This window comes from Moschus berezovskii, chromosome 9 (genome assembly GCF_049115385.1).
Source record: "Moschus berezovskii isolate FMDL1 chromosome 9, NW_MosBer_1.0, whole genome shotgun sequence".
NCBI classification, from domain to species: Eukaryota; Metazoa; Chordata; class Mammalia; order Artiodactyla; family Moschidae; genus Moschus; species Moschus berezovskii.
The window spans coordinates 109,322,075-109,394,163 of record NC_142468.1 but is presented as its reverse complement, the minus strand read 5'-3'; the positions used below and the strand labels follow the sequence as shown (position 1 = coordinate 109,394,163).

At 42.3% G+C, this 72,089-nt stretch overlaps 1 pseudogene; it reads right to left on the bottom strand.

Annotated features, from left to right (window-relative positions):
- Positions 1 to 16,496: 16,496 nt before the first annotated feature.
- On the bottom strand, positions 16,497 to 45,798 carry LOC129563416 (protein NipSnap homolog 2 pseudogene; annotated as a pseudogene).
- Positions 45,799 to 72,089: the final 26,291 nt, after the last annotated feature.

The window sequence follows — 72,089 nt, the reverse complement described above, 5'->3', positions numbered from 1 at the left end:
GTAACAGGCAAGTTTGGCCTTGGAGTACAAAATGAAGCAGGGCAAAGGCTAACAGAGCTTTGCCAAAAGAGCTCACTAATCATAGCATACACCCTCTTCCAACAACACAAGAGACGTCTCTACATGTGGACATCACCGTATGGTCAATACCAAAATCAGGTTGCAAAAATCATATTCTTTGCAGTCAAAGATGGAGAAGTTCTTTAGTGTCAGCAAAATCAAGACAATCTGACTGTGGCTCAGATCATGAACTCCTTATTGCAAAATTCAGACTTAAATTGAAGAAAGCAGGGAAAACCACTAGAACATTTAGGTATCACCTGAGGCTAGGTGAGAATAACAAACTCAAGGTGTGTGATAAACTAAATTTAAGATCAATACGTTAAAGGGGTGAACCATCACATAGGCTGAAGAACCATCAATTTGGCTCTTAGGTTCTGCTCTCTGGTTTATAATGAGTACCATATGCTTAAGATGAAGCCAGTACCACAGAGCACCACACAGCTTCACATTCCATGATCCTGCTTCTTTTTGTACTTCAAGGCCAAACTTGCCTGTCATTCCAGGTATCTCTTGACTTCCTACTTTTGCATTCTATCCCTTATAATGAAAAGGACATCTTTTTTTGGTGTTAGTTCTAGAAGGTCTTGAAGGTCTTTATAGAACCATTCAAATTCAGGTTCTTCGAAATTAGTGGTTATGGAACAGACTTGGATTACTGTGATGTTGAATAGTTTGCCTTGGAAACAAATTGAGATCATCCCGTCATTTCTGAAATTGTACCCAAGTACTCTAATTCAGACTCTTTTATTGACTGTGAGGGCTACTCTATTTCTTTTAAGGGATTCTAGCCCACAGTAGTAGATATAATGGTCATCTGAATTAAATTCTTCCATTCCAATCCTGGTGGCTCAGAGGTTAAAGCGTCTGCCTCCAATGTGGGAGACCCGGGTTCGATCCCTGGGTCGGGAAGATCCCCTGGAGAAGGAAATGGTAACCCACTCCAGTATTCTTGCCTGGAGAAGCCCATGGACGGAGAAGCCTGGTAGGCTACAGTCCACGGGGTCGCAGAGAGTCGGACACGACTGAGCGACGGAACAGAACAGATTCCAATCCATTTAGTTCACTGATTCCTAAGATATCCATGTTCACTCTTGCCATCTCCTGTTTGACCATGTCCAATTTACTTTGATTCATAGACCTAACATTCCAGGTTTCTAAGCAATACTGTTTTTTACAGCATTGGATTTTCACCACCAAACACATCCACAACTGGGTATCATTTCTGCGTCTAGCCCCTTCATTCTTTCTGGAATTCTTTCTTTCCCTTAGTAATTGCCCTTCACTCTTCCCCAGTAGCATACTGGACACTTTCTGACTTGGGGGACTCATCTTATGGTGTCATATTTCTTTGCCTTTTCATGCTGCTCTTCGGGTTCTCGTGGCAATAATACTGGAGTGGTTTGCCATTTCCTATAACCTTTGACTGTGTGGATCACAACAAACTGTGGAAAATTCTTAAAGTAATGTGAATACCAGACCACCTTGCGTGTCTCCTGAGAAACCTGTATGCAGGTCAAGAAGCAGTAGTTAGAACTGCACATGGAACAACTGACTGGTTCCAAATTGGGAAAGAAGTACATCAAGGCTGTATATTGTCACCCTGCTTATTTAACTCATATAGAGAGTACATCATGTGAAATCCAGGCTGGATAAGTCACAAGCCGGAATCAAGTTTGCTGGGAGAAATATCAACAAATATCAACCTCAGGTATGCAAATGATACTACCCTAATGGCAGAAAATGAAGAGGAACTAAACAACCTCTTGATGAAGGTGAAAGAGGAGAGTGAAAAAGCTGACTTGAAACTCAACAGTGAAAAAACGAAGGTCATGGCATCTGGTCCCATCACTTCATGGCAAATAGAAGGGAAACAATTGGAAACGGTGACAAATTTTATTTTCTTGGACTCCAAAATCATTGCAGATGGTGATTGCAGACATGAAATTAAAAGACACTTGCTCCATGGAAGGAAAACTATGCAAACTTAGATAGCATATTAAGAAGCAGAGACATCACTTTGCAGAAAAAGGTCAGTATAATAAAAGCTATGATTTTTCCCACAGTCATGTACAGATGTGAGAGTTGGACTCTAAGGAAGGCTAAGGGCCAAATAACAGATGCTTTCAAATTGTAGTGCTGGAGAAGACTCTTGAGAGTCCCTTGGACAGCAAGAAGATCAAACCAGTCAATTCTCAAGGAAATCAGCTCTGAATATTCACTGGAAGGACTGATGCTGAAGCTGCAATACTTTGGCCACCTGATGCAAAGAGCTGACTCACTGGAAAAGACTCTGAGGCTATGAAAGATTGAAAGCAAGAGGAGAAGCGGGGGACAAAGGATGAGATGGGTGGATGGCATGACCAACTCAACGGACATGAATATGAGCAAACTCCAGGAGAAAGTGAGGAACAGGGTTGCCTGGTGTGCTGCAGTTCACGGGGTCACAGAGTCAGGCACAACTTGGCGACCGAACAACAGAAGTGACCTCAGTTTCACATTGTGTGGGCGACAAGCACGCGTTTGTGTTTTCTAAAGACTCCCCTGATTATGCTTGGTTCTCCCAACCTGCTGCCCAGGGAAATATGCAGGGTGATGCCCATTTGGAAATCTAGCACATGCGCTTTGAATTCAGCAGAAATACCCTACTACAGCTGTGTTTTGTCATTGGGCAGCAATATTTAACTAACATGTTTCTATTAACAGAAAAAAAATTTGAGGTAAAATTTACAAAGGGACTAAATTAAAACACACACAAACAAAAGGAACTTAAAATTAAGGAATATCAAAGTTGGTGTCAAACTTAAAAAACCATCTAACACACATTGAACCAAAACTATACGTTGAAAGTATGAATAATCAGTTGCTCAACCTTTCACTGCACCACAATATCTCTTTTTGTCAGAGGGAAGCTGAAAACAAAAAAGACTTGAGTGTAAATGTTCTTTCACTTCTGAAAAAAATCTTTAAATATTTTGTATTTTGCTATCATCAATGGTTAAATTTGAATGCCTTGACAATCTACATGGTGATTATTTGGGATAAACTCTGTCAGGGGTCAGGTAGTTGAGCTAAGAGTGGACTGTGTTCTTTCTGGCGTGGAGACCAGTTAAGTGCTTGGCTCTGGAATTCAGACTGAGGTCAGCAAAAATCCCAGCTTTTGTTCTTAATCACCCACCATAAGGCAATTGTCAGAAAGAATTCATGCCTTTGGAGCCTCAGTATAAGGATGTGAGTTTGCTTCTTTAATTGGCTTATTACATATGGAAAGGGCATTGGGCTGCAAAACAGGATGGGGCCTACTGTAGCTCTGACACTCCTGTGTGAACTTAACTCTCGGGGCACCAATATCCTTTTCTATAAAGATCTGGGTAAAAGAAGCAGCAACTATTTACATTTCCTTGAAAGTGGGGATGTCACAGCTAGATTCAGTAGCCCTTTGGGGGAATCCTGTACTTGGGCGGATGGCATTTTAAGTGGAAACATCCTAGACCCTGCATCCTCCCCTCCCTCCATGGCAGGTAGAGTAGCATACAAGTAGCAAGAGAGGGAGGGACAGTTCAGAGCAGCTCAGCAACTTAACCAAGGCCAGCTCATCCTTGTCTTGTCTTGTCTTGCTCGGGTCCTCACCAGTAACACAGAGGAAGGACAGCAGACAAAACAGAGTTTGTGTCCTTTCACAAACTCTTACAGCTGCAGATCATTTTCTTTCACCTTTCTCTTCCACTCCAAGCTGTCTCTGGTGTTCATTTTAACCTGATTTTACCTGCATGAAAGAGGAGGAGAGACCCCATGTGATTTGTCCTGTTCTGCAGTTCCTGTGGATGGACTTGCATGTGAGGTCAGGGTGGCCTGTGTTTTGCTTCTTAAAGATTAATGCAATCAGCCTCTTCCCAGAATGTCCTCAAATCCCCTGAAGGTTCTTAGATGGTGCCATTTGCATTTAGTTATTTACATTAGCAAAGACTGTTGTACAAACAGGCACTGGCAGCCTGTCAGTCAGGGCTCTGCTGGCTTTACTTCAGAGAAGGACTCAGACGTGTGAGTTAAATGAGCCCAGCAGGCACTTGACCTCTGGGTCTGGAAAAATCCTGATTTGCAGAGTGATTTGGGAGGTGAGATAGCAGACCCATTTGGTCAAGAAGCTTGAAGCTCCTCAAAACATAACTTAGTAAAAATAGTGGTGATTAAAGATAAGATAGAACTATTATTCTGTGCCAGCAACTGTCTAGTAATCCTCAGGACAATTTGCCGTGCATTTTATTCCTGTTTTAACACGTGGAAACTGAGGCACAGAGAAAATATCTTGACTGATATTTCAGAATCCCAGAACGCTGCATGTTGGCGTGGGGGGAAATGCATGCACTCCGTCTCCAGATCCTGTGTTTTTAGCCAGTATTCCATATGACTCAGAAAATGTACTTGCTACCAGTGTGTCCATTGGTCCAGACAGTTTCTGGAACAATTCAGTAATATCTATGAAAATAAACAGTAATTAACTAATTCAGCAATTCTACTTACATCTACCTTAGGGAAATACACTCACTCATTCACCATGAGGCTTTGGTTATACCACTGTTTGTGTAAGCAGAGGTGCTAAATATGCACTAGTAAAGTATGGATGGATAGACTATAGTTCTTACACTGTGGAATGGCATATTGATATTATAGAATGAAGCACTGTATGGAGACATCTTTAAGACCTATTATTGAGTGATAAAACAAGTTGCAGAATGAAGCAAATGGTATGATACCACTTATGTTGAAAAACAAACACAATCTTGGCTATTTTCTCTGCATCTTTATAGGTGTGAAACTATCTGGAAAGATACCAGCAGAATAATAACAATGTTTATTTCTGGGAAGGGGTAGAAGGGAAAGTAAAAGAAATTTTAATCAGAGGTGCCTGGCCTTATGTGTAAAGTGTTCTCTCTTTTCATGTTTTCTTATTTGTTTTCATTTTCACATCTTTATGTTTTACTTATGCAATTAAAAATAAATAAAAATTGACAGGTGGATAAACATATAAATAAATAGATTAATTAATGTATGTATGGTTGTGAGGGTTGGACTACAAGGAAAGCTAAGCACTGAAGAATTGATGGTTTTGAACTATGGTGTTGGAGAAGACTCTTGAGAGTCCCTTGGACAGCAAGGAGATCCAACCAGTCCATCCTAAAGGAAATCAGTCCTGAATATTCATTGGAAGGACTGATGCTGAAGCTGAAACTCCAATACTTTGGCCACCTGATGCAAAGAACTGACTTATTTGAAAAGACCCTGATGCTGGGAAAGATTGAAGGCTGGAGGAGAAGGGGATGACAGAGGATGAGATGGTTGGATGGCATCACTCACTCAATGGACATGAGTTTGAGTGAACTCTGGGAGTTGGTGATGGACAGGGAGGCTTGGCGTGCTGTGGTTCATGTTGTCGCAAAGAGTCGGACACGATTGAGTGACTGAACTGAACTGAACTGAACTTCAGTTCTGGAAAAAAATCCCAAGAGTCACAAGATGGTGAGCCTGGAAGAGATCCCAGAGATTTTTCAGTCTCACCAATGAAGACAATGGAGCTCTGGAGGATTATGTAGCTTGACTGTGGTTCCCCAGAGAGGTGTTATCATTGTGAATGCGGGACACATAGGTGGGGCTTACAGCCCTCACTCTGAGCCCAACCACCAGTGTTCCATGGGCAAGTGGCCCTTCAAGGTGCTGCCCCACAGAGCCTCCCAGAGGCTGGCCCTGTGCTCAGTAACCCGTGTATGTGCTCTAAAAGTCCTGAGCAGAAGTGCTGTTGAGCTCCCAAATGAAGCAGCCTTTGGCCAGATTGTTCACAGACTTTGTGACAATTCTCCCACATGCGTATTCATCATGAAGAAGAGTGTTTCTATATTTGAAACTACATTTTTTTTTGTTTGTTTTGGGTGATTGTGTGGCTTGGATTTTTGGTTTTAATTCTTCTCTGAGAATAAAGAGAAGGAAAAGTCCTACACTGCTCTCAGCTTGTGCAGCCTCCCCAGAGGTGTGAGATATAAACAGTCTGTTTCCTGTATGGCTTTCCCAAGGGCACTGAACATGTGATGATGTTTAATTGGCTGTTCCATGTCTTCAGTGCCTTGGTACAACAGCAGATACGATCATGAAATAAGAAAGAGCATCTGTGGCTGAATCACAGAGAAGGGGGGCAGCTCGGGAGAAAAGAGCAGCTTTCACAGGCAGTTCAGGCCTCAGAGAGATGATCTGAGAGGGGATGTTTGTGAGGTTATTTCCCATTTTAAACAGCAGCATTTAAGAAGTCTGAGTTGGGAGGGACCACACTTTATTACTTGTTCATACATTCTTCTCCCCCTAAGATGCAACCCAGGCATGGGTGTGTTGGCCTGCTTTTAAGGAATAAACCTTGGTTATTGTTTCCAAAGGAAGGGAGAGTAATAGTAGTAACTATGGAGTATTTGTTTCTAAGTGCTTGTTTCTTTGTTTTTTTAATAAAATTTATTTTTTAGGGCAGATTTAGATTTACAAAAGTTTCAGTGGAAAGTACAGAGATTTCCCACATTCCGCTATTATTAACATTTGTCATTCATGTGGTACATTTGTTACAGTTGATGAGTCAAATCGATATATTACTAACTGAAGTCCACAGTCTATATTAGTGCCCACTCTTCGTGTTGTGTATTCTGTGGGTTTTGACAACTGTATAATGACGTTTAGCCACTGGTGCAGATTCAGAAGAACAGTTTCACTGCTCTAACAATCCCCTGTGCTCCACCGGCCTGCTCCCCACCACCAAACCCCTGCAACCACTGACCTATTTAGTTTGGCTAAGAGTTCTACCTTTTCCAGAATGTATCATTAGACTCATACAGTAGAACTTTACTTTTAAGATTAGGGTTCTTTTAAGGTAAATTCACCCTTTTAGGCATACAGTTCTGTGAGTTCTAACCAATGTGTACAGGAGTATAAGCACCACCACTTTCAAGATATAGACTGCTTCTATCACCCAAGCAGCTCCTTCACGGCCTTTGCTATTAATTGTTTGATATGGACTTTCGGTCCTCTCTGCAGACCTCTGAGGGAGGTGCTCTTGTCGTGGCCATTTAACAATAAGGGATCTAGGACAGAGAGCTTTCCTGATTAGCTCAGGGGCATACAGTTACTAAAGAGGTGGGGCTAGTATTTGAATCTTGGTGATCTGATTCCACAGTTCATTTTTTATTGCCTGGTTATAACATCTTAATGTCCTACCTGTATGCTCCAAAAACGATGAAATTGTATTGTATCATACAACATAGTATTCAAAAGAATCTCCTAGTTCACTTCAGTTGCTCAGTCATGTCCAACTCTTTGTGACCCCATGGACTGCAGCAGGCCAGGCCTCCCTGTCCATCACCAACTCCCGGAATTTACCCAAACTCATGTCCATCGCGTCGGTGATATCATCCAACCATCTCATCCTTTGTCGTCCCCTTCTCCCACCTTCAATCTTCCCCAGCATCAGGGTCTTTTCCAATGACCCTGCATCAGGTTCTTTGCATCAGGTGTCCAAAGTATTGGAGTTTCAGCTTCAGCATCAGTCCTTCCAATGAATCTCCTAATTTACTCATAAATATCCACCTCCATCCCCCAACAAAAACCAGAAACGGTTTTCTCAAAGTCCCAAAGTGAGTGGCCAGATGGAACCAGAACCCAGGACTCCTGACTTTATATAAATCCTCAAGAGCATGCTTTGCTCGTAATAGGCACTTTATAAGTATCTCTTCGTTGGAACTGAAATATAGTCACATTCTCAGGGAAAATGAGGACAAGTCAGGATGACTGTCAGTCTGAGAAGCACTAAGGCGCTGAACACCTCCAGGCTTTGAGGCCATGTCCGTATTCTCATCGCACCGCCGTCAGAATGTTGTGAAGAAAGCCTGACACAGAAGAATCTGCAGGGAAGGAGCACAACTTTAGGATGAAGTGCCTTTGGGGCTTTGGGCTAGCGACAAGAGATACAGAAGAGTAAATTATACATATGAAAGTAGAAAATTTACAGTACACAGCCTCACTTTCTCCCCTCCCTCCCCTTCCACCACCTTTTGGAGAAAAGTTTGACTGTTGACAGCCCATCCCTGAAGGTGGTCTAGAACGCCTGTCTCCTGACTGAAGCTCATTAGCAGATTATTTGGCCTCTCCATTGAAGGGATCGGAGAAGGTTAGAAAATGGTTCATGTTTTGCAGGATGTTAAGTCTTTATTATGAATATTCAGTGTGGGGAGGAAGGCTGATGTTCTAGTCTCCAGCAATATTTAGGTAAGCAGCTAACAATGGCTTGTTGTATTATTACCTGTTAGTATGGCTATGATTTTTGCTGCCCTTGATTTAAACTTTTCCTAAGCCAGAGCTGAAGTAATCAAAGAAGTTTCCTTATTAAATGATAAATATTGGAGTTAAAGTTACTTTTTTAAGCAACAGTATTTGTCAATTGGCTATTAAGGGAGGGCATGCTGCTGCTGCTGCTAAATCACTTCAGTCGTGTCCGACTCTGTGTGACCCCATAGACAGAAGCCCACCAGGCTCCCCCTTCCCTAGGATTCTCCAGGCAAGAACACTGGACTGGGTTGCCATTTAAGGGATGGCATACCAAGCTGGAAATGAGAAGGAGTATAGTTAACAAGTTTCCCTGCTCTCAACTAGCTCATGGACTATATGAGAAAATGCCAACAAATAACTAGAGAGCAATGAGGTTTTCTCCTGTTAGGACAATAGCAAGTTTGGAAAAGAACATTCTGTTGACACTAGAGTATGTACAGGGGCTTCATGGACCTTGATACATCATAAGGGAGGAATAGGATTTAAGTAAGTGGCTGAAACAATACCTGGTACCTAGAATGCTCTCAATAATCATTTGTTGAATAAAAAAAGAAGGAAAATATGTATCTTACAGGTGGAACAGTACGGACAGAGGTGCAGAGATAGAACTGATTGAGGCCAACCTGACCTGACCAGGGCAGAAAAATGTAGAACTGAACTGGGCAGGGTAGAGTAACACTAGACTGCAGCTGCCCGGCAGGCAGATGACATTTTACCGACACCTTCCACATGCTGCCAACTATAGTAAGGGTGACTCATCTACCTTGAGTCTCACAACAGTCTCCAGAAATGAATTTTTACTATCTCTATTCGTACATGTGACTGTTTCAGCTTTGAGCAGTAGAGGAACCTTCCAATGATCAGTAGGTTAGTGGCTCGTAGACATTCTGTCGGATGCTAAGGCCCTGGTTCTCTCCACCATGTCACATTCTTTCTCAGGAGATACGTTTGCAAGTAATGTGATAAAGCCTAATCACTTTTGTTCTTAAGGAGAAAAGGGAGACAGGAAAGTGACTTAGGAAACTGTTCACTGGTCTACTTACTAAAGACAAGAGTATTAAAGGATGAGAATGGATATTGGGGGACTCAGATAAAAAGGCTGAAGTGAATAGTGGCAGCAGTGATGGGAATGGCAAATGTTAAAGCTATTTGAGACAAACCAAAGCAATGAAGCTTAGGTATAGGTTAGACATGAGGGATGACGGATGAGGGGAGCAGTTCTAGTTAATCAAAAGATTCGAGGGCTGAAAGAGGAGAAGAAAATGATACTGCCTTGGAACAAAAAGTTCTGGGAAATAGAATCTTGTGGGTGAGGGGAAGAAAATGACAAGCTCAATTTGGGACATGTTGATTGGAAAGTGATAACCGGAGACATAAATGGAAATATGCTACAGGCATCTAAAAATATGAGTCTAGACAAAGGTCAGGCTCAAATATAAAATGGGAAACCTTCTGCATTGAATACAGACTCTGTCAACAGAGGAGTGCAGAACAGAGCTGACATCACACCCATGATGATGCAGAAAGACAAAGAGAACCCAGGAGAGCCACTACACAGGGAGTGGTTGGAGACATGGAAGGGGAACAGAGCTGAGAGATAGCCAGACAGACAAGTGGGCAGAGAAGTTGTCATAAAGACGAGATGGTAGACAGGGTATGGGAACAATGACTAGCTCCCGACACTGTCAAGTGACTTAAAGACACTGTATGAGTTAGAATATTGGCTGAGATTCTATAACTGAAAAATCAAAATGGCCACATTAAATGGTTCAGGGTTGGAATGTTAATTCCAGAATCATCAGAGTCCCAGGATTCTTCTACTTTATTGCTCTGCCTCCTTAACACTGGGTGCAGTGGATTGAATGTGTGTATCCCTCAAAATTATATGTCAAAATCCCAACTGCCAGTGAGGTTATTAGGAGGTGGGGACTTTGAGAGGTGAACTAGGAAATTATGGATTAATGCTTTTATAGAAGGACTCCAGAGAGCTCTCCTATCCTTCTACCGTGTGAGGATACCACAAGGAGGTGGCAATCTACAACGTGGAAGAGGGCTCTTACCAGAACCTGACCATGATGGCATCCTTATTTCAGATTCCAACCTCCAGAACTGTGAGAAATAAATTTCTGTTGTTCATAAGCTTCCTAGTTGATGATCCATTGTTATAGAAGTCTAAACTGGGCTTTGTTCTCATGTTCTCACTGTTCCTCCAGTTCTTGCCATGTCTGTAATTAAGTTTGCAGAAAGAAGGAACAGGGAAAGGCCAACCTGGGAAGTTGCACATCTCAGTTTTCCATGACTGTTCTTGGTTACAGAGAATCTGGGAAATGAAAATCTTTGTCTGGGCAGCCATGTGCTCACCTGAATCTCAGCTTCATACTTTGTAAAGAGGGAAGCATGGATATTGGGGAACGTTAATCATCTCCATCTTGAATGGAAAGGATAATAATAATTCAGAAAAAACCCTTGAATTTGACAAATGGTTAGCTATTTAAAGACCTATTTAACTTTTCTTCCTGCCTCTAGTCTTACTGTCTTCCAAACCATTGTCCCTGAGGTAATTAAAATTAGTTTTCCAAAGTGTCTCACTCCTCTGCTTAAACACTGCATTGACTCCTCAGCACTTTTAGGATGAAGCCTTAACCTCTAAGTGTAGCTAGGCTGTTGTGACTAGAATCCCACCTGCCTCTGAAGACTCACCTTTCTGTTCCCCTCCCTCATAGAGCCTATTATACCCTACATTTTTCCCTCAGGGGCTTCCCTAGTGACTGAGATGGTAAAGAGTTAACCTTCAATTCAGGAGACCCAGGATCAATCCCTGGGTCAAGAAGATCTGCTGGAGAAGGAAATGGCAACCCACTGCAGCCCTCTTGCCCAAAGAACTGCATGGACGGAGGAGCTTAGTGGGCTACAGTCCATGGGGTCCCAAAGAGTCGGACACGACTGAAGGACTAACTTTCACTTGTTCCCTCACTCTGTTTCTCACATTGACTCATCTCCTGTCCCTCCCTCCGGTTACCTCTTTTTAGTATACTTTCCCCACTTTGCTTGGATTCTTCTGATCTTTATAGCCTAGATACTGCCCCCACCAGGACACTTTCTTAGGTCTTCCAAGACAGAGTTCTGAGCCACATATTGTGGTTGTTCTTCTGCCAGTCAGTCGTGTCCAACTCTTTGTGATCCCTTGGACTGCAGCACACCAGGCTTCCCTGTCCATCACCAACTCCCAGAGCTTGCTCAAACTCATGTCCACTGAGTCCATGATGCCATCCAACCATCTCATCCTCTGTCGTCCCCTGTTCCTCCTGCCTTCAATTTTTACCGACATCAGGGTCTTTTCCAGTGAGTCAGTTCTTTGCACCAGGTGGCCAAATTACTGGAACTTCAGCTTCAACATCACTCTTTCCAATGAATATTCAAGACTGATTTCCTTTAGGATGGACTGGTTGGATCTCCTTGCAGTCCAAGGGACTCTCAAGAGTCTTCTCCAACACCGGAGTTCAAAAGCATCAGTTCTTCGATGCTCAGCTTTCTTTATGATCCAACTCTCACATCCATACGTGACTACTGTAAAAACCATAGCTTTGACTAGATGGACCTTTGTTGGCAAACTAATGTCTCTGCTTGTTAATAAGCTATCTAGGTTTGTCATCGTTTTTCTTCCAAGGAGCAAGTGTCTTTTAATTTCATGGCTGCAGTCACCATCTGCAGTGATTTTGGAGCCCAAGAAAATAAAGTCTCTCACTATTTCTATTGGAAGGATTGATGCTAAAGCTGAAACTGCAAAGCTTTGGCCACCTCATGCGACGAGTTGACTCACTGGAAAAGACTCTGATGTTGGGAAAGGTTGGGGGCGGGAGGAGAAGGGGACGACCGAGAATGAGATGGCTGGATGGCATCACCGACTCTGTGGACACGAGTTTGAGTGAACTCCGGGAGTTGGTGATGGACAGGGAGGCCAGGTGTGCTGTGATTCATGGGGTCGCAGAGAGTCGGACACGACTGAGCAACTGAACTGAACTGAACTGAACTGTTTCTGTTGTTTCCCATCTGTTTGCCATGAAGTGAGGGAACCCGATGCCATGATCTTAGTTTCTTGAATGTTGAGTTTTAAGCCAACTTTTCACTCTCCTCTTTCACTTTCATCAAGAGGCTCTTTAGTTCTTCATTTTGTGCTATAAGGGTGGTGTCATCTGCATATCTGATGTTATTGATATTTCTTCCAACAATCTTGATTCAGCTTGTGCTTCATCCAGCCCAGCATTTTGCATGAAGTACTCTGCATATAAGTTAAATAAGCAGGGTAACAATATACAGCCTTGACGTACTCCTTTCCCAATTTGGAACCTGCCCGTTGTTCCATGTCCAGTCCTAACTGTTGCTTCTTGACCTGCAAACAGGTTTCTCTGAAGTATATATGTGCCATATATACTTGTCCTGAAAGTACCCAGAGCGTCATGTGTATCACTTATCCAAATCCACCTTGTAATCCTTGGCTTCTCTGTGTTACCCACTAAACTCTCAGCTCCTTGAAGAAAAAGAAGCCCCTGATGCTTTTGAACTGTGGTGCTGGAGAAGGCTCTTGAGAGTCCCTTGGACTGCAAGAAGATCCAACCAGTCCATTCTGGAGGAGATTAATCCTGGGTGTTCATTGGAAGGACTGATGCTGAAGCTGAAACTCCAATACTTTGGCCACCTCATGTGACGAGTTGACTCACTGGAAAAGACTAATGCTAGGAGGGATTGAGGGCGGGAGGAGATGGGGACGACAGAGAATGAGATGGCTGGATGGCATCACCGACTCTGTGGACATGAGTTTGAGTGAACTCCGGGAGTTGGTGATGGACAGGGAGGCATGGCGTGCTGTGATTCATGGGGTCGCAAATAGTCGGACACGACTGAGTGACTGAACTGAACTGATGTAAATCTGAGTGCCTGGAGGTTAGCACAGTGACTAGTACAGAGTAAGAAACTGAAAAGTATTGGTTCCATGAAAGGAAGGAATAATTCTAATGAGAGAAAAACTTAAAAGCTATTATTTATTAAAGTGGTGAAAACACTTTAGATTTCCTGCCCATTTTCTGTTGTTTCTTTGGCTCAGGCTCTGCAACATAATGAAGAGCTTATTAATATGCTGACAAATGGCAAAGAAAATGAATTACTTTTACAAGAAACATTAGAATGTGGCATTTATCTTACAACCTGAAACACTGCTGAATGTCATGATTCCATGTCTTAGAGCTAGTCACATTGTTTTTGGCAGTGCCCCTTTCAAGGGAGGGAAAATTGCCTATTGTAAAGGAAACATCCACAACCCACTATTTAGCAGAGCTGTAAGAGCTTATTTGCTTATTACCATGACAACCACCAGCCCAACACTGCACATTAGTGTACTTGTCTAGACAGTACCAAATTCATCAGCACTTCCTCTGCTGTGTGCCTGATTTTAAACAGGCAGGTGTGGCTCCAAGGTGCTACAGGGAAAGAAAAAAATGTTCTTTCCATGTGGGCAGATGAGAGTGTTGAAGGTATCCTATGAGTGTCTAAATGGCTAGCATTGAAGTATGCACTAATTTGAAAGCTCTAGTTAGTCTGTGTTTTTCTTTTTTTAATAAAACCTTACTAGAAATAGAGAACTAGAAATACATCCATATGGTCTGCCAACTGTGTCTAAAAATACTTTATATGAAAAAAGGAGCTTACTAACTTTCAAATTTATGACAAACTAAAAATCCAAAAATGTCTTTTAATTACACTTTTCTTCTTGTCAACAGTATTTCAAGTCAAAGACACCCAAAGCCATAAAGCAGACATCTATTGACTTAGAGTATTTGTAGCGTTCTTCAAGGGAGGAATCTGAGCAAGACTCAGCCCTGTGGATCCAGTCTCTTGCCGAATCTCTGGGCTGGACATTCCTTGGTCAGAGCCCTTCCTGAGACTTGGTCTTAAATCTCTGGCAGTGCTGGAAAATCAAATAGCAAGTGTCCTCTGGGAATATTTTGGAATGGAGGACCTAGAAAGAAAACATGTATATTTACCCTGGAAATTGATGCAACCAGTAGTTTTAACTAAGTTCATGGGTATAAACAGAAACTTTAAATTCTATTTGTGTATAGTTAACTATGTGACTGGTAACTCTGTATGCAATTTATTCTAATTTGATAGTGAATAACTGATTCATGGGGTCGCGGAGAGTCAGACACGACTGAGCGACTGAACTGAACTGAACTGAACTGAGGTTAGGCAGGGACATTTGGCCCAGGCCTTATATTCACAAAGGGCAGCAAACTTAAAAAGTTGACCTTGTCTCCAAACAAGCACATACAAAGAGTCAGAGATGTGCTGACAGAATTGGAACCAAACCGCATGCATCATAAACCTAAACTTGGGTCCCTGGCTGGGCCATACTTTTTTGCAGAGCACTGTGAGATTGTAGAGTTTATAAATTCCATCATTATTGTATGGAGAGCACAATTATATCACATTAATTTGTGTGTGTAAAAACCATTGGTTTTTTTAAAAAATAAATAATATGGAAAAGGAAACTTGTTTCACATGTCTTCCTTTTTGAAAATATATGCTATTGTTCTTTGTTGCTTTGTTGTTCAGTTGCCCAGTCATGCCCAACTCTGTGACCCCATGGACTGCAGCATGCCAGGCTTCCATGTCCTTCACTGTCTCCCAGAGTTTGCTCAAACTCACGTCCGTTAAGTCAATGATGCTACCCAACCATCTCACCCGCTGTTGCCCCCTTCTCCTCATGCCTTTAATCTTCCCTAGTATCAGGGTCTTCTCCAATGAGTCAGTTTGCATCAGGTGGCCAAAGTATTGGAGCTTCAGCTTCAGCATCCATCCTTCCAATGAATATTCAGAGTTGATTTTCTTTAGGATTAACTGGTTTGATCTCTTTGCTGTCCAAGGGACTCTCAAGAGTATTCTCCAGCATCACAATTTTAAAGCATCAATTCTTTGGTGCTCAGTCTTCTTTATGGTCTAACTCTCACATCTGTACATGACCACTGGAAAAATCATAGCTTTGGCTATACGGACTTTTGTCAGCAAAATCATGTCTCTGCTTTTTTTTTGACATTTGATATGAGATTTATTCACACTTTAACATACATTATTTGATCTGGGGGTCAGATATAATTTTTCATTTCAACAGAACTTTCACATGATTACAGTCACAAAATTGGCACTATTAAAAAATGAAATCAGAGCTAGACAAAGTATGCAGTTTTATGCCAGTTTAAATCTCAACATGCACACTCCCCTCCCCCTATTCATGATCTTGGAAGAATCTGCTGTGAGCTTACTAAAATGCAGGTCACAGATGACTGTTTACAAAATAAAACCTCTTTCCCTAGTGCTACTCGTTTTGTTGTAGAAAAATATTACAAATAAAAATTAGTGCTGTTCAAGGTGTTCATTTCAAAGTCACATATGATACACAAGTTCAAGCCATCTTTTCCTCGCATATAAAGACATCACAATACACAAAATGGAGACTGAATTACTGATCAGCCACTTCCCCCTCAATAATGACACAGTTTACTATGCCGACATTAAAAATGAGAGTGAAGTAAAACATTTCCAGGTATTGAGTACACTTATAATTTGTTCCTAGTCTGAAACTCAGAAAAAAATGCTACAGAAACATGCTGAAATTTATATTTCTTCCTGATACAAAAAATTTTTCTTAACAATTTGTAATTATAAAACAAAATTGCTATTTATAAAGAAATGGCTAATTTTTTCCCCCCATGGTTAGAATCTTACTTGGAGATGACTCCAGTTTTCAGTTGGGCTCTCTTTTCCTGGGGTGTTGGGGGGAGAGGTGGATTGTTGTTGATATTATACAGCACAATTCCATAAACCTAGGGATGTTTCAGAGGACTACAGAGCACTGTTACAATCAGCCAAAGTGTAATAATTTCCTGTCTTGTGATTATGCAAATTTTAAAGAAAAGAGGTCTCTGACAGGCTATATACAACAGTTTGCACTTCAGTGTTTCTCTCTCACACAGTTCAGATTGATTGATGACAAGCACTTGTCACATAAACTTCTGTAGGCACATCTCCATTCCTTCGCTTCACTGGAGGGGCAAGGTCTTCTGTGGGATCATGATTCTGGATTCCATTTCCTGAATAAGTGGGACTGGATAATATACTAGTTCTTCCCAGCCATGTTTATGCCATGCAGCATTCAGTATATCTTCCCTGGTCTGAAGATGCTTGTAAGCTCAAAGATGGTTCACCATATAGAGTTGACCAGTTTGGGAGAAGAACCCTCCAACCGCTTCATTACCATCCTGTCTGAAGCGAAGAGCACGAGCCCAGTAATTGCCCCATTGAAACATAGTTCCTGCTCGGAACTGGCAGGATCTGAGTTCATATACGTTTGGTCTGGACCGTGGGATGGGCTTATTCCAGAAACTGAACACCACCAGCAGCTGATTCTCGAGAGAAGCTTGTTGCTTCTTGCCTTACGGAATTCCAAAAATTCCTGATTTTCTTTGAGTTTATTCATCACCTCGGTGAGGGCTGGATAGCCTCCTTCATACCTCCTAAGGTGACCAGCTTGATCCTGCTCTCCACATCACGTGTTCCAAGTCCCCACCAAAGTACAAGGGTAATGTTTATCTTCATGAATCTTTGGCAACACCTCTTGACAAATTTTGTTGTATGCTTCTAGGCGTTCCGGTGTCACATTGTGAAACTGTAATTTGTACAGACTGTTGGTTTCCTTTTTGGCTAGGAGGTTAGAGTGAGCATCTTTCCTTGGGTCAGCTTTCTGGACAAGCAAGGGTTTTAGCCAGCTGTCCTCTCGAGGTCTGTTATTGGGAGATGTCAGTTTCCGGAGCTGGGGCAGGAGGCGGCAGGGGCTGGCCCGCGCAGAAAGCTGCAGGCCGAGGCCACCCCGCAGCCCTCCAGCCTCGGTCTTGCTCAGGTGCCTCGCTCTCACCGCGCGGGCGAGGTCTCTGCTTTTTAATGCACTGTCTAGGGTGGTCATAGCTTTTATTCCAAGCAGCAAGCCTCTTTTAATTTAATGGCAGCAGTCACCATCTGCAGTAACTTTGGAGTCCAAGAAAATAAAGGTCTCTCACTGTTGCCATTTCCCCCCATCTATTTGCATGAAGTGATGGCACCGGATACCATGATCTTAGTTTTTTGAATGTTGAGTTTTAAGTCAGCCTTCTCATTCTCCTGTTTCACCTTCATTAAGAGGCTTTAGATCCTCTTTGCTTTCTGCCATTAGGGTGGTGTCATCTGCATATCTGAGGTTATTCATGTTACTCCCAGCAATCTTGAAAATATATAGTCTCATGAAAATGAAGAGGCCACGGTTCTCTTATGACAGGAGCCTCTAGGGTCAGGCATCACTTTTATTACTGTTTGGTCTAAGTATTTTTGCTTGACTTTATGACGCTTGGTGGATGCTTAATAAAACATTAGTTTAATACATGTATGAATGAATGAACCATGAATGTGAATAAACATGTTTTGGTTTCTAAGCAAGGTCTCTTAAATTATGTACAAATAACTATTAAATATGCCATGGTTAGCTAATAAAAGAAATGTCATATCCAGGGAGCAAACCCAGAGAGTTTGATATCTCACTGAAATCTATAGCCAGAGAATCACCTAGAAGAACACTCAAATATCACTGATTGAGAAAAAAGTGGGAGACGTAAACTTGAATGAATGGAAAATGGACTGTAAAATATTTTATTTAAAAAATGAAGTTTTATTCTTCTTAAGCTAACTCAGAATAGACTGTGGTCTAATAGAGGTCAAGCTCTCTGCTTAATAATAACAGCAAGAAGCCCTTGTACTGTTTCCTCCAGCTGCTTTAACAAATTTCCACAAATTTAGTGACTTAAAACAATACAAATTTGAAAAAGATCTTGATGCTGCGAAAGATTGAAGGCAAAAGGAGAAAAGGGAAGCAGAGGATGAGATGGTTAGATAGCATCGCTGACTCAATGAACATGAGTATGAGCAAACTCCGGGAGATAGTGAAGGACAGGGAAGCCTGGCATGCTGCAGTCCATGGCAGTCACAAAGAATCAGACAAGACTTAACGACCAACAGCAGCATGTTCCTAATAGTTTGTGTTATCTTGGGAATATCATTTAAACCTTATCTCAGCTTCAGTTGGGATTGCATTTAGCTATAGATAAAAGAAAAGTTATCTTCATTAGTCTCTTAAATAAGGGTTTATAGTCTTACACAATAAAATCCAAAAATAGGCTGCTGAACCAGTATTTTATTTTTTCTTTTCATTTTTGGTCACATAATGGCTATGGCAGTTCCAGTCCTCACAATCACATACAAAGCAGGAAGGGAGAATGGAGGAGAGATTCAGCTGTACTTTAGTTCCTTTAAGCAAAAACCAACACATTCAACCAAAAAAGATGTCCCAGAAGCCCTAGCAGATTTCTACTTTATGAGACATGAGTCTGAACTGTAGCACATCCTCCTACAGCAGGACTAGGGAAAACGAATACCTGGACTGAAGCAGGGTAACTGTTCTCTTGAACACATTGAGGATTTTGTTAGCAATGAGATTGGGATGATGGAATGAATGGATGTCAGGTAGGCACCCAGTTGTGTCTACCACATTCCAACTTTGCAAAATGAAGTTAGTAACAACTAAACTACAAACTCTGTAGAGTCCTATGAGGTGTGTGTTTGTGTTAGTTACTCAGTTGTATCTGACTCTTCACAACCCCATGGACTGTATCCCACCAGGCTCCTCTGTCCATGGGATTCTCCAGGTAAAAATACTGGAGTGGGTCGCCGTTCCCTTTTCCAGGGGATCTTCCCAACTCACGGATCAAACTTGGGTCTCCATGAGGTTCTGATAGGATCACATATGTGAAAGAGCTTTGCAGAATGCCTTGCAAACTATTGAGTAGTTTATTTTATGCACAAATTACAAAGTATTCTACACTCAACTAAGTGCATAGTAGGTACACAAGTATTTATTTAGATTTTATGTTGAAAAGTAAACTTACCTTCTACTTCTGACAGAGGACTTTTATAAAATAATGCTATACACTGGGCTGATATGGCTTTTTCTTCTTTTGGAATGTATAGATTATCACCATGGTAATAACAGTAACCATGACAGCAAAGACTATCAACACTTCATTACAATTTAATGATAGAAAGGAAGGAAAAATGTCTTGTCATTTCAGTTGTACGGGAGAGTTTTTGTACGAACATACTGTTACTTGACCAGTAACATCTGTACTCCTAAGAAAACAACACGAAAAGCCAAAATATTGGTTTTATAGCTGATTGTAAAAAGTCATCATTCTGAGGCATAGTGTTCTGGGGTGTCACGTGGAGATAGGGGCCAAGTGGGAAAAACTCACATTTTGAATCATCCACATCACTTCCTATAACTCTGGGTCATTGCTCTTCATGCTCTGGAAGGAGAATGCATTCTGGTCCCTCAGCTAGTGAAAGCAAACTGCATTGCACCCTTAGGTTCCCTCTCATTTAATTTTTAAAGACCAATTTATTATGCTGTGAAGTTCTATTAAATATTAGACTAAAACTTTATTAATTATTATTTGTTATGCTAAAGCTAATGAAGGGGACAACAGAGAATGAGTTGGTTGGATGGCATCCACGACTTGATGGACGTGAGTTTGAGTAAGCTCCAGGAGTTGGTGATGGACAGGGAGGCCTGGTGTGCTGCAGTCCATGGGGTCAGAAAGAGTCAGACACGACTGAGCAACAGAACTGAACTGACTGAAAGATAATGTAGTTTATGTCAATGGGGATAAAGGCTGGATTTATTTTCTTCATTTTACTAAGCATTATGACTTCAAAATGGCTGCCTGAGGAGGCCTTACAAATAGCTGTGAAAAGAAGAGAAGTGAAAAGCAAAGGAGAAAAGGAAAGATATAAACATCTGAATGCAGAGTTCCAAAGAATAGCAAGGAGAGATAAGAAAGCCTTCCTCAGTGATCAATGCAAAGAAATAGAGGAAAACAACAGAATAGGAAAAACAAGAGATCTCTTTAAGAAAATTAGAGATTCCAAGGGAACACTTCATGCAAAAATGGGCTCGATAAAGGACAGAAATGGTAGGGACCTAACAGAAGCAGAAGATATTAAGAAGAGGTGGCAAGAATACACAGAAGAACTGTACAAAAAAGATCTTCACGAGCAAGATAGTCACGATAACGTGATCACTGACCTAGAGCCAGACATCTTAGAATGTGAGGTCAAGTGTGCCTTAGAAAGCAACACTACGAACAAAGCTAGTGGTGGTGATGGAATTCCAGTTGAGCTATTTCAAATCTTGAAAGATGATGCTGTGAAAGTGCTGCACTCAATATGCCAGCAAATTTGGAAAACTCAGCAGTGGCCACAGGACTGGAAAAGGTCAGTCGTCATTCCAATCCCAAAGAAAGGCAATGCCAAAGAATGCTCAAACTACCGCACAATTGCACTCATCTCACACGCTGGTAAAGTCATGCTCAAAATTCTCCAAACCAGGCTTCAGCAATATGTGAACCATGAACTCCCAGATGTTCAAGCAGGTTTTAGAAAAGGCAGAGGCACCAGAGATCAAATTGCCAACATCCGCTGGATCATGGAGAAAGCAAGAGAGTTCCAGAAAAACATCTATTTCTGCTTCATTGACTATGCCAAAGCCTTTGACTGTATGGATCACAATAAACTGTGGAACATTCTGAAAGAGATGGGAATACCAGACCACCTGACCTGCCTCTTGAGAAACCTGTATGCAGGTCAGGAAGCAACAGTCAGAACTGGACATGGAACAATAGACTGGTTCCAAATAGGAAAAGGAGTACGTCAAGGCTGTATATTGTCACCTTGTTATTTAACTTCTATGCAGAGTACATCATGAGGAACGCTGGGCTGGAAGAAGCACAAGCTGGAATCAAGATTGCTGGGAGAAATATCAATAACCTCAGATATGCAGATGACACTACCCTTATGGCAGAAGTGAAGAGGAACTCAAAAGCCTCTTGATGAAAGTGAAAGAAGAGAGTGAAAAGGTTGGCTTGAAGCTCAACATTCAGAAAACAAAGATCATGGCATCTGGTCCCATCACTTCATGGGAAATAGATGGAAAAACAGTGGAAACAGTGTCAGATTTTATTTTGGGGGGCTCCAAAATCACTGCAGGTGCTGATTGCAGCCATGAAATTAAAAGACGCTTACTCCTTGGAAGGAAAGTGATGACCAACCTTGATAGCATATTAAAAAGCAGAGACATTACTTTGCCAACCAATGTCCGTCTAGTCAAGGCTATGGTTTTTCCCGTGGTCATGTATGGATGTGAGAGTTGGACTGTGAAGAAAGCTGATCGCCGAAGAATTGATGCTTTTGAACTGTGGTGTTGGAGAAGACTCTTGAGAGTCCCTTGGACTGCAAGGAGATCCAACCAGTCCATTCTAAGGGAGATCGATCCTGGGTGTTCATTGGAAGGACTGATGCTAAAGCTGAAACTGCAATACTTTGGCCACCTCATGTGACGAGTTCACTCACTGGAAAAGACTCTGATGCTGGGAAAGGTTGGGGGTGGGAGGAGAAGGGGACGACAGAGAATGAGATGGCTGGATGGCATCACCGACTCTGTGGACATGAGTTTGAGTGAACTCCGGGAGTTGGTGATGGATAGGGAGGCCTGGCGTGCTGTGATTCATGGGGTCGCGGAGAGTCGGACACGACTGAGCGACTGAACTGAACTGAACTGAACTGATGATTTCATGTAGATTTAGTCAATAGAGTATAATCCATCATTATCATGACATCTAATCCTTTATTACTTCAAAAGGCATAGCTCTAGACAATATTGATGTTTTCCTCCATAGATAAGTTTATTTTATCTCACCTGTAAAACTGACAATAGCTCCTTAATTATTCAAGAAGTCTATGTTAAGAAAATATACAGTTGTCTCCAATATACCTTTTAGATCTGGTTTATAATATATAGATATAGATTATATATAAAAATAGACTATATATATAAATATCATATGTGTGTGTGTGTGAAAACCGTGTGTCTATATATGAAATGTATGAATTGAATGAAACAAGGAATTGGTTTATGGGATTATGTAGGCTGGCAAGTCTGAAATTTGAAGGGCAAGCTGGCAGGTTAGACACTCTTAGGCAGGAGTTTCTCCTTCAAGTAAACCTCAGTTTTGCTTTTAAGGCCTTTCAACTGATTAAATGAGGCCCATCCACATTATCCCATGGATAATCTCTTTTCCTTAAAGTCAAGAGATTGTAGGCATTAACCACATCTATAAAATGCATCCATAGTGATGCCTAGATCAGTGTTTAGCTGCAATCTGGCTGCTATAGCCTAGCCAAGTTGACACATAGAACTAAATTTCACAGTGTTGTTTAGCTTTTTCTTCTAGGCCTATGGTGTCCTATATGGTGACCACCAGCTCCTAATCAGCACTTGAAATGTAGTTAGTCTGAACTCTAGTGTGAAATCCATACCAAATTTAGAAGACATAGTACAAATAAAGAGTATAAATGATCTCATTAATACTTTAAAAAGTATTTAATTTAAAAATTATTTGGTTATCATTGTTTTTATTATTGCTTATATGAAATGATAGTATTTGAGGTATGCTGGATTAAAAATGTTTTAACTACTACAATTAATTTTATTGGTTCATTTTACTTTTTAAAGTGGATGACTAGAAAATTTTGAATTATATATGTGGCAACATATATATGTGGGGAGGGCAGTGCTACTCTAGCCTCTGTACTTTCTGTAACCTAATAGAAACTAGACTCTAAAGACTTGGTTAGATTAAGCCTAAACTATCCCAGTAAGATTACCTTGTCATGGTACTTCATATGGGAGTTCAGTTCAGTTCAGTTCAGTTCAGTCGCTCAGTCGTGTCCGACTCTCCGCGACCCCATGAATCACAGCACGCCAGGCCTCCCTGTCCATCACCAACTCCCGGAGTACACCCAAACTCATGTCCACAGAGTTGGTGATGCCATCCAGCCATCTCATTCTCCGTCGTCCCCTTCTCCTCCCGCCCCCAACCTTTCCCAGCATCAGAGTCTTTTCCAGTGAGTCAACTCGTCTCATGAGGTGGCCAAAGTATTGGAGTTTCAGCTTCAGCATCAGTCCCTCCAATGAACATCCAGGATTGATCTCCTTTAGAATGGACTGGTTGGATCTCCTTGCAGTATAAGGGACTCCCAAGAGTCTTCTCCAACACCACAGTTCAAAAGCATCGATTCTTCGGCGATCAGCTTTCTTCACAGTCCAACTCTCACATCCATACATGACCACGGGAAAAACCATTGCCTTGACTAGACGGACCTTGGTCGGCAAAGTAATGTCTCTGCTTTTTAATATACTATCAAGGTTGGTCATAACTTTCCTTCCAAGGAGCAACATGTGGGAGTAGAAAGTATCATCTCTGTATATACTGTTAGTGATTTAGAGCTTGGTCACAGGATTAAGGTGATGAACACTGAATCTTCCTTGGTAAAATTAGGTTTTTCTCCTTATGACCAGGACGAAATCCACACGGTGTTACTTTGCTGCCATAAGAACATTCTGTTTCTAATCACCAATTTATCTAATGATTTCAATAGCCATTGATAATTCTTGCTTAAATCAATAATTTCATCAGAGATTTCAAAAATAGCTAATGTTCAATTTTGTCATTTCTTCTACATAAGTAATTATCGTTAGTCCATCAAATAGAGGTTTTCTGTTTAACTCAGATCATTTGGTTGGTATAAATATTTATTGAAAATATTCTTGTCTCTTTCCTTTCATTCTTACTTCTCTCCTTCTATTGCCAGTTTTCAATGTAAAGAATTGATTTAATGAATGCCGTAAATGATGATAAATTACTTTTTTCTTGGTTCCTCTTTTTCAATATCATTATAAACTTGTGGATTTTCTTTACATACAGAATATCTTTCAGTCAACTTCAATCATTATTCTCTTTGATGCTTAAGTTTTTATACTTAAACTATGGGTGGCCCTTCAGTTTGGTTCCAGTATCCTCTGACACAATCTCATTGATCCTGGAAAGCTTTCTTGCTTTCTGGGAAAGCAATATATCCCAGACCAGACTCACCTTGTGCCTTTCTGCTCATATTTGAATCAATCATTTCCTTAAAAAACCCTTGTATTAGAAAATGTGTTTAGAAACTAAGATCTTGTGCTTAGAGTCATAATTTTATTTACTTGTAATTATATCTGAATTTTATGGTCATAAACTTGGGGTAAAAAAATGGAATTTTATTTCCCTATAAGCAACCTGAATTTCCACTGATGTTAGTAAGCTCTTTCCAATCCAATTAAATTCAGTCCCTTCTGGATTTTTCTTAGGCTTAGTTGGATTAAAATTCAATCAAATTTAGATCTCTTTTGTTTCTTGCAATCCTTACCTTTTCCCCAAAGATAATATAGATGTCAGGGCTAGGAAACACGAGTGTTTTATGTTGTCCTAGAACCTAAAAGGAGGTGTCATATTCATGTGTAGGATGCGATGCCAGACTTTGAAAATAATAACACAGGATCTCTTTTCAGCAGCATCCACATCTAAAATGTATGTGTTCTCTCTGCTCCTTGGTCCCTAGTTCTCTGCAGACCACTCTGTGTGCTCTCTGTCTGAGCTGCTAGGAATTTCTAGGTCTAATCATCCACTCACAACTGCTGCCACCTGCATCTGGATTTAAGAAAATTTAGGATGCTCTCTTTCCTTCCCTCTGGGACTCCCTCTGGGGCTCCCTCTGGGACTGTCTTTCTGTTCCTTACCACATATTTCTACTTTAATGCTGGCTTCTCTTGAAGTATTTTGTCTTCTACCCAAGACAATAAATACCACTAATTTTGGTGTAGGAGGCCAAAAGAAACACGAAGAAAGGAAGACTTGTGTTATTGTTTCCAAATATTACTTTGCTTCACATCACTTCAGAAAGATTTGCTATTCCCTGCCTTAGCGCCTACCCTTTCTCACCTCCAGAATTTTGCTCATGTGTTCTTTTTGCATAGATTGACCTTTCCCACTCCCTCCCAGGCTCTGTATATTCAGATCCACCCATTCTCCGGGCCCACACAAGCCTAGAAAATAGTCCTTTCTCCTTCTATTCTAATTATACTTCATTTCTACCTTTCTTGTTAAACTTATTATTTTATTCATTATTCATTCTACGAACATATACTAAGAATTTTCTTCCTACCAAGGTTTGTGCCTTTAAAATCTGAACTGGATTGTATATTCTTTGGAAGGAGAATCAGCTTCTAGTTAATGGTTGTATTTCTGTACTTATCAACTATTTCTGAAGGAAGGAATGGCTGAATGAATAAGCATGTAATTTGCTGACCACCCAGACTGCAGGAACCTTATATTTTCTCTAGCTCCTAGGGCTCAGATGCCTAAATTCTTGGCTTTCCATACTTCTCTTTCAAACCTGCTTTCGTCTGCACCTATCTTCTCTTTTTCCTTTCTAAGAGGAGAAAGAGTTCTATTTTCAACCTCAGACACAACTTTCTACTCATCTTATGTCTAGAAAACATCTCCTAACTTCCCTAGGATCTTGATTCAGCAGTGGTCTCCCTTGTTCTATCTTTACCCTTTCTGTTAACTCCTTCTACTCAGCATATAAACAGGCTCTAGTGTTTCAAATCTTTTAAAGCCCTCTCCCTCTTTTACCCTAAAATACTCCTACCTGCCTCTCTATCTTCATCTCCTGCTACCTGCAACCGTAAAGCTATGTTCCTGTCATACTGAAATATCTGACTCTCTATCTTAGTTCACCTATCCTTTTTACTTTTCATATGCTCTTTTGCTTGAATATCTTCTCATTCTTTGCCTCAAAGTCTCAGCTCAAGCGTTCTCTCCTCTGAGGGGTCCTCTACGGCTCCCACGGAATAGATGGTTGTAATTTCACCAGTTTCAACTCCCTTCTATAATTTCACCAGTTTCAGATGTGTTATAATTATCTGTTGATTTATCTGCCTCCTGCAAGTGATTGTGGCATCCTTGTGGGCAGTTACATGGTCTTATTAATAACATGTATATTCCCAGTGGTTGGCTGTAGTAGGTCCTAAGGACTTTAATTGATATACTGATTAATGAATGAACCAATGAGACTGACCATCTCATTGTCTCTAGCTGCTCCACCGTGCCCAGGAAAAATCCTATGATAGTTCAAGCCAATGTGTGTTCCTCCTGTAGCCAGCTCTGGCAAGGGCACCCTGACCTTGGCAAGGTTGTGTCATGTATTGAGTAGGAAATCAACTAACTTTCTTGTTTGTGTAGTAGGCTGGCCAAAGGAAAGATGTCTGTGTGTGGTGAGGACAGCAAATGAAAAGACCTTCTGTGCAAGGAATGTTCCTCTCTTTCATTTCATAGGAGTTACCTCCTTGGAATGTAAACCCTAATTCAAGGAGGGTTGCAACAAATCTTGCTCAGAAGGGCTAGGACAAGTAGACGGTTGTGGAAATCTTATTCCAGTGTCTGAACTTTCTGCTAAAGCAAATAGGAAAAGAAAAAGAAAAAAACCCTCATAATTATCCATCTTGGCTATAAGTCCTTTCTACCATTCATTGAAAACAAGTATTAGGGAAAAACCGTAAAAAATAATCTAACAAAACCCATTCATTTTGCCCGCCCTAATTCACATTTTATTTTTAAAAATTTATTTGTTTTTTAAATTTTAATTGGAGGCTAATTACTTTACAATATTGTATTGGTTTTGCCATACATTGACACGAATCTGCCCCGGGTGTACATGTATTCCCCATCTTGAACCCCCCTCCCACCTCCCTCCCCATCCCATCCCTCTGGGTCATCCCAGTGCACCAGACCCGAGCATCCTATATCATGCATCGAACCTGGACTGGTGATTTGTTTCATATATGATAATATACATGTTTCAATGACATTCTCCCAAATCATCCCACCATCACCCTCTCCCACAGAGTCCAAAAGACTGTTCTATACATCTGTGTCTCTTTTGCTGTCTCGCATACAGGGTTATCGTTAACATCTTTCTAAATTTCATATATATGCGTTAGTATACTGTATTGGTGTTTTTCTTTTTGGCTTACTTCGCTCTGTATAATAGGCTCCAGTTTCATCCACCTCATTAGAACTAATTCAAATGTATTCTTTTTAATTGCTGAGTAATACTCCATTGTGTATATGTACCACAGCTTTCTTATCTATTCATTTGCAGATGGACATCTAGGTTGCTTGCATGTCCTGGCTATTATAAACAGTGCTGCGATAACATTGGAGATGAAGAGTCTAAGGTCTAGAGTAGTGGGAGGAAGCCTGTCCAAGGTCTTGTAACCAGTAACTGGCAAAACTGGTATTTGATCTCAGGTTTCCTGATATCCCACCCAATACCTTTTCCACTTAATTATGCTAATTATATGCATAAATAGAAAAAGTACATGAAGAGGAAAAGAGATGACCACAGCAGCTGGAATGTATTATGATACTGTAAGGTAATTTAACAGCCTGCATATGATTCCAAACATTACTGCATTTGTCATTTCCTTATATTGATCTATGACCTGGTGTTGATCTATCCTGATACTAAAAATATTTTAGTTTGAAGTAATTGTTTCACATTTTGGTTCTTCAACTACAAAATGCATGGTTCTACTTTGGAAAGATCATGAAATCAATGACAGAATTAATATTTGATAATTAAGCACAGTATTTGATAATGAAATTGCCAGATCACCATTCAATTCAGTTCAGTTCAGTCGCTCAGTCGTGTCCAACTCTTAGTGACCCCATGAACCACAGCACGCCAGGCCTCCCTGTCCATCACCAACTCCCGGAATTCACTCAAACTCATGTCCACAGAGTCGGTGATGCCATCCAGCCATCTCATTCTCTGTCGTCTCCTTCTCTTCCCGCCCCCAGTCGTTCCCAGCATCAGAGTCTTTTCCAGTGAGTCAACTTGTCGCATGAGGTGGCTAAAGTATTGCAGTTTCAGCTTTAGCATCAGTCCTTCCAGTGAACACCCAGGATTGATCTCCTTTAGAATGGACTGGTTGGATCTCCTTGCAGTATAAGGGACTCTCAAGAGTCTTCTCCAACACCACAGTTCAAAAGCATCAATTCTTCTGTGATCAGCTTTCTTCACAGTCCAACTCTCACATCCATACATGACCACGGGAAAAACCATAGCCTTGACTAGACGGACCTTTGTTGGCAAAGTAATGTCTCTGCTTTTTAATATACTATCTAGGCTGGTCATAACTTTCCTTCCAAGGAGTAAGCGTCTTTTAATTTCATGGCTGCAATCAGCACCTGCAGTGATTTTGGAGCCCAAAAAAATAAAGTCTGACACTGTTTCCACTGTTTCCCCATCTATTTCCCAAGAAGTGATGGGACCAGATGCCATGATCTTCGTTTTCTGAATGTTGAGCTTCAAGCCAACAATTTCACTCTCCTCTTTCACTTTCATCAAGAGGCCTTTGAGTTCCTCTTCACTTTCTGCCATAAGGGTGGTGTCATCTGCATATCTGAGGTTATTGATATTTCTCCCAGCAATCTTGATTCCAGCTTGTGCTTCTTTCAGCCCAGCGTTCCTCATGATGTACTCTGCATATAAGTTAAATAAGCAGGGTGACAATATACAACCTTGACGTACTCCTTTTCCTATTTGGAACCAGTCTGTTGTTCCATGTCCAGTTCTAACTGTTGCTTCCTGACCTGCATACAGGTTTCTCAAGAGGCAGGTCAGGTGGTCTGGTATTCCCATCTCTTTCAGAATGTTCCACAGTTTATTGTGATCCACACAGTCAAAGGCTTTGGCATAGTCAATGAAGCAGAAATAGATGTTTTTCTGGAACTCTCTTGCTTTCTCCATAATCCAGCGGATGTTGGCAATTTGATCTCTGGTTCTTCTGCCTTTTCTAAAACCATTAGATAGCTGTTAAGAGTTGGAAAGGGTCTGAAGTTTTACCATCCTTACAGTCTTTCAAGTCAGCTTCATGGCTGCTGATGAAGACACAAAACCCCTGGGTTAGAATCATAAGACTTTATCAGTCCTGGCAAGAGCAATAGTCAGAGTACACTTGCATTTGCATTGGTTTCCTAAACCCCAAGTCCTGCAGGGCAACACAAAGAAGGCTGGATGACAGTAGCATTCACAGCGGGTTGGTGTGACAGAAGAGCCTGGAGGATAGGGACTCTGAATCTTCTATAATATATAGTAAGGCTGGCTGCCTTTTGCTGTAAAGGGAGACACCATCTCTATCTCCAAAGGCTGCCTGCTGTACAAACAAAAAATATCCCTGGAAAACTCATCTGAAACAGAGATTGTCAGAACCTCTACTTACAAAACATGCAAAATCAAGATGGACCCACAGAATATCGTCTTGTACTAATAACTGCCTACTCATTTCTTTACAGTCTTGGTTTCTGGTGAATTTTTCCATGAGTATGCCAGCAGAAGCTGGGGCCACTCTGCTTAATCTGGCTGAGAGAAGCTGGGACTGAATCTTCGAATTACTCTTACACAGCATTTAATTAAGGATACTCTCACCAAAACTTCAACCAACAGGATGAGGCCATCTGCTGTGCTTGCTTTAATCGTGCATCTAAGGCTCAGACCCACTTAGCTAAATAAATCCCATAAACCATCCGTGTCTACTGTAGAAAGTGTCAAGTGGTTTCTCCTTGAATTGCTTGGCCTGAGGCATTAATCCAGGTGCAGTAAGATGTATTAGTGATTGGACAGATTCCATCTTGGCCTGCAAGGAGGAAGGAAGTCTAGGAAGATTCTGTCCTCCAGACTAACTGGCCTGTGGATTGAGACTGACCTAAATACCTTCCAGCACCAAAGTGAGTCATCAATCAGTTCAACTAAAGTCAGGGGGAAAATGTGTATTGTCTTTTTTAGTTGAAGAATTCCTTTTGTAGGGAAAACTGTCTTGAGGGTGCCCATAAATAAAAAGTCAGTTCTCCCTCTGAGAATTTTCCCTGAAGTAACATTATTTTGGAGAGGTCATTGCAGCTGTCTGAGGACTACATGATCTAGAAGTGGTATTTCTTTCAACACTTTTACATCTCCTATGACCATCTATAAGGTTCAAAGCACTGTGTTTTAGGGAGGGAGGCAAGTTAGTGCCTGGCTTTCACAAAGAAATACAGTCCTGGGCAAGCTGCTGTTGTTTACAATCCTTGGAGCCCACCAGATGGGGCAGACTTCAGTCAGGGGCACAGGCTGCCAGTGCTGCATAGCCAGAGTGTCCTCATGGCCAGCCCACATTTCCAACTTTACTTATAGTAATTGAGTAAATCCTTGTTTTTGGAGGATACCATCTAGATGGCATTCATCCAGTCTATGGAAAGACTGAGTATCAACTATGGGGCTAGGAGTAAAGAGATCCAGAGAGGCTGGAAGATATTTTGCATGGAAAGTGCAGAAGCTGGGGCCTTTCTAAGGCATACAGAGGTTGTTTATGTCTACCACTTTGGCCTATAAGGGTCACTTGGCAAGCAGTGTACCCAACTGAGTGACCATTATCCTTAGGCCATCATTGGACCATGTAAAACCCACAAGAGAACAAGATGGTAGCACCAGAATTAAGTTTGGATTCTCTAGGTTCCTATTAATCTGGTTGCCACCAAGAAGTTGCACCAGTCAGGTTGACCTGAGGTTGCCATTAGGGAAAAGAGAGAAGTATTATGTCCAGAAATATCAGGGTGGAACCTTCAATTTTCAAAACAGATGTACATAATTCCTGATTATTACCCAGAACATGTCTGAGAGAAGATGATTCCTTTCTGGGAGTAGCCACATTCAGTGAACAAACCTCCTTGTTAAAAATATTGTAGACCAGGAGGTGAGACAGGTAGAGTCAGAAATCTTTGGGCTTTGACCTTTGAGAAGGTCAACACTCCATAGTGCAACAAGTCTATGGATGGTAGGGAAAGTGAAAAGTCCATTGAATACATTGACAACCAGCCCACTATAGGGTGGTTTTTGCAGTAAAACTCATGTATTTTCAAACTCTAAAAAGCAGAAAACATGACACAAGTTAGTTTTAAGAGCCAAAATGGTATGACCAAGATCAACTGGTGGGACTGAAACAGTAACATGGGATTTTGTGAGTGTTTCAGTGGAAGAGAGGAACTACCAACAGCCCCAAGAAAGAATAAAAAATCCAACCTAGTCTTTCAGGAGCAGATGGAGACACATGCGTACAGTGTGGTCTCCTTCACCTTGAGACAGACAGGTCAGCTTTTGTCAGGAATCACAAATCTGGCATGTAGCAGTAGTCTTGGAATTAGAAGAAGTGTTTTTGATTTTGCCCAATCTATGATGGTGGACATGTTTCCATATCTGGTAAAACATGGATCTAGATGGGAATAGTATCAAAGTGCGTGGTGCAGCTTGATTACAGTTGTCTCATTGAAGAACAAGCCCTTACTGTGGGTGTCTACATGAGTGACCCAAATGGTTGAATTGGCAGCTGTAATTTATTTTTGCTATTCACAACCCCAAAGAGGGTCTTTCCAAAATGCTAGGCCATTAGTAACAACCCAAGAGTCAACAAAAATGGAACAATGTTCATCAAAGGGAGTATTAGACAAAGAACAGCATTGAATCCTGACCATTGAGGAGAGAACCATGTCCACTTTTGATTCCACCTTGATGGCATTGAGATTGAAGTACCACAGTAGCACTTGGACACCATTTTGTTTTAGCTGGACTGAGCCATGAGTGAACCAGTCATTTAGGGAAACCTCTGTGCATTGTTGACCTCACTGAACTAGTGGCTTTGCCTTAAGCAGTGTCAATTCAGTTCAGTCACTCAGTCGTGTCCGACTCTTTATGACCCCATGGACTGCAGTATGCCAGGCCTCCCTGTTCATCACCAACTCCCGGAGTCTACTGAAACTCTTGTCCATCGAGTCGGTGATGCCATCCAACCATCTCATCCTCTGTTGCCCGCTTCTCCTCCTGCCTTCAATCTTTCCCAGCATCAGGGTCTTTTCCAATGAGTCAGTTATTTGCATCAGGTAACCAAAGTACTGGAGTTTCAGCTTCAACATCAATCTTTCCAATGAATATTCAAGACTGATTTCCTTTAGGATGGACTGGTTGGATCTCCTTGAAGTCCAAGGGACTCTAAAGAGTCTTCTCCAACACCACAGTTCAAAAGCATCAATTCTTCGGCGCTCAGCTTTCTTTATAGTCCAACTCTCACATCCATACATGACTACTGGAAAAACCACAGCTTTGACTAGACGGACATTTGTTGGCAAAGTAACATCTCTGCTTGTTAACATGCTGTCTAGGTTGGTCGTAACTTTTCTTCCAAGGAACAAGTGTCTTTTAATTTCATGGCTGTAGTCACCATCTGCAGTGATTTTGGAGCCCAAGAAAATAAAGTCTGTCACTGTTTCCATATTTTCCCCATCTATTTGCCATGAAGTGATGGGACTGGGTGCCATGATCTTCATTTTCTGAATGTTGAGTTTTAAGTCAGCTTTTTCACTCTCCTCTTGCACTTTCATCAAGAGGCTTTTTAGTTCTTCACTTTCTGCCATAAGGATGGTGTCATCTGTGTATCTGAGGTTATTGATATTTCTCCCAGCAATCTTGATTCCAGCTTGTGCTTCTTCCAGCCCAGCGTTTCTCAAAATGTACTCTGCATATAAGTTAAATAAGCAGGGTGACAATATACAACCTTGATGTACTCCTTTTCCTATTTGGAACAAGTCTGTTGTTCCATTGCCAGTTCTAACTGCTGCTTCCTGACCTGCATACAGATTTCCCAAGAGGCAGGTCAGGTGGTCTGGTATTCCCATCTCTTTCAGAATTTCCCAGTTTTGGGGGGTCCACACAGTCAAAGGCTTTGTCATTGTCAATAAAGCAGAAATAGATGTTTTTCTGGAACTCTCTTGATTTTTTGATGATCCAATGGATGTTGGCAATTTGATTTCTTGTTCCTCTGCCTTTTCTAAATCCAGCTTGAACATCTGGAAGTTCACAGTTCACATACTGTTGAAATCTGGCTTGGAGAATTTTGAACATTACTATGCTAGCGTGTGAGATGAGTGCAATTGTGCAGTAGTTTGAGCATTCTTTGGCATTGCCTTTCTTAGGGATTGGAATAAAAACTAACCTTTTCCAGTCCTGTGGCCACTGCTGAGTTTTCCAAATTTGCTGGCACATTGAGTGCAGCACTTTCACAGCATCATCTTTCAGGATTTGAAATATCTCAACTGGAATTCCATCACCTCTACTAGCTTTGTTCATAGTGATGCTTCCTAAGGCCCACTTGACTTCACATTCCAGGATGTCTGGCTCTAGGTGAGTGATCACACCATCGTGATTATCTGGTTCATGATCTTTTTTGTATAGTTATGTGTGTTCTTGCCATCTCTTCTTAATCTCTTCTGCTTTGGTTAGGTTCATACCATTTCGGTTCTTTATTGTGTGCATCTTTGCATGAAATGTTCCCTTGGTATCTCTCATTTTCTTGACAAGATCTCCAGACTTTCCCATTCTATTGTTTTCCATTATTTCTTTGTATTGATCACCAAGGAAGACTTTCTTATCTCTCCTTGCTATTCTTTGGAACTCTGCATGCAGATGAGTATATCTTTCCTTTTCTCTTTTGCCTTTAGCTTCCCTTCTTTTCACAGCTATTTGTCAGGTCTCCTCAGACAGCCATTTTGCCTTTTTGCATTTCTTTTCAATGGGGATGGTCTTGCTGCCTGTCTCCTGTACAATGTCATGAACTTCTTCCACAGTTCTTCAGGCACTCTGTCTATCAGATCTAATCCCTTGAATCTATTTGTCACTTCCACTGTATAATCGTAAGGGATTTGATTTAGGTCATATCTGAATGGTCTAGTGGTTTTCCCTACTTTCTTCAATTTAAGTCTGAATTTGGCAATAAGGAGTTCATGGTCTGTGCCACGGTCAGCTCCTGGTCTTGTTTTTGCTGACTGTATAGAGCTTCTCCATCTTTGGCTGCAAAGAATATAATCAATCTGATTTCGGTATTGACCATCTGGTGATGTCCATGTGTAGAATCTTCTCTTGTGATGTTGGAAGAGGGTGTTTGCTCTGACAAGTGTGTTCTCTTGGCAAAGCTCTATTAGCCTTTGCCCTGCTTCATTCTGTACTCCAAGGCCAAATTTGCCTGTCACTCCAGGTGTTTCTTTTGCACTTCCTAATTCTGTGTTCCAGTCCTGTATAATTGAAAGGACATCTTTTTTGGGTGTTAGTTCTAGAAGGTCCTGTAGGTCTTCATATAACCATTCAACTTCAGCATTACTGGTCGGGGCATAGACTTGGATTACTGTGATATTGAATGATAGTGTAATGGGGAGTAAAGTTTCCCCCAGGAGGATGGCTGCCATTTCTTCATGTCAAGCCAAGATACTCCTTGGGCTAGGTTAGCTGTATCTTGAGCATTACATTTGACGAGTGAGGCCTGTTGTGATGTGCCATTCACATCCTATTAATTGTTGTGTTTGAGTTGATGGCACTACATAAAGGAATTATCAGCCTAAAGAGTTACAAGGGCTCCGTGGGTCAGGTGTTCAGCGTCAACAGGAGCCCAGTAGCATCTAAGAGCTGCATTTCAAAAGGGATGTGCCCAGTAACTTTCTCATAGAAGTGATGGGTCCAGAACCATAGGAGTGCCCCTGGTGGAAGCTTCCAAATGAAGGTATCTTCTGCCAGAGGCTTCACTGGGTGAAATCATTGGCCAGAAACATATAGCTCCAAGAGGCCATTAAGGTTGCAAAGCCCTATTTGGGATGGGCTAGAGAGATGATTAGAAAGCAATTTACATGTTTTTTGTTTGTTTTTTTAAATACTTCTCTACATGCAGCTTTTACCAATCAGAATTCCTTCTGGCACTTAGGGGACAAAATGTACAAGCATATAACATATCAGTTCTCTTAATAGTGTCAGTTGGAGAATCAGCAACAACAGTACGTTGAATTGGTCCAAATGCCCCACTCATAAAGTCACGTTAGCTTCCCTGTCCCACTGTGGGCCCTGCCAGTACTTAGTAGTAGAATTCCGATGTCCCTACCCCTCACGGAACTGGTAGAATGGTGAATTGGGCATCTGTATCCAACAAAGTCATAAAAACTTGAGTCTCTCTCCTCCCAGAAATTTCTCAGCATACTCAAATGGGTCTATCTAGCCACTGGAGACAAAAAGACCTTGCCTCACCTCTAATCATAATTTCTTTTAAAATCCTTTAGCCTGGAGAGAAGGGTGGGATCAAGGGGCAGGGAGGGAGAAGATGGCTCTGTTCCAGGAAACACATCTTTGCAGTCACTTTCTGGTTAGAGTGCTTTGGCAGTGGATCGTGGTTCTATCAAATGAACTTCCAATGTTTTGGGCTCACTTAATTCTCTGGGTTGAAAGATGAGATCATCATCACAGATACCATCAGGTCAGTTTGGGGTGCCTTCTGACTCAGCTGTGACAATCACATTGCTCTCTAGCTCAGACATACTTGCTCCCGTTGCCTGACTGGGCTTGATTCTTTGAGTGATGCCTTTTTAGTTTAAAGGATTCCTCCTTAATTTGGGTCATTTCCTGATCCTTCATTGTAATAAAAGCTCTTAAATTTTCACCTGCTTTTAATATATGATCTAGGAGAATTTTCCAAGGAGGTCGGGCCAATCATAAGAGTGTATCTAGATTGCTTTGGGTAAGTTTCTCATCCTCTAGTGAGTTACCTTCGTCAGCGTTGTAAACCCAATATAGGGCAGTAATAACACATCTATAGTTTCTTACAGGAGTTTGTCTATTGCAGAATATGTGGGTGAGGTAGTTGAGTTTAAAGGACCAAGAATGGATTGGACAAATTCAGTAGCTATTCTATGTGTAGGTCCTCTGTCCTCTAACACAGAAATAGCAGGATGAATGTGATGCTAGCCCTCAGCCTAGGAGCTGAGTTCAGGTAAGGTCTGGACTGTCATAGGGTCAGACAGAAACAGGTATTAATATTTACTTTTGAGCTCATCTGTTGTTAGGTAAGAAATTTAATGAGGGAACTGAGCTTAGAAGAGAAAGTGTGTCCCTTTCTAAGTAAGAGTGTCTTACTAAAGGGACAGAATTGGGACTCAAAGATTGAAATCCCAGTGGGAACTTGATATAGTTGGGTGCAGATTGGGAAGAAGTCTCAGGAACATCGTCTTTATAGGCCAGTGGGTGTCAGGCTCTCTTGGAGGAACAGGTTCAAGATAATCATCTCTTACTGGTCTTCTGAGATAAAACACTAGCTAGTTTCCCTGAATTCAGACTCTCTCCCTGCCAATACATCTTCCAGGTGGCTGCCAGAGTTCCATTTATGAAACCCAAACCTTATTGTGTTGGTGCTCTGCTTGAAAATCCTTCTTTGGGTTTCCACTGCAAAATAATGAAGTCTGAACTCTTTTGTAGGGCATATAACGTACTTCACAAATTGGACTGTCTGCTCTGCAACCTCATCTCTTATGTCTCCCTAACATGTACCCAGTGTTCCAGCCACATGGAATTATATGGTTTCCCCTGAATACACTGGGTTCTTTTATGCTAGTTTGCCTTTACTGTCTTGCCTGGAATGACCTTGCCTTTCTCTGACTGGAAAACTACTAGGCTCAGCTCAGTCTCCCCTGTAAATTGTTCTCTGGCCGGCAGGCTGCGCTGCTGTGGTATCACATGCACATGGATTATGATGCCATGGTAGCTCAGAGGCTCTGTCTGTGTTGCCACCAGACTGTGACCTTTTTGAAGTAACTTGTCTTATTGATTTTGGTAGCCCTGCTACCTACTGTAGTCTTTGGCATAGAGTGGGCGCTTATTCAGTATTTGTTGAATCCATTTATATATTTATGATGGACATGATTATTTCCTTGAAGCAATAAATATTTCATTTTATCATGTTAAGAAAAACTGGATAAGGACTCAAGATTTTGGATTATAATAAATAATAACACCAATCCATCAGATACGATATTAATGACTTTATATTAGATATTCATTTTTCATTTCCAAAGTAATCAACAGTAACTGCTGTAATTAAGCACTCTAATCTTTAAGGTTATTAAGTGTGAAATTAAGCTGAAGTCATCCAAGGGACAGTAGGTGAACATTGTTTTAGAGAATGAATGTTTAAGAGTTTTTTTTAAAGAGATACATGTCATACATATACTACATAGATTTTTTCTGCTATACCCTTTACTTGTTCCCCAAAGCAGTACCTCCAACACTCTGCACAACCTTTCTCTTCATTCCTTGCCCAAAAACAAATATCCAAAAGGAATAGAGATACTGTGTCGCAGTGTCCATCAATACAAACGATATTTACGGAAGCACTATTTGAAATGTTGTCTGAAGGAACATTTGGAAAGCATTCTTCTTGTGCTTGGTAAGGTATTGAATCTGCAGAGGATGCACGGCATTTATTCTTCCTGAAGAACAATTAGACTTGACCATTTTCTGGAAAAGCACAGAAAATGGAAGATCTTGTTACCTTGGAGGAATAGCCCGGTTTTTCAGTATCTTAGTCATTAGGTGACTAGTTTGTGAAAAATATTCTTTGATTCTGCTAGAGCCCCTTCATGCTAAATATTATCAAAGTGTAATTAAGAAAAAAATGGCATCCCTTAACAATCCTTTGGATGGCTTCCCTAGTTGGCTCAGCAGTAAAGAGATCCAGTTGCCAGTGCAGGAGACGCAGTAGATTGGGAAGATCCCCTCGAGGAGGAAATGGTGGCCCACTCCAGTATTCTTGCCTGGAGAATCCCATGGACAGGGGAGCCTGGTGGGCTATAGTCCATAGGGTTGCAAAAGAGTCATATGCAACTTAGCGACTAAACAACAACATTAATCTTTCTGATGTGACACACTGATCTGCAAGATTCCCTGACACTAAACTGCAGCCACATGTAGGATGCAGACCAAAAGTGCACACCCCTACATTGATAAATATTGTGCAGCAGTGCCCATTTTTCCACAAGGAAAAACTTACATACTTAGAGCAATAACAGTCCTTCAGTATATGAGAAGGTCAACACCAATCAACCACATTTTCCCACTGAGGATGGGGAAGTCTGCTACTAATAAGCAGTTAGAATTCGTTTTCAAGAAAACATTTGTTTTCTACTTTTACTCTGGTCCACAAGAATACATCTTTAAATAAGAAAATAAATCCTGGTTATGAAGAAGGAAATCTAACAAGTACTCATTGATTGTTGTAACATATTTTGTACATGAAGTCATTCAGTACCCATTTTAACCTTCTTCCTACTTGTCTTCTTCCACTAGAGAGGCTTGAAAGATAAAAATTATACTTGCATACTCCCTTGCAATTAGACTGCAGATATGTGACCTAGGTGCTACCAGTCAGATGGCCCTAAATAACATTTGAATACTACAATGAGAAACCGAGGCTTTAGTTTTAGAGAGAGAATAGATCTTCTGACATGCACAGTGGAGTTGGAAGCTGGTTCTTTTGAAATAGCTGTGCTAGGCCTTGTGGTGTTCATATCTTAACATGCTCAGTACTAAATTTGGGGCGGTAGCTCAGCTGGTAAAGAATCTGCCTGCGATGCCGGAGACCCCAGTTTGATTTCTGGGTCAGGAAGATCTTCTGGAGAAGGGACAGGCTACACACTCCAGTGTTCTTGGGCTTCCCTGATGACTCAGCTGGTAAAGAATCTGCCTGCAATGTGGGAGACCTGGTTCGATCCCTGGGTTGGGAAGATCACCTGGGGAAAGGAACAGCTACTCACTCCAGTATTCTGGCCTGGAGAGTTCCATGGATGGAATAGTCCGTGGGGTCTCAGAATCAGACACGACTGAGAAATTTCATTTTCACTCTTCTATCATGGTATTAATTGGAAGTTTTTCCTGCCTTCGTTGTACCTGGCTTGGTAGTATCCAAGTCTGGTTCTCTAGACCACATGGAGATTTGAAAGCTAACAAAAATCCCTTCTGTTTCAACAAATTAGTGTCTTGTATTATTTGTAAACAAGAATTCTGCTTGTCTTTGGTGTACTAAGCACATATTTCCTGTTCTTTGGTATATTCTAGAAAGGGAGATACATACTAAACACAGATAGAATGAGAAACATTTAATTGCAACTGTGGAGTTAAAATGGAAGAAAGTATAGGGAGATATGGGCCCTCCCAGGTGGCGCCAGTGGTAAAGAAGTCATCTGCCGTTGCAGGAGATGTAAGAGACGTGGGTTCAATCCCTGGGTCAGAAAGATCCCCTAGAGGAGGGCATGGTAACCCATTCCAGTATTCTTGCCTGGAGAATTCCCATGGGCAGAGGAACCTGGGGGCTATAGTCCATAGGATCGCAGAGTCAGACACGACAGAAGTGACTTAGCACACACGCATAGGGAGATATGGAAAATAATGGGATTGAAGTTTGAAATTGGCCCTGCTTTAATCTCCCAACCCAAATACCCATCAACCCACTGAAACTAAGGACTAGTGAGAAACAAATGAGCATCTTGTTTCAGTATGATGGATCTCCTGTAGCAAAATATAGAGAAACTTGGGCCTTTTTTTTTTTCATTAAATGTCAAATGATCTAACATCGCTATTCATAAATATGTATCATAACAGAATACTAAAACAGTTTAAAGCAAAGGAAATTAGAGTCTGCATGATAAGTACATAATATACATATCCCTTAGCTCTAATACAGCACCATTGTTCTCAACTCTCACCAGATAGGAAATAGTTAGTGAAGAATCTCATGTTCCTTCTCTGGTTATTAATTAACTTAAGTACAACATAGATGTAAAAAAGCATAATGCATTTGTTGAACTATTCATAGTTCTTTGTGTAGTGCTCTATATCTTAATCTTTTTCTACTTTGTGGAATTAATTTATTTTAACTAATTTATACCCTGCATTCAGATGCTTATATTTTTTCTTTTATCCTTTGCTTTTTGCTTCTCTTCTTTTCACAGCTATTTGTAAGGCCTCCCCAGACAGCCATTTTGCTTTTTTGCATTTCTTTTCCGTGGGGATGTTCTTGGTCCCTGTCTTCTGTACAATGTCACGAACCTCCGTCCAGAGTTCATCAGGCACTCTATCTATCAGATCTAGTCCCTTAAATCTATTTCTCACTTCCACTGTATAATCATAAGGGATTTGATTTAGGTCATATCTGAGTGGTCTAGTGGTTTTCCCTACTTTCTTCAATTCCTTCCAATGAACACCCAGGACTGATCTCCTTTAGAATGGACTGGTTGGATCTCTTAGCAGTCTAAGGGACTCAAGAGTCTTCTTCAACACCACAGTTCAAAAGTGTCAATTCTTCAGCACTCAGCTTTCTTCACAGTCCAAGTCTCACATCCATACATGACCACGGGAAAAACTATAGCCTTGACTAGATGGACCTTTGTTGGCAAAGTAATATCTCTGCTTTTTAATATACTATCTAGGTTGGTCATAACTTTCTTTCCAGGGAGTAAGCATCTTTTAATTTCATGGCTGCAATCAGCATCCGCAGTGACTTTGGAGCCTAAAAAAATAAAGTCAGCCACTGTTTCCACTGTTTCCCCGTCTATTTCCCATGAAGTGATGGGACCAGATGCCATGATCTTAGTTTTCTGAATGTTGAGCTTTAAGCCAACTTTTTCACTCTCCTCTTTCACTTTCATCAAGAGGCTTTTTAGTTCCTCTTCACTTTCTGCCATAAGGATGGTGTCATCTGCATATCTGAGGTTATTGATATTTCTCCCGGCAATCTTGATTCAAGCTTGTGCTTCTTCCAGCCCAGCGTTCCTCATGATGTACTCTGCATATAAGTTAAATAAGCAGGGTGACAATATACAGCCTTGATATACTCTTTTTCCTATTTGGAACCAGTCTGTTGTTCCATGTCCAGTTCTAACTGTTGCTTCCTGACCTGCATACAGGTTTCTCAAGAGTCAGGTTAGGTGGTCTGGTATTCCCATCTTGAATGAGATGGCTGGATGGCATCACTGACTCGATGGACATGAGTTTGAGCGAACTCCGGGAGTTGGTGATGGACAGGGAGGCCTGGCGTGCTGTGATTCATGGGGTCGCAAAGAATTGGACACGACTGAGCAACTGAACTGCACTGAACTGAATCCATACCCTGTGCACCTACCCACTCAAGGCTACATAACTGAACATTATGTGCTAAAACTTACCTGGAGAAGAATATCAATGGCAGATGCAAAAATTATACATGGAAGTCTATACACTTCTGAAATATGAGATCCAAATTTGATGAACTTCCTTGGTCACACTCAAATTTGAAATATAATAAGCTTCACATAAAAATCCTGTTAAATTCCTAACAGGATTATATCCTCACCAGTTTTAACATAAATCTGCCCACTCATCTATTTCTAAAGATAGAAAGCATAATGTACTTGAAAGAATATAGGCTTTGAAATCAAATAGAACTGTGTTTGCATTCCATTGTTGCCATTTACTAGGTCTATGGCCATGATCATATTACTTAATTTCTCTGAATATCACGGTATAATGGAAAGAGTAATACCTACTTTACAAAGCTTCAGTTCAGTTCAGTTCAGTCGCTCAGTCGTGTCCGACTCTTTGCGACCCCATGAATCACAGCACGCCAGGCCTCCCTGTCCATCACCAACTCCTGGAGTTCACTCAAACTCATGTCCATTGAGTCGGTGATGTCAAACAGCCATCTCATCCTTGATCGTCCCCTTGTCCAGGCCCCAGTCCCTCCCAGCATCAGAGTCTTTTCCAGTGAGTCAACTCGTCACTTGAGGTGGCCAAAGTATTGGAGTTTCAGCTTCAGCATCAGTCCTTCCAATGAACACCCAGGATTGATCTCCTTTAGAATGGACTGGTTGGATCTCCTTGCAGTCCAAGGGACTCTCAAGAGTCTTCTCCAGCACCACAGTTCAAAAGCATCAATTTTTCGGCAATCAGCCTTCTTCACAGTCCAACTCTCACATCCATACATGATATTTCCTTTCCCTTTTCCCCTAATTACCACTCCCTCCTCTGGCTTCTCAGAATTTCTGGAAAATAAGTGTTCATTTCATTAATCTGTTAGCTAAGTTTAAAAGAAATTGTTTATCTATGTGCATGTGTTTATTTATGTGTACAGTTACATGCCACCCTAAAATTAAACTCATGAAAGACTTAAAAGTGCACTTGTAACTAAGAAACCTCTGTTAAGAAACTAATTGATTAGGCTCTTATTTGTCATGTGTGACTTCATAAAATAATGATTTTATTAGATTAAGTAAGAACTTGAGATTTTTGTATTCAGAGAACATATTGAGTTACTCCAGACTCCTCCTAGGAAACGTGAAACAGTAAGAACTAAGTAATTTTTTGAAACCCCAAAACTATCTATGACAGGTTATACTATACTCTTACAAAGAAAAATCCTTTCAAATAAATATATATTTTTCATTAACAATGGAATTATAAATAGTCCTAATTAATGAATAACTTTACATCTGATTATGAATCAAAGCAACACATTTGGAGCTATATAGTGTATGTAATGCTTTTATTGAACTATTTGTAGCACTCAGATATTCAGTGTAACAGATATTCTTCTTTCTTAGAGAATAAGTGTATTAGAGAAAAATAAAGATAAATAGACATGAGAGTTTTAATTGAGTCAGGATTTGTTGTTGTTGTTCAGTACTAAGTCGTGTCCAACTCTCTACAACCCCATGGACTGCAGCATGCCACGCTCCTCTGTCCTTCACTATCTCCCAGACTTTGCTCAAATTCATGTCCATTGAGTTGGCAATGCTATTCAACCATCTCATCCTCTATCACCCACTTCTCCTCCCGCCTTCAATCTTTCCCAGCATCAGGGCTTTTTCCAATGAATCATTGCTTCAGGTGGCCAAAGTATTGGCGCTTCAGCTTCAGTATCAGTCCTTCCAATGAATATTCAGGATTGATTTATGTTAGGATGGACTGGTTGGATCTCCTTGCAGTCTAAGGGACTCTCAAGAGTCTTCTCCAGCACCATAATTTGAAAGCATCAATTCTTCAGCTCTCAGCCTTCTTTATTATCCAAATCTCACATCCATGCATGACTGCTGGAAAACCATAGCTTTGACTATATGGACCTTAGTTGGCAATGCAGAAGGAAATGGCAACCCACTCCAGTATTCTTGCCTGGAAAATCCCATGGATGGAGGAGCCTGGTAGGCTACAGTCCATGGGGTCGCAAAGAGTTGGACACGACTGAGTGACTTCACTTTCCTTAGTTGGCAAAATGATGTCTCTGCTTTTTAATACACTCTCTAGGTTTGTCACAGCTTTCCTTCCAAGGAGCAACCATCTCTTAATTTCATGGCTTCAGTCACCATCTGCAGTGATTTTGGAGTCAACAAAATAAAATCTGTCACTACTTGCGGTTCTTCCCCTTCTATTTGTCATGGAGTGATGGCACTGGTTGCCATGATCATAGATTTTGAATATTGAGTTTCAAGCCAGTTTTTTCACTCTCCTCTTTCACCCTCAAGAGGCTCTTTAATTCCTCTTCATTCTCTACCATTAGTGTGAATTTAGTTAGTTACAATTGTCAGGGAGCTTCATCAGCTACTGGATTGGGCAGTAGATAGAAAGATATATAGGAACATACATGGTTTTCAATTTTATAATTTTGCTTCATTCTTTTTTTTTTTTTACAGGTTCCAGTTCTCTGCTGATATTCTTCATCTTGTCATCTACGTTTTGCACACACTAATGGCAAGTATCTTAAAATCCTCGTAACTAATTTTTTTTCTATTGATTTTGACTATTTGATCTTGTTGCCTGGTATGCTTGGCATTTTAAAAAATTATCTATTATTTCATGGTGGACACTGTCTATGTAGAGTAACTTTCAATTTCAAGCTGTGAATGATTTTAGGGTCCTACTAAGAGTATTTTCTTTAGATTTTGGCAGGCAGGCAGAGTAAAGGCAGATCACCTTCACCCAATCTGATAGGAAACAGATCTGGAGCTGAGTTTCAGTCTTTGTAAGGACTGTTCAATTTCTCATCAGCCTTACTTCTAGAATGTAGCCTTTCTAGGGGTCCCAAATGATAGTCTGGGGCTATTTACCAGGGTTTTTGTCTCCCCAAGGCTCTATTCAGCTTCAGACTCAGATATTCTCCCAGTCTATTCCTCTTGCCTCTAGCTTCTCAGTTTCTCAGATCTACTGTAAATTTACAAATACCTTCAGGGGAAAGTAACACTAAATTTTAACCTCATTATTCCATACTTCCCCTCCCTCCAGGGTCTTGGATTCCAAATCTTCACTGCTTTTGTAGCTCTCTGATGCCTTCAGAGAGTTGATTACTATTTTTTCCTCAGATTCTCTGGGGAAATTTTCAGTGGGAGAGTTGGCCTGAAACAAGCTAGTACATACCCTAACTGAAATTAGCCTATGCTTCTATAGGTGTACACTGATATATAGGCAACTCTTGCTAATACAGAATTTGATTAACCTATTTGCAATTAATTGTGGTTTAAAAATAATAAAAAGTGCATTAAAATATATGTATATACAGAAAGTATTTCACATTTCTAATATGTTTTCATATTAGAAAGGTCGTTGGTGCTGTTTAGAAAGCAACACAACCTACATAATTTTCCTGCAACTTGGGATCATTCTGCTCTGTCAAAAAAAAAAAAAAAAGTATATATAAACATTTTTTTCCTCCTGTAAACAGACTTTTCTGAGTCCTAAACCATAGCCGGGCAATTAGCAAAGGCAAGATAGATTGATCGAAGTAACTTCCAGTACCAGAGTCAGGCTGTTATGCTGAGCCCTGCTTGCTTCCTGTTTCTATATGTTAAAAAAGAAAAGCTCAGTTAAGAAATACCAGAAGCAGACATTTTAATAGAGTAACTGTTGGTATTTGGTGTAAGGCCAGACCCCGGTGGCCATCTTGGCTTCTCCTTCTCCTCTTCCTTTCCCGCCAGCAGGAAAAAGTCCCGCCGGACTCTGACTATTGTACTTCCTCATTCCTTCCCCGCTGCTGGGAAGTCTCTGATGTAACAGCTCTTGACAGAAATCAACCCCTGCTCCTAACCTCCTGAGTGACCAATCCAGTTTTGCCACCTCAACTAACTGACCTATGAGAGACCACCATTCCAAACCTTGCCTTATTCGGGAAAAATTTCGTTGCTCCTTACTGTGAAGCTATATAAGTTGCTCTTTGTCTTTGTTTGCGCGCGGACTTCCTCGACCTCGCTCTATTGGGTCCAGGAATCCTTCCCGGGAGTGCCTCGCCATTAAAGCCTGTTGCACAGCTTACCTGGTGTCTGAGTTATTTTTACCTAACATTATCAAGTCGTTTTGACCTTACATTTGGCGCCCAACGTGGGGCTCAAGGCGAGGGCCCATCCCGCCAGCCTCAGGGTCGGTGGCTCCCTAGGGCCTGACCCGCACCCGACCAGGCTGCTTCATCACCTCAATAGGACCGCTCAACTGTCTGGCAGCATAGGGGTAAGTCCCTCAGCTCGGATCTTGGGGCAGGCCTCCCCTGTGGCAATTGGTCCTAGGGTGTTTCGGGCATTGAAATTGCAGCCGCATCTGAATTCCCTCCTCCTGCAGGCCAGGGCTGCTCCTTGGCGCCAGTCAATTCGGAGACGTCCCTGTTGACTGGGGCGGCCCTTACCATTCCTCGCTGGGGCGTTGATTCATTCAGAGACACCTGACTGACTCGACTCCTTAGCCTATTCCTCAGTGCCAGTCAATTCGGAGACGTCCATCTTGACTGCTGTGGCCCTTACTGTTCCTCACTGGGGTGTTGATTCTCTTTGGGACGCCTGACAGACTTGACCCCTTAGCATATTCTCCCATTTGCCATGGGGACTGCCGCCTCCAAGGCCGACTGGATTTGGTCAACTCCATTAGAGTGCCTCCTCAGTTCAGTTCAGTTCAGTCGCTCAGTCGTGTCCGACTCTTTGCAATCCCATGAATCACAGCACGCCAGGCCTCCCTGTCCATCACCAACTCCCGGAGTTCACTCAAACTTATGTCCATTGAGTCGGTGATGCCATCCAGCCATCTCACTCTCTGTTGTCCCCTTCTCCTCCCGTCCCCAATCTTTCCCAACGTCAGAGTCTTTTCCAGTGAGTCAACTCTTCGCATGAGGTGGCCAAAGTATGGGAGTTTCAGTTTTAGCATCAGTCCCTCCAATGAACACCCAGGATTGATCTCATAGCCAACCTCAAAACCCTACGCCTTTCTCGAGAAATCCGCCGTGAGTGGTTGACCTCTCTGTGTTCTGAGGCTTGGCCTCAATATCCTCTCGACAATGGCTCACAGTGGCCACCAACGGGGACTTTCGATTTTGATATCCTCTGTGATTTAGATAATTACTGTCAAAAGACGGGAAAGTGGTCTGAGGTGCCCTATGTATAGGCTTTTTGGCTGCTGTGCTCCCGCCCCACCCTCTGTACTAACTGTTCCCCCTCCCAAATCCTTCTAACCATGGCCCTTCCTGATCCCTCGCTGCCAACCAGAACATCGTCCACAGCGACCGAGGAAACCTCCACCCTCATGGTTCCTCCAGAGGACCTGACGGCACCCCCACCTTACACCTCTGCTCCTGTTACTCCCTCGACTTCCTCTTCCCCCGCCTCACCGACCCCTCCTTCACTGCCTTCTCCATGACTTTCTCACTCAAGAGAAGATCGCCCAGAGGTTCACTTGGGGGCTCCCTCTGTCCCATCACTATACCCGCCCCTTTCTAAACTCCTTCCCCCTTCTGACTCGCCTGTCAGTTCACACACTAGGTCTCAAACCTAACCCAACACCCCAAACATCGTCGGCCTCCTTGTGCCCTCTCCACCAAGTGGCCAGCCTGGAAGGCCTGGCCTATGTCCATGTACCATTCTCCCTCTAGAATCTCTCCCACATCGAACAAAAACTACGCTTTTACTCAGCCAATCCTTCCAATTATATAAAAAACTTTACCCAACTATCCTGGTCCTATGCCCTTACCTGGCAGGATGTCTTTGTGAGCCTGGGGTCCACCACAACACCAGAAGAAAGGCAGGCCATCTGGGCGGCAGCCAAAACGGTAGCCGATCAACGCCATCTGGCAAATCTGGCAGATCCCGCCCGACCCCCTGGGGCAGCTGCCATCCCAGATGTCAATCCAGACTGGGACTATCAGGAGGGACAACGGGAAAAGGCCAACATCCACTACATGCTGGAATGTTTGCTAGAGAGGATGGAAAATACTTCTCTCAAGGTTGTTAACATGTTAAAGCTAGATGAGGTAACCCAGGGCCTTGATGAAAACCCTGCCGCCTTCCTCAATAGACTGACCGAAGCTCTTATCACTTACACCCGAATTGCCCCCAACTCTTCAGTTGGGGTCGCCACCCTGGCTAATCGCTTTATATCTCAGTCAGCTCCAGACATCAGAAAAAAGCTGTCCAAGGCTGAGGACGGGCCTCAGACTCCCCTCCGAGACCTGGTAAAAATGGCCGTTAAAGTATATAATGCCCAGGAAGAAGTAGCCGAAGCCAGCTACAAGGCAAGTCTTAAACAAAAGGCCGAACTGCAGGCCAACCTCCTTGAGAGGCACACCCAGGCACTGGTAGCAGCCCTGCAGCCGGCCACGGAACAGAAGGTGGGTCCCCAGAAGCCACCTCCAGGAGCCTGCTTCAAATGTGGCCACGAAGGTGATTAGGCCCGCCAATGCCCGAATCCCAAGCCTCCAACCAGGCCATGCCCTTGCTGCAGACGGAAAGGGCACTGGGTGAGCGACTGTCCTCAGGTGGCCCAGGCCTCGACCTCGCCAGGCCGGTGCTTGGGCCCCCAAAGAGGTGTCTCGTCCTCACCTTCCACCTTGGAGCTTCTCGCCTTCGATGAAGATTGACGGCGTTCAGACTTGGGGACCCCCATAACCCAAGCCAAGCCAGGGTAACGCTTCAAATGGCGGGTAAGTCTATCAATTTCTTGATAGATATGGGGGCTACTTACTCTGTTCTTCCCTCTTATGGGGGCACTCTAATTCCTTCCCAGATCTCGGTGGTAGCGAGATCTTGCCATCTCCCAGATGGCAAGCCCTCACAGCCTCTACAAACGGGACCACAGCCTTGTCAGATTGACCAGCACCTGTTCACACATTCCTTCCTGATAGTTCCTTCATGTCCTACTCCACTATTGGGACGAGACATCCTAACTCGACTCAAAGCCACCATACATCTGCCCTTCTCATGCCCTTACTCCCCCACCCTACCTCTACTCCTTCGTGCCTCTGAATCTCCCCTTATAGACCCCACAATATGGGACACCGAGGTCCCCACGGTGGCTGCCCACCACACCCCTATCCTAATCAAGCTAAAAGATCCCTCACATTACCCACACCGCCCCCAGTTCCCCAATTCCCGAGTTCACTTATGTGGCCTCAAACCCATCGTAGACCACCTCTTGGGCCAGGGGCTTTTGGTTCCCACAACATCACCCTGCAACACACCAATCCTTCCAGTACATAAGGCCTCAGGCAGTTATCGCCTGGTCCAAGACCTCCGGTTGATAAATGAAGCTGTAATCCCTGCCCATCCAGTAGTGCCTAACCCTTACACCCTGCTCTCTAACATCCCGCCTAATACGACCCACTTTACAGTCATCGACCTCAAAGATGCCTTCTTCACTATCCCTCTCCACTCAGACTGTCAATTCCTTTTTGCTTTTACACGGACTGATCCCGAGACTCGACACTCCTCTCAGCTCACTTGGACTGTCCTCCCACAGGGGTTTAGAGACAGTCCCCACTTCTTTGGCCAGGACCTAGCTTGAGACCTGGCCTCTTGTTCCCTGGCCCCCAGCGTCCTCCTACAATATGTAGATGACCTCCTTCTCTATAACCCTTCACAAGCCCTTTCTCAGACTCGTACAACAGTCCTTCTTAATTTTCTCAACTCCAGGGGGTACCGGACTTCCCGACAAAAGACTCAACTGACACAGCCCTCCATAACCTACCTAGGCCTAAAGATCGCCCCGACCACTAAGGCTCTCACTCTCGACAGGCTGAGCCTCCTTCAGGAGCTCTCTCCCCCATCCAATGGGGAACAGATACTATCCTTTCTGGGACTTACTGGATTCTTCCGCCACTGGGTACCTAACTATGCAACTCTGGCCCAACCCCTGTACCTAGCTGCAAAAGAGACTCCCACGTGGCCACTTTCCTCAGAAACATAAGTTCGCAAAGCTTTCAACAGTCTCCGTTCGGCCCTACTGTCCTCCTCTCCCCTATTTCTGCCCAACCCTAACTTTCCCTACCACCTATATACAGACGAGGGAAAGGGAATAGCATTTGGGGCCCTCGTGCAGCCGGCAGGTCCACAGATGCTTCCAGTGGCATACATTTCCAAACAGCTTGACCCCACCGCCCGGGGATGGTTTCCTTGCCTGCAGGCCTTGGCTGTGGTGGCTTCTCTTTATACCCATGCAAAGAAGCTCACCCTCGACCAGCCTTTAACCATCTTCTCCCCACACCACCTGACCGACCTCTTAGCTTCTAGATTCTTATCAGACCTCAGCGAATCCCGGCTCCAACAGTTCCACCTGACATTTCTTGATAACCCTCGGGTCACCCTGGGTCGCAGTCCTCCGCTAAACCCCTCATCATCCCTTCCTGCGCTCCCTGTCTCCTCCTCTGCCGGCAATACCGAACCCCATTCCTGCCCAGAAATCTTGGAGACCCTCACCCAACCACCACCTAATCTCTTTGCCTCACCGCTGACAAACCCCGATATCATGCTCTTTGTAGATGGCAGCTCCAAACGGGGTCCAATGGCCGTCAAACAGCCGCTTACGCCATAGTCACAACCACCGATGTGATTGAGGCTCATCCGCTGCCAGAAGGGACCACCTCCCAAAAGGTGGAACTGATAGCCCTCACCTGAGCTCTGCTTCTGTTGGCAGGAAAGCGAGTTAACATTTACACCGACACCAAATATGCCTTCCTGATTGCCCACTCACACTCCACAACCTGGAAGGAGAGGGGCTTTCTCACTACCAAAGGTTCCCCGGTCACTAACACCCCACTTATTGCTAAACTAGAAGCCATCTCACACCCTGCCCAGGTAGCTGTTGTACACTGTAAGGGCCATCAGACATCACACGACACTGCGTCTCTAGGCAACAACAAGGCTGATCAGGTGGCCAAATGGCTAACCTTAGACTAGGCATCCTCACCCATTCTATTTCTTAAAACTCCCCTCACTCCTCACTACTCTGCTGATGAGGCGAAAACCCTCCTCTCACAAGAGGGCTCCTCCAGACATCCTTCTGGTTGGATCATGCTTCACGATAAGCTGGTCCTGACAGAAAAACAAGCACTAGAAATAATCACAGATATCCACAACTCTTTACATATTGGGCCCCAAGCCCTCCTAACTTTCCTGAGCTCCCTCTTTTCTCCGTTACATCTCCGACCCGCCATCAGGTCAGCACAAGACCGGTGCCTCATTTGCCCCAAAGCCACTCCCCAAGAGGGACTCAGACCACCCCATAAGACTCACCAGTTAAGGGGGCACATCCCAGGACAAGACTGGCAGGTTGACTTAACTCACATGCCGCGCCACAAGGCCTATCGATACCTCTTGGTTTTTATTGATACATATTCAGGATGGGTGGAAGCATTTCCAACGGCCAAAGAGACGGCCGGCATCATTGCTGACACAATACTCAACCACATCATCCCAAGATTTGGCCTGCCTAACTCCATTCAATCTGACAATGGCCCGGACTTTGTCTCCCAGGTAACTCAACAGGTCTCTAAATCACTAAATATCTACTGGCACCTACATGTCCCTTACAGTCCTTAATCATCAGGCAAGACTGAACGAGCCAACGCCATTCTCAAGGCCCATCTGGAGAGATTGTCCTCTGAGTTACACCTCTCATGGGTTGACCTGCCAGCAGCACTCACACATCCGAACAACTCCCCACTCCAAGATGGGCCTCATACCATTCGAGCTGCTGTACGGTAGGCCGTATCTGCTCGCCAATCTCCCAGACCCCCCACTACCACCTCTCGGAACCTATCTGCCCTATTTCACACTCCTCCGATCCCTGCTACGGAAACATGCAGACCGCACCCTGCCCCAGCCTGTTAGCGACGCAGATCAGAAGCCTCCATTAACTACCTTGGCACCGGGAAACCAGGTTCTCTTAAAGACGCTAACACCTACCCTCCTCCAACTGCGGTGGACTGGCCCTTTCACGGTGATTCTCACCACTCCCACAGCGGCCAAACTCTTGGGACACAAACCGTGGTATCACATCACCAGGCTTAAACGGGCCCCCTTACACGGCCTTTTCCCTCCTCAGTACACGAATACACATACCTATACTTCCAAAATTTCTGGGCCCGTCAAACTCACTATAACCAAGATACCCCTTCCGCCCATAGGCGACTAATGACTATTGAGCTCAACTGGTGGGACTTGCCTCCAGCACCTTCCTGGCTGTACTTTTTGCCACAGGCCTCGCTTCAGTCGCCCCACCCAAGTGGTCCCTTGCTCTCTGCCTCTTTCTGGCCCTCACCTACATCGTTTGTTGCACCATACTTCTGGGGTGCTACTACTCTTTTGTAGTGACCTACCACTCTACATGTCTCTCACCTTAGCCAGCCTTGAAAATTTTCTCTCTGACCTCTTGCAAGACCTCTGGCTTGCCACTCCCATAACTGATTTCGACTCTTTCACTCAGGCTATCATTGACTTCCGTCTACAGGAAAACTTCATCCCCTATACTGACACTCAGATCAACTTTTACACCTTGGTTCTCCTCTGCCTAATATACTAATCAGCCATGTTCGCTCTGCGGCTTCCAATTAATCTGGCTCAAGCGCTCCTGATTCTGACTACACAGATAACTGTATGTAACCACAAACCCTGCTAACCCTCACCAATCCTTTAATCTCCTTTAATGATAAAAGACACCTCAATGGGTGAAATTTTGGTCCAAAAGTCAAATATAACCTCTGAAAATATCTGGTTCCCAGAATTAGCATTTGACCTATTAGATTTCTCCCAGACCAGAGTGCTTGGGGGGCACGACATAATTACTTCTATGTGTGACCTGGGAAATACTCCGGGAGGTGTTCCTCTGATAGAAACTGGAGGAAACAATGTGAGGGAGCCAAATGACTACTTTGTAAATCTTGGTCCTGCGTGAGTACAGGGGACATTTACTGGGATCCCCCAGTCAAAGACGATCTTATCCGGGTTGCTCGAAATGATACTAAAGACAGCTACTTTAATGGCCAGAGGGTAAAAACTTGCCCAAAACAAGCCAAAAATGGGTGTAATCCCATTGAAATCACGTTTACTTCTCTGGGCCAACAAGACCGAACATGGGAAACAGGCAAAACCTGGGGATTAAAAACCTATGATCACAACCCTGCAGGCTTATTCACTATAATCCTCAAAAAAGAGCCCCCTTATCAGCAGACCACCAGAGGCGTGGGCCCCACCCCTGTCCTAGTCCCTCCCGCAGCACCCACAGCTCACTCACAAGGCCAAAACCTAACTGGGCCTCCATCACCCACCACAGTGATCGTTGCCCCCACCAGGTCCTCCTCATTCCAAAACTACCTGATCTGGGACCTCGTTGTCAAAATCTTTGAAGTCCTCAATGCTACCCGACCTAATCTCGCTAGAGAATGCTGGCTCTGCCTAGATGCACACCACCCTTCTATTCAGGGATAGCCATAACTGACAACCACATTGTTGTCAACCAAACTCAATGCCTTGGGGACACGGGGAAAAATCTCACTTCAACAGGTAACGGGAGCAGGCACATGTGTTATATCTCCAGGAGCTCGAGCCCCTGCAGGGTTGTGTAACAGTACCCTTTCAGTGTCCAATGGCTCTTACTATTCTGCCCCCACTGGGTGGTAGGCTTGCTCAACAGGTCTTACCCCCTGTATTCATGGCACTGTTATAAATTCTGGAAAAGGCTACCGTGTGATGGTCCAGTTGTTTCCTAAGATGACCTATTATGAAGAGACTCAAATGGAACTGGCGGTTTCCCCTCTCCTGTCTAGGACTAGGCGCGCTATTGGAGCAGTTGCAGTTCTCTTGTCATCTATGGTGGGACTGGGCATAACTGGGGCTACATGGGTAGGAACCTCAGCCTTGATCCTACAAGACAGAAATTACAGAATCCTTCAGTCAGCCATTGACCCAGACCTCAAAAATTTAGAACAGTCCCTGACTAAATTAGAAGAATCTCTAAATTCCCTAGCAGAAGTAACCCTACAAAACAGACAAGGGGTTGATCTCCTCTTTATGCAACAAGGGGGTCTCTGTGCGGCTTTGGGAGAACAATGCTGTTTTTATGTCAACCATTCTGGAGTCATTAAAGACTCCATGGCTTTGTTGATACGCTGTATTAAAGAAAGGGAACCCAAAGAGAGCTGATGGTATGAACAATTGTTCAACTGGTCCCCGTGGTTGACTACTCTAATCTCAGCCTTGGCGGGCCCACTTGTCCTCTTCCTCCTCTTGTTAAAAATCGGGCCCTGCATCATCAACAAGTTGAACAGCTTTGTTAGAGAATGGGTAAATTCAGTTCAACTTATGGTCCTGAGGTCTCAGTACCAGCCTATGCAATTAACAGAGACCCAGGATTGGGTCTAAGTAATCTACAAGTTGGGGTGGGGGGTGGGTGACTCCACGACAGGCCTCAGAATCAAGACCATACTAACAGACCTAAGTTTCTTTTTCCTGGAGATGACCTAACAGTTGCTAGAAAATATTCCCTTTTAGACTTAGATCCCGTCCTGGATAGAGGGGGATTGGTGGAAATCTGTTCTGATTATTCTTGTAGTCATTTTACTCATATTGCTCTTTGGCCCATGTATCCTGCAATGCACAGTTGAATGGCTGCAAATGATGACCTGAGCTGCCACTGGACAGATGATGATGATAGCTGCCTATTCCAGACTCCCGCCTAAGGACGCTGAGAGCCCCTAGGGGACACTGGGGCTCGGCCATGACCCAAAAAACCCCACGACGCTCCTTTCCAGCAGGAAGTAGCCAGAGATGACAACGTCACCCCTATCCTATCAAAAGGGTCAGAATGTAAGGCTGGACCCGGGTGGCCATCTTGGCTTCTCCTTCTCCTCTTCCTTTCCCGCCAGCAGGAAAAAGTCCCGCCAGACTCTGACTATTGTACTTCCTCATTCCTTCCCTGCTGCTGGGAAGTCTCTGATGTAACAGCTCTTGACAGAAATCAAACCCCGCTCCTAACCTCCTGAGTGACCAATCCAGTTTCGCCACCTCAACTAACTGACCTATGAGAGACCACCATTCCAAACCTTGCCTTATTTGGGAAAAATTTCGTTGCTCCTTACTGTGAAGCTATATAAATTGCTCTTTGTCTTTGTGCGCGGACTTCCTCGACCTCGCTCTATTGGGTTTGGGATTCCCGCCCGGGAGCACCTCGCCATTAAAGCCTGTTGTACCGCTTACCTGGTGTCTGAGTTATTTTTACCTAACATTATCGATCCGTTTTGACCTTACATTTGTTTTTCTCAAGAAATTTCTTGATGTTTTTTGCTCCTAAATATTTTTACTTTAATTTGTTTCACATAGTTGGATTTAGATTAATAGATATAAATGTGTCCCTAAGTATGATTACATTGGTAACTTTAACTCAGATTACATTAGATCTATTTTAGACCACATTTGTAACTTTCTTTTTTCATGTATACATCCTTGACTTAAGCAACTCTTTTAACACCAAAGAAAAGCATTGGTTTTCTTTAAAAGAAAGGGTATAAAAAATGGAACTAAATTGTGTGTATCACAAGCTGTGTTTCATATTTTACACTCCTGATCAGTCATTCAGTTCAGTTCAGCTCAGTCACTCAGTCGTGTCTGACTCTTTGCAACCCCATGAATCACAGCACGCCAGGCCTCCCTATCCATCACCAACTCCCGGAGTTCACTCAAACTCATCTCCATCGAGTCGGTGATGCCATCCAGCCATCTCATTCTCTGTCGTCCCCATTTCCTCCCACCCCTAATCTCTCCTAGCATCAGTCTCTTTTCCAGTGAGTCAACTCGTCGCATGAGGTGGCCAAAGTATTGGAGTTTCAGCTTTAGCATCAGTCCTTCCAATGAATACCCAGGATTGATCTCCTTTAGAATGGACTGGTTGGATCTCCTTGCAGTCCAAGGGACTCTCAAGAGTCTTCTCCAGCACCACGGTTCAAAAGCATCAATTCTTTGGCGATCAGCTATCTTCACAGTCCAACTCTCACATCCATACGTGACCACGGGAAAAACCATAGCCTTGACTAGACGGACCTTTGTTGGCAAAGTAATTTCTCTGCTTTTTAATATGCTATCTAGGTTGGTCATAACTTTCCTTCCGAGGAGTAAGCATCTTTTAATTTCATGGCTGCAATCAGCATCCACAGTGATAATTCTTCACAGTCCCAATCAGAAGTATAGAAATAATGTCACAGAGAAAGCACATGAGTCTAACAGGACTGCAGCTTTGCACAACCCCAGGAGGCACCGATAGTGGACTGTGTGCGTAATGACTTCCGAAGTCCTTACTGGGCTGAAGCCCTGTGTCTAAGGCCAACATCTTGTCTGTTGATTCTCAGCCCTAACTATGTATCTGAATTATCTACTGAGCTTTGCAAAAACTTTTATTCCAGCCCTACTGAATTAGAATCTGAAAGATTGGAACCCAAAGATTTGTCTGTTTTTGAATGTAATTCAGTTATTTTTCAGCACAGCCATGTTTGGAAACTTCTAGTCAAATTCATTCCTACCTCTGTTTCTAAGATGTTGTTACAGATTTAGAGTTTTGTTATTCTCAGACATCTTGGAATGTGAAGTGAAGTGGACCTTAGAAAACATCACTACGAACAAAGCCAGTGGAGGTGATGGAATTCCAGTTGAGCTATTTCAAATCCTGAAAGATGATGCTGTGAAAGTGCTGCACTCAATATGCCAGCAAATTTGGAAAACTCAGCAGTGGCCACAGGACTGGAAAAGGTCAGTCTTCATTCCAATCCCAAAGAAAGGCAATGCCAAAGAATGCTCAAACTACCACACAATAGGACTCATCTCACACGCTAGCAAAGTCATGCGCAAAATTCTCCAAGCCAGGCTTCAGCAATATACGAACCGTGAACTTCCAGATGTTCAAGCAGGTTTAGAAAAGGCAGAGGCACCAGAGATTAAATTTCCAACATCCTCTGGATCATGGAGAAAGCAAGAGAGTTCCAGAAAAACATCTATTTCTGCTTCATTGACTATGCCAAAGCCTTTGACTGTGTGGATCTCAATAAGCTGTGGAACATTCTGAAAGAGATGGGAATCCCAGACCCCCTTACTGCCCCTTGAGAAACCTGTATGCAGGTCAGGAAGCAACAGTTAGAACTGGACATGGAACAACAGACTGGTTCCAAATAGGAAAAGGAGTACGTCAAGGTTGTATATTGTCACCCTGCTTATTTAACTTCTATGCAGAGTACATCATGACGAATGCTGGGCTGGAAGAAGCATAAGCTGGAATCAAGATTGCTGAGAGAAATATCAATAACCTCAGATATGCAGATGACACCACCCTTATGGCAGAAAGTGAAGAGGAATTAAAAAGCCTCTTGATGAAAGTGAAAGAGGAGAGTGAAAAGGTTGGCTTGAAGCTCAACATTCAGAAAACAAAGATCATGGCATCTGGTCCCATCACTTCATGGGAAATAGATGGGGAAACAGTGGAAACAGTGTCAGACTTTATTTTTTGGGTCTCAAAAATCACTGCGGATGCTGATTGCAGCCATGAAATTAAAAGACGCTTACTCCTTGGAAGGAAAGTTATGACCAACCTAGATAGTATATTAAAAAGCAGAGACATTACTTTGCCAACAAAGGTCCATCTAGTCAAGGCTATGGTTTTTCCAGTGGTCATGTATGGATGTGAGTTGGACTGTGAAGACAGCTGATTGCCGAAGAATTGATGCTTTTGAACTGTGGTGCTGGAGAAGACTCTTGGGAGTCCCTTGGACTGCAAGGAGATCCAACCAGTCCATTCTAAAGGTGTTGGGTGTTCATTGGAAGGCTTGATGCTAAAGCTGAAACTCCAATACTTTGGCCACCTCATGTGAAGAGTTGACTCACTGGAAAAGACTCTGATGCTGGGAGGGATTGAGGGCAGGAGGAGATGGGGACGACAGAGAATGAGATGGCTGGATGGCATCACCGACTCGATGGAGATGAGTTTGAGTGAACTCCGGGAGTTGGTGATGGACGGGGAGGCCTAGCATGCTGTGATTCATGGGGTCGCAAAGAGTTGGACATGACTGAGTGACTGAACTGAACTGAACTGAACTGTTCTCAAATATCATCTTCACCTGATCATTTTCCTTATCTTTTCTAAATAATCCACTTTAACCCTTGACATCATTTATCAAAATATTTTTCATATCTTATCTAATAGTATTAATTTGGAGAAGACTCTTGAGAGTCCCTTGTACTGCAAGGAGATCCAACCAGTCCATTCTAAGGGAGATCAATCCTCGGTGTTCATTGGAAGGACTGATGCTAAAGCTGAAACTCCAATACTTTGGCCACCTCATGCGACGAGTTGACTCACTGGAAAAGAGACTGGTGCTGGGAAAGGTTGGGGGCCGGAGGAGAAGGGGACGACAGAGAATGAGATGGCTGGATGGCATCACCGACTCTGTGGACATGAGTTTGAGTGAACTCCGGGAGTTGGTGATGGACAGGGAGGCCTGGCTTGCTGTGATTCATGGGGTCGCGGAGAGTCGGACACGACTGAGCAACTGAACTGAACTGATCTGAACTGAAACAATGGATAAAGACAGATCACACTTACACAATTTCTTTTTATTAAATATAAAATATTTTAAGTGGAAATTACTAAAATTAATATATCTATGATCAGTGATACGTGTACCAATTTCCTCTCTATTAAAAAAAGAAAGCAAATTGCGCTATAGCCTTCCCTCATCCCTTTCCATTCCCTCCTTTACCAGAGGTAAAAGAAATTGGTATTTATCATTTTCATACATAGTTTGGTAATTGTTCACCTTGGAGACCTGCTGTTGATATGGGTACAGTCCCGGGCAAGATTTACACCCTCTCCCCTGGATTTTCAAGGGCCAGGGAGAACTCACCCGACACCACTAGAACCGCGGCGATTGCGCTATGTATACACACAGTCGAACCTCATTTGCTGAGACTCATTTGTAACCCCCAAGTCTATACTCACGAAGCTTTTGCAGTCATGTACAGAGTAGTGGAGTAGTGAAAAATTTGAGTGACTGGATGTGCACATTCTCAGCTAAGATTGGCCAAAGCAAATTCTGTCTTCTTGTTTTCATTCTCATCCTATCAACAGGTGGTCTTTTTCTGGTCTATTTAGTGCCTTTGTTTGGTATTTGCATTTTTGTGCTTTTTTTTTTTTTTGATGATGATTTTGCTCTTTAAAATGTCCCCTAAATTTAGTAGTGAAGTGCTGTCCGATGTTCCTAAGGGCAAGAAGCCTGGAGTGTGCCTCATAGAGAAAACACATGTACTGGATATGCTTTGTTTAGGCATGAGTTAAAGTGCTGTCAATGTACAGTGCTGTTTTATGTTTCTATAAAATACACTGTCTATAAGCATGAGTTGACTTACATATAATGTGAAATGATTACCACATTGATTTTAGTTAATATCTATCTCCTCATATAGTTACAAAAAAGAAAAAGAAAAAATACTTTTTTCCTTGTCAGGAGAGCTATTAATATTAAAATTTACCCGGTAACAACTTTCACGTATAACATACAGGAAGATTCCCTGGAGGAGGGCATGGCAACCCACTCCAGTATTCTTGCCTGGAGAATCCCACGGAGAGAGGAGCCTGGTGGGCTGCAGTCCATGGGGTCACAGAGTCGGACACGACTGAGCAACTAAGCACAGCACAGCACAGCACTGCTAACTGTAGTCATTATGTTTTACATAATATCCCTGTGCTTATTTATAACTAGATGTTTATACCTTTGGACCATCTTTATCCCATTTGCCCATCCCTCATCTCCTGTGCTCCACCACAAATTTCATCTCTTTTTCTATGAGTTGTTTACTGTTCCTTTTGTGTGTGTGTTTGGTGTTTTTTATTTTTAATTCCACATATAAATAAGATCATTCAATATTTGTCTTTCTCTTATTTCACTTAACGTAATGGAATTAGATTCATTCAATCTGTCCCAAATTGCAATTTCCTTATTTTATGACTGTATTCCATTTTATATATCCATATCACATTTTTAAAAATCCAGTCATTTGTTTGTGGGCAATAGACTGTTTTAATGTGGCTATTGTAAATAGGCAGTTTGTCTTAAATTGTCCCTCTGAAGACAAGGGGTCTTTTTTGCCCTCTAACTGCTTTTAAGATTCTTTTCTTTGTCTCAAATTTTAAGCAATTTCACTCTGATGTGACTAAATGTGGTTTACCTGGATCTTATCTTGTTTAGGCTTTATGAGTCTTCTTAGGTCTGTGGATTGATGTGTATTTTCTGTTCCTTTTACTCTGTGCTATAGTTTGAATTTTTTTTTTACTGATCTAACTTCTATATTACTAATCATTTCTTTTGTTCTGTCTTACCTTCTTTGAATTCTTTACCTGCTTTGAATTCTTTATTTCCTTGATTGTGTTTTTCAGTTTTAGAACTTCCATTTGCTATTTTATAGACACTTTCTCTGTTGAAAAACTTATCTTTATTAATTTTCCTCAATATATTTATAATAGTTTAAACAAATCTTTGTACAATAATAATTGTTTGCCTGGTAATTCTCCTTGAGTGGCAGCAAGCAAATAAGAAAGAGCCTCTTGATGAAAGTGAAAGAGAGTGAAAAAGTTGGCTTAAAACTCAACATTCAGAAAACTAAGATCATGGCATCCAGTCCCATTATTTCACGGCAAACAGATGGGGAGGCAATGGAAACAGTGAGAGACTTTATTTTTTTGGGCTCCAAAATCACTGCAGATGGTGGCTGCAGCCATGAAATTAAAAGATGCTTGCTCCTGGAAGAAAAGCTATGACCAACCTAGACAGCATATTAAAAAGCAGAGACATTACTTTGCCAACAAAGGTCCGTCTAGTCAAAGCTGTGGGTTTTCCAGTAGTTATGTATGGATGTGAGAGTTGGACTATAAAGAAAGCTGAGTGCCAAAGAATTGATGCTTTTGAACTGTAGTGCTGGAGAAGACTCTTGAGAGTCCCTTGGACTTCAAGGAGATCAAACCAGTCCATTCTAAAGGAAATCAGTTCTAAATATTCATTGGAAGGACTGATGTTGAAGCTGAAACTCCAAATTTTTGACCACCTGATGTGAAGAAGTGACTCATTGGAAAAGACCCTGAAGCTGGGAAAGATTGAAGGCAGGAGGAAAAGGGGACGACAGAGGATAAGGTGGTTGGATGGCATCACTGACTCAATGGACATGAGTTTCAGTAAGCTCCGGGAGTTGGTGACGGACAGGGAAGCCTGGCATGCTGCAGTCCACGGGGTCGCAAAGAGTTGAACATGACTGAGCAACTGAACTGAACTGACAACCAAAGTTATTGTCAAAATTACATAGTTTGTAGATAGTTTTTCTTCAGAGGTGACTTTTTATTCTTCCTGGAGGGAAGTTAAAAGATAATCACCTCAATCCAATCAAATATGGAGTTGACCCAAGGGTGAGTTTCAGACTTGTCAATTTCCAGTTTTTTCTTAATATTATTGCATAACCCAGGCTCCCCAGGTGGCACAGTTGGTAAAGATCCACCTGCCAATGCAGGAGATGTGGGTTTGATCTCTTGGTCAGCAAGATCCCCTAGAAGAGGAAATGGCAACCCACTCCAGTAGTCTTGCCTGGAGATTCCCATGGACAGAGGAGTCTGACAGGCTACAGTCCATAGGGTCACAAAGACTCAGACACAAATGAAGCAATTTGATACGCACACATTAACTAATTATTTTAGTTAGTTTATTATTATTTTTTTCTATCACTAATTCCCCCAGAGTTTGGCAACCCACTCCAGTATCTTGCCTGGAGAATCTCATGGACAAAGGAGTCTGACTTGCTGCAGTCCATGGGATCGCAGAGAGTCAGACACAACTGAGTGACTGAACAGCAACAATCACTAATTTACCCCATTCTTTTAATTTCTTCCAATATTTTCCATACTCTCTGTACTACCCGTAAACCCCCCAAATTCAATAATCTCCAGTTCCTACCAATTACTTACTAGCATCCCAGTGCCCTTAGCACAGTGTATTTCCTTCCACTCCGTTCCGTTCCGTCACTCAGTCGTGTCCGACTCTATGCTACCCCGTGGACTGTAGCCTACCAGGCTTCTCCGTCCATGGGATTCTCCAGGCAAGAATACTGGAGTGGGTTACTGTTTCCTTCTCCAGGGGATCTTCCCGACCTAACCCCACACTAATTTGCCCTCCCATCTTTTACAAGTACTTTCTTTCCAAGCCTGGCTGTTTCTTTAAATCTCAGTCTCTCCCAGCAGAGGGTGATGGAGTTGTTTGTATGGCAACCCACTCCAGGGTTCTTGCCTGGAGAATCCCAGGGACAAGGGAGCCTGGGGGGCTTCTGTCTATGGGGTTGCACAGAGTCGGACACGACTGAAGTGACTTTAGCAGCAGCAGCAGCAATCCCCTAAAGTCCTCCAAAGTAGCCGGCACTATTCCTGATACATAGTAGTTGCTCAGTAAATACCCATTTATTGCACAAGTTAGTAAATGGCAGACAATGTAAAATTCTACACTGAGAGAGTATTTTAATCCTGTTGTTGTTCAGTTGCTAAGCCGTGTCAGACTCTATTGTGACCCTATGGATTGTAGCCAGCTAGGCTCCTCTGTCCATGGGATTTCCCAGGCAAAATACTGGAAAGGGTTGCCATTTCCTTCTCCAAGGGATCTTCCCAACCCAGGGATCAAACCCAGGTCTCCTGCACTGCGGGCAGATTCTTTACCAACTGAGCCACCATGGAAGCCCCATTTTAATCCTACTATTTTTCAAAAGATTGACAGAAATCAATCAAAAAGTAAGTCTTACAGGCAGTAGGGAAGTAAAACAGTTATTTTTCTGTCTTTACTTTTTTAAAAAATCAAGCGCTTGGAATGGTATATAATGATTTTTACTTTATTATATATCCCATAATATATCCTGGTATGAGAATAAGAAATCTTGTTTAAATACTTGCCTGTTCCTTGTGTCTTGATTAAACATTTGAAAATTTGTATAAATAAATAGATAAAGTCAAAAACTTAACTCTCTTTGAATAAGTTTTCTTTTCTTTTACTGATCACATCTGCAGGAGTTCAGTGTCTCAAGTTAACATATCAAATAATCTAAGGACATTATAGTTGTATAACTGAAATTCATGCTTTTTGATTTGTACATGACTACCAGTCTTTAGTAGAATCCTAACCAAATACCTCTGAAACAAAGAAAAACTAGCTGTAAGTTTTAAGACCTTCTTTTCTCCAACAACTGCACAGTTTGGTCCTATAACTATTAATTAAAATTATTTAAGGGTATGAACACAAAGGAACTGCAATGGCAGATTCCACACCCATGGAATCTGAAAAATATCAGACACTAAAAGAACTAAGAAATAGCATTTATTGTGCTTATGTATATTAGTCCTTTGTTTCCTGAGAGTACAATAAGATAAGCCAACCAGGAAATTATTAATGTGATTACTCAAAACAAAGCTCTGCAGCACTTTGTCTCAAAGTGATTGCACTCACTCCCACTCTCTTTCTTTCTCTCACTTTTGCTCTGTGGTAACCATAACAACCATGTCCTTTCAAAGAGGTCAATTACTAAAAAGAGTATGATCTATATATCATGCAATGTGATTGTCTGTAAAGTATACTTTGGACATTATTCATTTTTTACATAAATTGTTTTTAATGCTGTGGACATGTTCTAAAATTGGAGGTTAAAATAAAGGAATGAAAATCTATAGGTGTATCTAGAGAATCAAAGGGAAATGACAAATTAGAATATAAATGATCAGTTCTATTTTTTTAACCATTATCACTAAACATCACAATTTATCCTCAAACAAAACTGTGAGGATTTCTAATTTGCAAAAAATATTTTAAGTGTTATTAAGTTTGTTTGTTGAAAAAGGAACAACAGAGAGACTTCTTTGTGCCTCTAACAAAGAAGATGTTGTTGATGCCACGTGTATCAAGATTATTTGAGAGAAGTCTGTAGATAGACTTGCCCTCAGGGGGCCAGCCCTGCCACTTACCACCTAAATAAATTTTATGGGCCTCAGAATCTTAGTTTGTAAAATGAAAGTGATAATACCTATTTCATATGTTGACTCTCAAAGTCAAATAAGATACTGCATGTGAATACAAAATGTAAAGTACCTAAAAAATGAAATACAACATAGTAATTAAAAGCTAGCATTTTGAGTTAGGCTGGCCTCGATAAAATTTGACTCAAAAATGTACTATTGACTACTACCAAGTTACAGAATTGCTTGGATCTTTAGTGTTACACCGACAAAATGAGATTAAGTCATACTCAGCTCTAAGAAATTATGACACACACAAAAAGTTCTTGGTAAGGTATGTTATTATTAATATTATACAAATATGGTACTTGTGCAGCATATGGTATAGATAGTAACTATACTAGAACTACCACTTAAGCTATATATTGAGTTGGCCAAAAGTTCCTTAGGGTTTTTCCTTAATATCTTACAGAAAAACCCAAACCAACTTTTTGACCAACCCTGTCAAACCAGTCAATCCTAAAGGAAATCAACCCTGAATATTCACTGGAAGGACTGATGCTGAAGCTGAAGTTCCAGTTCTTTGGTCACCTGATGGGAAGAGCTGACTCATTTGAAAAGACCCTGATGCTGGGAAAGATTGAGGGCAAGAGGAGAAGGTGGTGACAGAGGATGAGATGATTGAAGACGTAACCAACTCAATGGACTTGAATTTGAGCAAACTCCAGGAGATAGTGAAGAACAAGGAAGCCTGGCGTGCTGCAGTCCATGGGATTGCAAAGAGTAGGAGATAACTTAGCGAATGAACAACATAGAAACGCAAGTTTGATTTATACAATGTGAGAATGAGGCCCTGGGGAATGTTAAGGCTCATATGTGCTTGCTTGGTATAGGTATGATTTATTAGAAGGGAAATAAAGATAAAAGATTTGTCTTATAAAATTTTGAAAACCTGTTACTTTTAAATAATTGGCTTAAATTGGTCAATAATATGTTGATTATAATATAGAATTAGATTTTGTTTTATGTTAAAAGTAACACCAAAGCAGCTTTTCTTCATGCTCCCTTTTTAAAAGCCATGTTAAATGAAGAAATTAATACATACTTATCATTTTGAAATATTTTTATTTTCAAAAATAATATTTTATGACTTTTGCTTAGGTGAAAATAATAGACTATCTAAGCCACGATGTATTACTCTCTTAAGAATTAGAGTAGGACTTTGCAAAATAAAAACCATTTCAGGGACCAAATTGAGATGAAACAAGTTGAACCCAATTTCATCTAATTGAAAAAATTAGCCTCTAATTTTTTTAAGTTATATTTACCTTTTGTAAACTGATCATTGTTTCTCCAGGACCAGGCATCAGTGGGGATAAGCCTGGAAAAGGATCAGATCACTGCCTCTTATTTTAGTTTTTCATCACTGTGTAGAAAACAGAACCCTTTATGATAATCCTGATCATCTGAGACTAGTGAAAGCTGCAGCTGGGTCTGAGCTTCATGTTAGCACGTTCATCTCTGAAAAAAGGCTTCTCTGATGTCAAGGGAAGAGTAGATACATGAGGAGAATGTTTGTCCTCCTCCAGAAAACTCTTAAAACTCTTTAAGTCCTTTCTTCAGGAGTTGATGAGAATGTACTTTGATACTCCCCAGGCTCTGAGATCAGATGGAAGGCCAAAGACAAGTTCAGATATAGGTAACTTGCAGGAGGTATATTCAATAGAATTAGAGGAATTGTATACCTAATAGTTTCTATTTTGGGTATGTATATATAAAAGGGATTGCAAAGCCCTTGTTGAAATAGGTGGGGCCTGAGTTCAGGAACTCAAAAAGAACAATCTATTCTGGACTTCTTTGCTATAGGGTCAGGAATGACAGCTGACCAAGCACATAAAAGTGTCTTCCAAGCTGAAGTTGAAGAAATTCATGTGTAATGGCACCTATATTCATGACTCTTTTATTTTCTCAGTGGTACTCAAAATTCCAGTAATATAAGAGGCTATTTCACAAGTAATCTGAGATCAGGTCTTGCAGAATAATAGGCACAGGGCAGGGGAACATAGAGATGAAGGCTGATGGCAAGAGAGGGATTGAAGTGAGATAACTTGGGTGCAGACTGATTAGAGAGGAATGTCTAGAGGAATCTGAAGTTTAGGAGAGAATGGAAGCAAAGATTAAGGGGCACGGGTCCAGTGTTCATTCCACATCATTGGACTATTTTTTTCTCAACAATGTGTGGTTTTATGCTCTTCAATTATTTCTTGTAAGGCTACTTGGATTTTCTTTTCCCAGTGAACACCAGGAATCAATTCCCTCAATTAATTTACAGAGTATTGACCAGATAAGCCAAGTAATTTTCAATAAGTATGCAGTATTTGTAATGCAGTTGAAAAAATTGCTTCAGCCAACATTCAATCTTACCTGTCAGTGTTGAAGCATAATTATAGTGCCCACACAATTCAGTAACAATTTTGTACAAAAGAATATAAAAAACTCAATATGTATGAAACTTGTTAAGAGGGAAACCACTTTTAGCAAAGCAAGATGCTCATTCATTCTTTGTGGTGATGGAACGGCTTATAAAATTTCAGCACCAGAAACTGTGTGACACAGAGGCTATACTGTGGCCTGTGTGTTGAAAGTTATTTCTATTTTATGAATTCCCTCAAGTAAAATTGGATTTCACTGTTTTATAAACTTAAAATGAATCTGTGTGAAGTTTTTCAGAGTGACGCTAACAGAGATTCACCCAGGGTATCGTAAATCAAAAGGCATGATTATTATAACAGTGCATTTGAAAATAAGGAAGTTTCAGATGCTGACCACATATCAGGCATTGTAGAAATGAAACGAGTTGTACGTTTGATTTTGTGAAATCTGGCTTATGGGTCAGGAAATGAAAGGTGACTTACAGGCCAGCACAGCACTTGTGACCTGGGTATATCATTGAACCACATCAGCAGAGGGTTATTAATTCCTAATCTGCAACTGCTACTAACTACCTCACATTCTATTCTGTATATGTTTCTGCTTCTTCTTACTAAACAGCTTCTGTTGCCTCATGGACTCTGCACACATGTCTTATTGCCCGCTTTTCACCTCTGTATCTACTATTTCCTCTCTAACTTTCTCTTTCTCTCTGCGTCTCCTTTCTCTCCCATCTGGGTCTATTTATATCTCTGGCTGAAAATGTTTCCGGTTCACCAATATCTCATTCATATTTCCTTAAGAGATTGATTTGATTGGTTCCTAGATGCCTGTTGTCCACATTAGTCATAACTTGCATCCCTGGTTGCTTCATAGATTCTAGCATACCTCGAGGTTGATTGTTATTTTATCAGCCCCTCCAATATGAACATACTTATGCATACATGCACATCAGGCACAGTCAGCAAGCTGACAAAAGTCATATATATTAACATATATTACACATGTTAACATTACGGAACATGACTAGGAGGAGGGAGAGGCTGTAGCAAAAACTCTATGGAAGGGAACCATGGATGTGGTAGGTCTTTTTAGCGTAATCATAGAATCACAAATGAACATCGGTCTGTCCAGAGTTGTATACATCTAGACTATGATGATTGGCCTAACTCAAGTGGAAGACACAATTAGAACTGGAAGACCTAAGAATAGTAGGAAGAGATTGTATTAAAAAGACAAGACATAGAAGCTGAATCTCTATTATGTAGTAAGTAAAGTGGCATTAAAAGGTTTTTAGCAGCAAGATGAGGAAGGCAGAGTTTAAGAAAAGCCAGCCTGACAGTGATACAAAGGATGGAGTGGAGAAAGAACCTGAAAGAAGGAGGCTGCTTGCAATTAACATTATTGTAATAGAATACTTCCTCCTCAGTGAATAGTTCTTGAGTGCTCACTATCTTCCAGCAATGTCACATGCTGAAAATAGAAAGGTTTAAAAGGCAGCACGGTCCTGACATCATGCAGCTCACATTCTGGCAGAAGACTCAGAAAAATGAAACCACCATTATAATCTGATCAGTAAAAGCTATCATAGGAACAGTGTAGATTTCGAGGACAGCATGTAAAAGCGGTATCAAACCCGGAAGAAGTTCAAGGAAGGCTTCCTGAAAGGGAATATTATAAAAAACTGAGACCTATGAGATAGACAGAAAGTATCCAAACAGAGGATTGTGGAGAAAAAGGGGTGGAGTATTCAGTTCTAGGCCAAAGGATAATTGCTAATCAAAACAGTTCTGCCTGATTACCTGATATAGTTAAGAAGAAAGGTTTTGGTTTTGTTTTAAATATCAGATGTTCAGCATTTCAACGAAAGCTGGACATATAACCCTGGACAAAATAGACATGCCTCCCTCCCTGGCAGAGAATTGCAACAGAGAGGGGAGGGCAGAGGAGCAGTTATTGTAAGTGTGGAAAATATTCTGAATAGCAGAAGGACCTAAGATGCAGGCCCACTGGAGGGGAAACTAACATAGTCTCGGGTGTCACACAAGTAAAATTTTGGTGGCATTCTTACAGATAACTAAAGGTTAGCCAGGTGAAGAAACAAAAAGATACCTGCTCCAGACAAAAAGATCATGTGTATGTGTCTAGAGGCAAGAGAGAATACAAGACTATTGAGAGGTTGTGAAGCAGGAGAAAAGTCACCTCTAACCTTCCCCAAAGGGGAAACTGCATTTATGCTTTATTTAGTTGAATAACCGAGAGTTTTGTTTTGTTATCATGATGAGCCTTTTTCTCTTTTAAGCACCATCTTGGTGGGTTAACTTCATTCATGGAACCGCTGAGTCATTGTCTATGGAAATTTTTATAAACTAATAAAATGTAAGGCATGTTGCAAAAGTTTCTAAATTGTTCTTGAAAGTTTTTTTGTTTAAGTTCTTTATGTTTCTTCAGAACTTCTAAACATGAACATGAGACTCTCACTCAATTATTTCAATTCTATTTAATAAAATTAATTTCAACTTCTATTGCTTTTCCTATAATTGTCTTTAAAACTTGCTACCTTTAAAGTGACACTTTGTTAAAAAATCAAAGATTTTTTTTCAATAAAATATATTTTTATGAAGTATAAACTTTTATAATATGGTGAAATTGGTTAAAATGTTTTAATCAATATGGATTTACATAATATTTGGTAACTCTCGGGCAAGATTCCTTCGTGTTTATTAGTTATTCTTAAGAGTCATCTGAAAGAAAGGTTAGGATTGTTATTCTCCAAAGATTGAATAACCTGATGGGCTGTAATAAATTTAGAGATTTTTTTCCATCTTATAAGAGAGTTTGCACTAAAATTGAGCCTGGTATGAAGAATCTCAGACTTTCCAGTTGTTTAACATTGAATCAACAACTGTGAGAGATATAAGACTTTATTTAGGGGTTATTTTTAAGCTGAAGTCTATAATCAGATACATGAAGTTTTTTTTTTTTTTAAGATAAATGAGATTTAATTATCTTACAAGCAGCCTTGTAAAGACATCAAAATTTGCCAGCCCACAATTTTTTTTTTAAATAGATTTTCCAAGTTGCAAATTCCCCAGCACAGTCTGTTCCCTCTCCTCCAGCCAAAAGCCACATCCAGTCTGGCTTTCCGTGGAGGTCCAAGCAGACCCAAGGCAGGTCTCAGGGCTCTACTTCAGGAAGCATGGTCCTGGGGGTCCTATTCCAACACCAGAAACCTGCTACCCAAACACGTCTTCCTACTCCATTCATCCATACACGTTTAGATCAGGCTTGTGATTCGACGCGAGAGACGCCGGCCCCGGCGGCGCAGACGCGACGCGAGAGACGCCGGCCCCGGCGGCGCAGACGCGACGCGAGAGACGCCGGCCCCGGCGGCGCAGACGCGACGCGAGAGACGCCGGCCCCGGCGGCGCAGACGCGACGCGAGAGACGCCGGCCCCGGCGGCGCAGACGCGACGCGAGAGACGCCGGCCCCGGCGGCGCAGACGCGACGCGAGAGACGCCGGCCCCGGCGGCGCAGACGCGACGCGAGAGACGCCGGCCCCGGCGGCGCAGACGCGACGCGAGAGACGCCGGCCCCGGCGGCGCAGACGCGACGCGAGAGACGCCGGCCCCGGCGGCGCAGACGCGACGCGAGAGACGCCGGCCCCGGCGGCGCAGACGCGACGCGAGAGACGCCGGCCCCGGCGGCGCAGACGCGACGCGAGAGACGCCGGCCCCGGCGGCGCAGACGCGACGCGAGAGACGCCGGCCCCGGCGGCGCAGACGCGACGCGAGAGACGCCGGCCCCGGCGGCGCAGACGCGACGCGAGAGACGCCGGCCCCGGCGGCGCAGACGCGACGCGAGAGACGCCGGCCCGGGCGCAACGAACCACGCAAAGAGGCACGGCCGTGAGGAGCTACCCCACGCCTGAGGCCAGGGCCGGCGGCCGAGAGGAGCTACCCCACGTCCAACAGGCGGTGGCTGCGCAGGCGCAGGAGGGCCGAGAGGAGCTACTCCGCGTTCAAGGTCAGGAGGGGCGGCCTTGAGGAGATACCCCTCGTCCAAGGTAAGGTACAGCGGCTGCACTTTGCTGGAGCGGCTGTGAAGAGATTTTCCACGACCAAGGTAAGAGAAACCCAAATAAGACGGTAGGTATTGCTAGGGGGCACCAGAGGGCAGACAAACTGAAATCATAATCACAGGAAACTAGCTGATCTAATCACATGGACCACAGCCGAATGTGGTCCCCTGGAGAAGGGAATGGCAAACCACTTCAGTATACTTGCCTTGAGAACCCCATGAACAGTAACAAAGGGCAAAATGATAGGATACTGAATGAGGAATTCCCCAGGTCAGTAGGTGCCCAGTATGCTACTGGAGCTCAGTGGAGAAATAACTATAGAAGGAATAAAGGGATGGAGCAAAAGCAAAACCAATACCCAGTTGTGGATGTGACCAATGATAGAAACAAGGTCCGGTGCTGTAAAGAGCAATATTGCATAGGAACCTGGAATGTTAGGTCCATGAATCAAGGCAAATTGGAAGTGGTCAAACAGGAGATGGCAAGAGTGAACGTCGACATTCTAGGAATCAGTGAATTAAAATGGACTGGAATGGGTGAATTTAACTCGGATGACCATTATATCTACTACTGTGGGCAGGAATCCCTTAGAAGAAATGGAGTAGCCATCATGGTCAACAAAAGAGTCCGAAATGCAGTACTTGGATGCAATCTTAAAAATGACAGGATGATTTCTGTTCGTTTCCAAGGCAAACCATTCAATATTACAGTAATCCAGGCCTATGCCCCAACCAGTAATGCAGAAGAAGCCGAAGTTAATCGATTCTATGAAGACCTACAAGACCTTTTAGAACTAACACCCAAAAAAGATGTCCTTTTCATTCTAGGGGACTGGAATGCAAAAGTAGGAAGTCAAGAAACACCTGGAGTAACTGGCAAATTTGGCCTTGGAGCACGGAATGAAGCAGGGCAAAGGCTAATAGAGTTTTGTCAAGAGAATGCACTGGTCATAGCAAACACCCTCTTCCAACAACACAAGAGAAGACTCTACACATGGACATCACCAGATGGTCAACACCGAAATCAGATTGATTATATTCTTTGCAACCAAAGATGGAGAAGCTGTATACAGTTAGCGAAAACAAGACCAGGAGCTGACTGTGGCTCAGATCATGAACTCCTTATTGCCAAATTCAGACTTAAATTGAAGAAAGTAGGGAAAACCACTAGACCATTCAGATATGACCTCAATCAAATCCCTTATGATTATGCAGTGGAAGTGAGAAATAGATTTAAGGGACTAGATCTGATTGATAGAGTGCCTGATGAACTCTGGACGGAGGTTCGTGACATTGTACAGGAGACAGGGACCAAGACCATCCCCATGGAAAAGAAATGCAAAAGAGCGAAATGGCTGTCTGAGGAGGCCTTACAAATAGCTGTAAAAAGAAGAGAGGTGAAAAGCAAAGGAGAAAAGGAAAGATATAAGCATCTGAATGCAGAGTTCCAAAGAATAGCAAGGAGAGATAAGAAAGCCTTCCTCAGTGATCAATGCAAAGAAATAGAGGAAAACAACAGAATAGGAAAAACAAGAGATCTCTTCAAGAAAATTAGAGATTCTAAGGGAACATTTCATGCAAAGATGGGCTCGATAAAGGACAGAAATGGTATGGACCTAACAGAAGCAGAAGATATTAAGAAGAGGTGGCAGGAATACACAGAAGAACTGTACAAAAAAGATCTTCACGACCAAGATAGTCACGATAATGTGATCACTGACCTAGAGCCAGACATCTTGGAATGTGAAGTCAAGTGGGCCTTAGAAAGCATCACTACGAACAAAGCTAGTGGAGGTGATGGAATTCCAGTTGAGCTATTTCAAGTCTTGAAAGATGATGCTGTGAAAGTGCTGCACTCAATATGCCAGCA